General features: G+C 45.3%; 3 protein-coding genes across 4 annotated transcripts; 2 read left to right on the top strand and 1 right to left on the bottom strand.

Moving 5' to 3' along the window:
* The first annotated feature begins 4,647 nt into the window (after positions 1-4,647).
* On the top strand, positions 4,648-11,372 carry LOC136632496 (nicotinamide N-methyltransferase-like). The gene is made up of 3 exons (XM_066607425.1): positions 4,648-4,903; positions 5,065-5,272; positions 9,875-11,372. The coding sequence occupies exons 1-3, from the start codon at positions 4,717-4,719 to the stop codon at positions 10,317-10,319; spliced, it is 840 nt and encodes a 279-aa protein (XP_066463522.1). The 5' UTR covers positions 4,648-4,716; the 3' UTR covers positions 10,320-11,372.
* Positions 11,373-21,598: 10,226 nt separating this feature from the next.
* Positions 21,599-39,253, top strand: LOC136632495 (nicotinamide N-methyltransferase-like). Of its 2 annotated transcripts, XM_066607424.1 has the most exons (4): positions 21,599-21,884; positions 22,044-22,251; positions 29,970-30,061; positions 38,875-39,253. In XM_066607424.1, exons 1-4 carry the CDS (start codon positions 21,698-21,700, stop codon positions 38,877-38,879), a joined length of 492 nt encoding a protein of 163 aa, XP_066463521.1. In that variant the 5' UTR covers positions 21,599-21,697; the 3' UTR covers positions 38,880-39,253. The 2 variants fall into 2 exon arrangements, with proteins under 2 accessions (XP_066463521.1, XP_066463520.1); XM_066607423.1 differs by lacking the exons at positions 29,970-30,061; positions 38,875-39,253 and adding an exon at positions 28,698-29,743 and having other exon boundaries at positions 21,604-21,884.
* An 8,675-nt stretch (positions 39,254-47,928) lies between these two features.
* On the bottom strand, positions 47,929-54,431 carry LOC136632494 (nicotinamide N-methyltransferase-like). The gene is made up of 3 exons (XM_066607422.1): positions 54,281-54,431; positions 51,684-51,891; positions 47,929-48,356 (listed from the first exon to the last, which is right to left on the bottom strand). The coding sequence occupies exons 1-3, from the start codon at positions 54,429-54,431 to the stop codon at positions 47,933-47,935; spliced, it is 783 nt and encodes a 260-aa protein (XP_066463519.1). The 3' UTR covers positions 47,929-47,932.
* Between the last annotated feature and the right edge of the window lie 17,026 nt (positions 54,432-71,457).

The following is a 71,457-nucleotide window of genomic DNA, read 5'->3' as shown; positions in this document are numbered from 1 at the left end:
TCAATTCTATGCGCAAAAGAATTAGCGTCCAAATTTTACGTACGGAATGTAATTTTCTCACTTTCCGGTGTCATAGAAACGTGAAATTTGGCAGGAGCATTGATTATGTCATAAATAGGAAAAGCTAATGGTCCCGACTCGATTATTCAATTCTAAGCGCAAAAGAATTAGCATCCAAATTTTACATACAGAATCTAATTCTCTCGCTTTCAGGTGTCATAGAAACTTGAAATTTTGCACGGGTATTGATTGTGTCATATATTGGAAAAGGTAATAGGTCCCAACCCAATTATTCAATTCTATGCGCAAAAGAATTTGCGTCCAAATTTTACGTACGGAATCTAATTTTCTTACTTGAAATTTAGCACGGGCATTGATTATTAAGTCATACATAGGAAAAGTTAATGGGTCCCAACTCGATTATTCAATTCTAAGTGCAAAAGAATTAGCGTCCAAATTTTACGTACGGAATCTACTTCTTTCACTTCCCGGTGTCAGAGAAACTTGAAATTTGGCATGAGCATTGATTATGTCATAAATACGGAAAGTTAATGGGTCCCAACTCTATTGTTCAATTCTAAGCGCAAAAGAATTAACGTCCACATTTTACGTACAAAATTTAATTCTCTCACTTCTTGGTGAAATAAAAACTTGAAATTTGGCATGAGCATTGATTATGTCATAAATACGGAAAGTTAATGGGTCCCAACTCTATTGTTCAATTCTAAGCGCAAAAGAATTAACGTCCACATTTTACGTACAAAATCTAATTCTCTCACTTCTTGGTTAAATAAAAACTTGAAATTTGGCATGGGCATGGATTGTGTCATAAATAGGAAAAGTTAATGAGTCCCAACTCGATTATTTAATTCTAGCGCAAAAGAATTAGCGTCAAAATTTTACGTACATAATCTAAATCTCTCACCTCCCAATGTCATAGAAACATGAAATTTGCCATAAGCATTGAATATGTCATAAATAGGAAAAGTTATTGGGTCCCAACTCGATTATTCAATTCTAAGTGCAAAATAATTAGCGTGCAAATTTTACATATGGAATCTAATTCTCTCACTTCCTGATGTCATTTTATATAAAGGAAACATTGCATGGTTACCTCCCCGTAGTGTTTCCAGGGTAACACGGAGAACTATGCAAAATGGTGAACATATGTGTTTCCTCGGTATCTTTAAAGTAACCACAACTTCAGAAGATTTTCCGTGTGAACACCAGATAAACACAAGTACCAAATTAACTCGAGCGAAGCTGGGTATATCAGCTAGTATATATATAAAAAGAGAAAAGCCCTCAAGAGAAAAGCCCTCACTGACTCACTGACTGACTCACCACTAATTCTCCAACTTCCCAATGTCGTAGAAACATGAAATTTGGTAAGAGCATAGATTATCTCCAAAATAGGAAAAGTAAAGAGGTCCCAACTCGATTATTTAATTCTAGCGCAAAGGAATTAGCGTCAAAATTTTACTTACATAATCTAAATCTCTCACTTCCCAATGTCATAGAAACTTAAAATTTGACACGAGCATTGATTATGTCATAAATAGGAAAAGTTAATGGGTATCAACTCGATTATTCAATTCTAGAGCAAAAGAACTAGTGTCCAAATTTTGCATACAGAATCTAATTCTCTCACTTCTTGGTGTAATAGAAAGTTGAAATTTGCCACGAGCAGTGATTATGTCATAAATAGGAAAAGCTAATGGGTCTCAACTCGATTATTCAATTCTAAGCGCAAAAGAATTAGCATCCAAATTTATGTACGGAATGTAATTCTCTCACTTTTCTGTGTCATAGAAACGTGAAATTTGGCAAGGGCATTGATTATGTCATAAATAGGAAAAGCTAATGGGTCCCAACTCGTTTATTCATTTCTAAGTGCAAAAGAATTAGCGTACAAATTTTACGTACGGAATGTAATTTTCTCACTTTCCCGTGTCATAGAAATGTCAAATTTGGAAGGTGCATTGATTATGTCATAAATAGGAAAAGCTAATGGGTCCCAACTCGATTGTTCATTTTTAAGCACAAAAAAATTAGCGTCCAAATTTTACTTATGGAATCTAATTCTCTCACTTTCCGGTGTCATAGAAACGTGAAATTTGGCACGAGCATTGATTATTATGTCATAAATAGGAAAAGCTAATGGGTCCCAACTCGATTATTCAATTCTTAGCGCAAAAGAATAAGCGTCCAAATTTTACGTATGTAATCTAATTTTCTCACTTCCCGATGTCATAAAAACTTGAAATTTGGCACTAGCATTAATTAGATCATACATTGGAAAAGTTAATGGGTCCCAACTCGATTGTTCAATTCTAAGCGCAAAACAATTAGTGTCCACATTTTAAGTACAAAATCAAATTCTCTCACTACTTGGTGTAATAGAAACATGAAATTTTGCACGGGCATTGATTATATCATAAATAGGAAAAGCTAATGGGTCACAACTCGATTGTTTAATTCTAAGCACAAAAGAATTAGCGTCCAAATTTTACATACGGAATCTAATTCTTTCACTTCCCGGTGTCATAGAAACTTAAAATTTGGCATAGGCATTGATTATGTCATAAATTGGAAAAGTTAAAGGGGTTGTCTCGCGCCGAAACGTTTTTGTTTTTTTTTCCATAGGCCCCCCGTACGGCGCAGGACAACCCCAAGGGATGTGTTAAAAAAAATATATATATATATATTACTTACCCGAATCCCCGCTCTGTGACGTCTTCCTTCTTCCTACTTCTTCCATGGTGCCAGATATCACGGCTGCTCCCTCTGTTACCTACTAATGCATCCTGATGAAACAGTGCATACACCAAAGAGCACTGTAGAAACGCGTCGATGACGTGGTTTTAGTGAGTCAGTAACCTTCCAGATAGTTAGTTCAGGTGTTAGAACTAGACGGCTGCCCGATACCCTCTGTCGGGCAGCTACATCGGTGCCGACTTAGCTTTTCCCTATTCACAGCGCTGCTGTGTACAAGTACAGGGTTTTTTCACCCAGAATCCTGCATCCTCATTAGTACTTAAAGTGATCTGTACTACAGGAACAGCACTCTTTAGCACTGCAGACTTTCAGGCACTTTTAACCCTTTAAGTGCTGGTTTGGTGCAAGAGTTAGCAACTACTCCCTGAATTGTGTATTAATATTCAGGGTAGTAGTTTTGAACTGGTGCCATATATTTCTCGAGTGGAAGGGCTCTCTATATACTAGTTAACCCTCTCCACTCCTCTTTTTGATCTACCTATTTTGGTTGATTATAATTTGGAGTTGCTTGAATGAGGAGCATATATAACTAGGAGAGAAAAAACAGTTCATTCTCTGTTCTTCCTATCCACTTTTTCTTGGCACTATTTAACCCTTTGCTAACTGGACCTTCTGAACCTTAATTGGGCCTTATATTACACATCTATGCTGATATTTAAAGTGGAGGCTCTCCATTACCCCACTATTATTAATATCAGTTTTTGGCTCTCTCAGCTGGTCCTTTCTTTGACACTTAACCCTCTCCTCTCCTTGAGTGGTGAATAAGCACCATTTACTACATCTGAATAAAGGGTTATATAGGGAGTATTTAAAGACTGTGCTCATAATCTAATCCTCCTCTTTATATATCTCCGGAGGAGGGTCTCAACTCAAGTATATTTAAGCACAGTGTTGTGTCTGAGCAATATACATAACACCTTGTTCTCTATCTGGAAGTTCTCTCTGATTTGGGGACCTATCATGAGGGTAACCCCATAATTTACTTATTTATCAGCAGGAGGTGGTTTAAACCTCACTCACTTCAATGACTAATGCCACATCAATAAAGGAAGATTGTCATCTCATGTGCTTCATAAATTTGCACATGAGAACTGAGACACCTAATAATTACTAGTGGAAGTCATTGCTGAGGGACCTACTTAGGTTCAGAGGAGTGAAGGGTTTTTCCTAATACCTCAACCTAAGATATATGTTGTGTTCTGTCCAGTTTGATTTTAATTATTATTAATAAAGTTAGTTTTTTAATTAATTCTTCTTTAGTGATTAACCTTATATTTATTTTTGAAGAATTTCTGCCTCACTGACTTAATATACAAACTGTGGCTCATGCATCGTTGTTTCGGCACTCTGCCACCACGGCATCTGAGAGGTGACATCAGTTGTACCATAATCCTATCTTGTGGGCTTCTAATGTCAAAGCCTTGAGACAGCTTTATGCTGGCCTTCTATTGGCTGTAGCTGTAAAAACCCACATCACAGCTGCGGCTGATGTAAACAAAATCCCAGAGCAGCAGTGGTGGGGGAGCTCGCACAGCAGGAGGTGAGTGTGTAAGTTTTCTTATTTTATTACGTACTCTGTGGTGGTCTTGACTCTTGAAAAAAATAGAATGAAAAGCAATAAAAATGTTATATGTTCCCAAAAATTGGATAAATAAAAACTAGAGTTCATCCAGCTAAAAAAACAAGCCCCAATAGAGCTCCATTAATCGAAAAATTATGCCTCGAGGAATATGATGAAAAATTAGGTTTCCATTAAGGCACAAACAGGCTTTGTCAATCATAGATTAAGCAATTGTAAATATTATTTTACATTATGCAACCCGCTTACTGCTTTTCTATTTGTAATTGTTTAGCCCTGTAAATAATATACTATATTAAAGCTCATGGAGGCACATTTAAACCACAAGTTCCTTGAAGACAAATCCTTTCAGATAAAGAATGGATGCGCCAAAGCCAAAGCTCTGCCATGAAAAACATGATACAACAAAGCCAAAAGTCTACCATAAGCATGGTATGAACACCAGGAGCTTACTGCAAACTTATTTTTCGTGTAACACAGACAATGAATTTGGAGAAGAGACTTTAAATTTCCTCATGAAGAAGATACATGATGCATTGGCTGCAGGTTTGTATCTACAATCCCAGTTTACATCATAAAAAACTTTTTGTCTACAGACATAAATTCTAATTATGGCCATCAGACTATAACACATCAGTGGAGAATTGTATAATCTCAAAACAACTCATTGCCTACTGATACTGATTTGAGTCTTTTTTTTACTGAAGGTAATTTCAAAGGAAAAACTGCTTATGATTTTAGCTTTGCCTCCCTTATTCATCAGCTGTATACAGTCTGTGATTGCTACCCAGAAATTACAATACTAAAACTGAATGACACTTGCATTATGGAGCTCAACAAGTGGCTTGCCATGCGTACTGGAGCTTTCGATTGGTCTCATGCACATAATTATGTGAAAGGACTTCACTGCACCAGGTAAGACATTATTAAATCATATATCATGAAGAGAAAGGTATTGTGGACCACATTCTACTTTCCAGCGTAGAATGCCGAAAATAAATGAAAACCTGCTGAAACAGAAACCTACTTTTTTGGTCTCTATTTCAGTAGATTTGTAAAATGGTAGAGAAAGCTTTCTTCTAGAGGTTCCATCATTATGCTTTTTTTGGAGATTTAGTACATGAACCATGACAAGACAACTGGATGTAAAGCATAAACTTTGAGAACAAACTCTAAACCATATAGTAAAACATGATGTGAACATAACGTAATGTTTATGAGGGGTCTCAACCTTTCCTCAATGAAAGATATTGGGGAAAATAATTATCAGACTGTTGGATTTCAACATTCATGATCCTTTTATTCTCAGGGGAGTTAGGCTGCCAACGGACATATCTGGCAACAGCTTATTCCCTTGTCCCCTTCAAGAACACATGCTTGCTCTATTGATTGTTCATGTTTATTTGGGGAAGGTTAGGAAGTATATATAAAGTGTATAAAGTGCATGTTTAAAGTGGAGGTTGTACATATATGCAGCCAATACATTGATTACAGTAGGAGACTGAAGATTGCTGAATGCTTGTACTTGCCAATTTTCTGGTACTCCTTTTGAAATGACTCTGATACTTGGGATCAGTGAGGGCCTCAGCAATTGTACTCCCATCAATCCTATAGTAATTAATTTAATACTAATCCATGAGGATGAATATTTTAAAGGGCCATCCGAAAAAAAAAAATCAACACTGCATCGCTTCCTTAACTGTGACACTTCAGACATCTCCTATATGCAGTGGGACCAGAAAGTCTTCAGACCCTATCACTTTAAAAAATTTAAAAAAAAACAACTTTTCCTCATCATTCTGCACTCAGTATTCCATAATGGTAAGTAGAAAACAGACTGTTAGAAATCTTTTGTACATTTTAAAAAAATGTAAAACTAGCATTTTGCCATAAGTATTCAGACCCTAGACTTAGTACTTAGTTGAGGCACCTGTAGCAGCTTTTACAGCATCCAATCTTCTTGGCATGATGATGCAAGATTTGCACACCTGGATTTGGGAGTTTTCTCCCATTCTTCTCTACAGATCCTCTCTAACTCTGTCTGGTTGTATGGTGCTCTGCTTGTGGACAGTCATTTTCAGGTCTCTCCAGAAAAGTTTGTTTGCGCTCCAGTCTTGTCTCTGGCTGGGCAACTCAAGGACATTCATTAAGTTTTATCTAAGTTCCTACTGTGTTGTCTTAGCTGTGTGCTTAGGATCTCTGTCTTATTGGAATGTGAACCTTATGCACATTCTGAGATTTCTTGTGCTCTGCAGCAGGTTTTCATTTAGAATATCTCTATACTTCTCTCCAGCCAGTGGTTTAGTGGTATGGCTCTAGGAAGAGTTTTGGTTGTTCCAAACTTCTTCCATATAAGAATGATGGAGGCCTCTGTGCTCCTAGGAACTTTCAGTGCAGTAGAAAATTTTGTGTAGCCTTCTCCCGATCTGTGCCGCTGTACAATCAGTTATTTCCTCCTAATGGTTTGGTTTTGGCTCTGATATGCATTGTAAGCTGTGAGACCTTATATAGACAGGGGTATATATTTTAAAATTATGCCTAATCAACTGCATTTACCACAGGTGAATGCCAATCAAGGTGTAGAAATATCTCAGGGATGAATAAAAGATATGGGAGGCCTCAGAGCTAAATTTCAAGTGTCATACCTATGGGCCTGGATATGTGTGTCAATGCAAAATGTTAATTTTTTCATTAAAAAAACAACAACAACAAATATATATATATATATATATATATATATATATATATATATATATATATATATATATATATATTATACACACACACATAAATTTCTAACCCTCTGTTTTCACTTTGTCATTATGGAGTATTGAGTGCAGAATGATGGGGGAAAACATGATTTTTAATTAATTTGCGCAAGACTACTACATATCAAAATATTAAAACGTTGAAAGGGTCTGAAGACTTTCTGGATCCAATGTATATTCAATGCAGTGTAGCATAGTGCCTGAAATCACAGAAGGAGAGTATTCAAAATGACAAAAAAAGTCACAAAAAAAACCCATATAGTTACAGATAGACTGATGCAAGAGGGCAGGCATACAAAACCATGTAACCCCCAACATGCAGATGGCCAGAATGCTACAAGGAGGAGCAGCTTAAACATGTACAGCGAAAGAGAATGTTGTAAAATACTGGTGGTAAAGGCGCAACACTCTAAGCTAATTGAAAGATAAGTCCCAAGATGCAATAGTGGAAGCACTTTTTTTTATTTAACAACATAAAGAACCAGCAAGTAAAAACACTTTTCGGGGTCGAGCCCCTCCGTCAGTTTGGCTGGATTAAACACAACAGGATGCCTAGGGTGACACAATTACAAAGGTTTTTGGATGTACCAGAGGTCCTGTGTGTGTCAGGGAGACAGGAAGGAAAGAAGTGCTTCAGCTGAAGATACAGGGTGTCAGACCATATGATACATGTAGTGCACTAATGCAGGTTTACAACCTAATAGTGATGCCATATCTGAAACCAGCGGGTTGCCCTGCCACCCCACAGGTGAACCATATCGGCACTGGCAGCCTGGTGCCCCCAGTATTTAAAACTGCACTGCATGTTATTGATAAATACTGATAAGTATGAGGTTTTAGCTGATATTTTGGCCAAAATACATGAGCCCACAACCCGCTTCGAGTGTCCTTTCACATTATGGGTCCCTACGCTAACATTAGTTAAGATCACAGAAGGGGAATATTCAAAAACACAAAAAAGGCACAGAAAGTGGCCATATACTTACAGAAAAAATGATACAAGAGGGCAGACATATATACCATGTGACCCCCAACATTCAGATGGCCAGAATGCTACAACGAGGAGCTTATCAGCCATCATCTTGATGTTGACATTTCTCCCTGCATCGTATCACATTATGCTATCCTTCCCATGAAGCATCAACACTGACTCACATGGCCATATGAGCTAGATGCAGAACCATCTCTCCCTGCAGGGAGGATAGTGTGCTTATCACTACTCTGCACATTCATGTAAATAAGCAACATACGTAAAAGTATGCAGTGAGGAAAATTAGCTGTAACTACCTTCATTATAATTATGTAACAAGAGCTGTGTGATTATCATGAGTTACTGTAATAGAAGATTACATGCCCCCCCTCTCCCCCACAAAAGTTGGTATACAAAAGAATAGTTAAATAAGAGTATATATAAGAGCTGAAGCTGTTTTGTCCTGAGAAATGGACTAAAATTCCTCCACGCTGATGTACAAGAATAATCAACCATTAACAAATGTTTACATGCAGTTATTGCTGCACAAGGGGATCACACCAAATACTTAAAGGGGTTGTCTCGTGAAATCAAGTGGGGTTCAGCACTTCTGTATGGCCATATTAATGCACTTTGTAATATACATCGTGCATTAATTATGAGCCATACAGAAGTTATTCACTTACCTGCTCCGTTGCTAGCGTCCCCGTTGCCATGGATCCGTCTAAATTCGCTGTCTTCTGGCGTTTTTAGATGCGCTTGCGCAGTCCGGTCTTCTCCCTGGTGAATGGGGCCGCTCGTGCCGGAGAGCTGATCCTCGTAGCTCCGCCTCTCTCACGTGTGCTGATTCCAGCCAATCAGGAGGCTGGAATCGGCAATGGACCGCACAGAGCCCACGGTGCACCATGGGAGAAGACCCACGGTGCATCGTGGGTGAAGATCCCGGCAGCCATCTTAGTAAAGGAAGAAAGAAGTCGCCACAGCGCGGGGATTCGGGAAAGTAATAAACTTTTTTTTTTTTTAACCCATCCCTTGGGTTTGTCTCGCGCCGAACGGGGGGCCTATTGAATAAAAAAAAAATCTGTTTCGGCGTGAGACAATCCCTTTAAAACAAATCTTCACATACATTTAACACTCACAGACGTAATGTTGGATCATTCTCCTTTATAATTGACCAAGTATAATATTTTTGACTCATTTCTTTGATTTGGTTCTCTCTATTTACTTTTAAGACTTGTGTGATTGATGAAATTTTAGGTCAAATTTATGCAAAAGTGTAGAAAATTCTGAAGGTTTCACAAACGTTCAAACACCACTGTATATGCTCTGTGGCTGGCAATGTTGTGTGGGCCCTGCATAATGACACAGGTTTGGTGGCCTTGTTGCTGTCATTGTTCTGGGAGCACTCTGGCTGGCACCCAAAAGCTTGAACTAAGAGTCAAAAACGGGTATTATGCAGATTCTGTGGCTAGTGCTTTTATAGGGACTCTAAGACAGGCACATTTCCATAGGGGCTTTATTATTAGGGCTTTAATTGTAACCTGTACATTTATTCGTGTCTTTGATCTGACAGAAATCTGCACACTGCACACTGAGGCATTTATTTCCTCCTGAGACTTTCTCCTTTTTAAATCCTTCTCACTACCATATGTCATACGTTGAGCCCATTATAGACATTGGGTGGTATAGCTGTCTAAAGTGCATGGTTATCTCACAACTCTCAAGAATAAAAGAAAGTCATTTTAATATTCAGCTTCTTAACATACCTTATCTTTTCAGTGATCAAGAAGATCTTAATAAGGAAGAAAATTTGAAAACATGCATTAAGCGCATTCTGAAATTTGACCTCCAGAAAGCGAACATTACAGACCCGGAGGTTCTGGAACAAACTGACTGCATAATCACAGCATGGTTACTGGAGGCGGTCAGTCAAGACCAAAATGACTACATTAAAAATTTCCAAACCATAACAGATCTCCTTAAACCCGAAGGGCTGCTAATTGTTATTGGGTGTTTACATGCTTCATACTATAAAGTTGATGAAGACACATATCATGTCTTTACCTATGGTGAATGTTTTTTCAGGCAAAACCTTGCCAATGAGGGATTTAAGATTCACTCCTGTGAAATGTTAGACAGAAAAATACAAAGTGATCTCACGGATTACAAACAGTTTTTTGTTGTCACTGCTATCAAGGAGTGTAGGGTATCTAAACTCCCCTAAGCTCCCCTACCATTCATAGACATGAATCATACATCCGATTTAATGCAATAAAAATATATTTTCAAGGCAATCAAATGCTATAAGATATAAAGAATAAATGTGATGGGCAACATTATACTTAAAGGGATTGTATGAGATTAGCTTTATAGCTTCATTGTTTCAGAAAACATTGCCACTTTTGTTCATAGGTTGCACCTGATATGTTTTAGTGTTTGGCCCTTCAAAAACTGCCACATGTTTTTATGGTGATTTGGGGTACTACTTCTGTAGCACAGCCTTTTTAAAGCACGCTTCAAAAAAAGATAACAGTACAGATGATACTTTCAGCCTTAGGCATCACTCACCAACAGGTCTGCTATAAGCATATGCTTATTAGGCCTTGTCAGAGGCATGGCCTAATAGTTTACCTGTCAGTATGATACTGACAAGCAATAATGCTTTGAAATACTAATGCTGTTTAATGCCCCCTAAGAGGGCAAGTAAAGGTAAAGTGTTAGAAAAGAAAGTCCCCACAAATAAAAATAACAAAAAAAAATATTTCTTCATTGTTTTAATTCTTTGAAATAATTCCCCTGAAAAGTATATATTTGGCATGATAGCAGTTGTGATAACCAATAGAATCAAGCTAACTTTTTATTATCACATTGCCAGTGATGGTTTTTTTTAATTCATCCATTGCAACGCTATCACGTTTCTGGCTGAGAATACCACTTCTCTCAGGAATATTCTAATATGGTGCTGCCAATTTTCTTCTTCTAGTATTCCAAATTAACAAATTTTGTGGCACGCAGGAACTGGAACTCCCAAAATCTCAGAAAGGAGACCTGCAACCACTCCCTAAAAGTCTGGAATAACTGGGCATTCCCAGATCATGTGTCCGTAAATCAGAATAATCACGGTTTTATCTGATGCATTTTGTTGATCGTACCCTACCCATTTTCTGTAACCTTGCTGAAGTGAGTTAATATTGATGTACAATGAATAGTTGTAGCAATTTGTTATTTGCTGCTAGAAAAACAAATAAAGGAAATGCTAGTAATTCCTAAAAAGTCAGTTAAAGTTGGTATTATTGTGCCCTATTTTATAAAGCTGGTGTTATAGTATGAGAGATTTATGATGATATCAAATGAGAGTGTAATGTGTATGTGAGTCCTTGAAGGACTTGAGATAGAGCAAAGTACCAATCAAGGGGTAATTTGATAAAAGAGGCTTGGGTATTGAGTGTATTATTATTCCCACACATGACTTTCATGTAATGAAAACACTTCTGTAAGTCCAGGGTTATGTCATAGGTGTGTATCAACCACATTGTCAGTAAATTCACTAAGTAACTTAGCTTGTCTCCAGACCTGTGAAGCCTATATATGTATATAAAGCATTTTACCAGATAGGATCAAGATGATTCTAACACTGTCCAAAAATTAAAAAGTTTTAGGAAATGTGCCAAGTGCGACTCCAAGTTGGGAAGGGGGTTATTTCTTAACCAGCATCCCAGATGAACCAGCAGGTCAGCAATAAAATATATGCAGAAATCTGGAAGACCAGCCCCAGCTTCTTATTTGAGCTTCTGGAGGGTAGACATTTGCAATTTTGGGCAGGGATTTTTCCATATAGAGGACAACATTAGGGAATTCTTGGATCTAAAAAATCCCAGCATATTATCAATTTTAAGATCTGAAGTAAGATATAGAGTAGAGTTGAGTGAGCACACTCGTCCGAGCTTGATGCTCGTTCGAGCATTAGGATACTCGAGATGCTCGTTACTCGAGTCGAACACCACGCGGTACTCGAGTCAATTGCATTTCCTTCCCCGCATGTTTAGCGCCATTTTTCTAGCCAATAGACATGCGGGGAAGGCATTACCACTTCCTGCTGCGACGTGCCAGCCCGATCCCACCCCACAGCAGTGAGTGGCTGGCGAGATCAGGTGACCGACGAGTACTTAAAGTGGTCCCGCCCGCGGCTCGCCTCAGACACATGCAGCCGAGGTTAGGGAAAGTGCTGCTGCTGATATAGGGAAAGTATTAGAGTAGCATCCAGTCTTCAAGAACCCCAACGGTCCTTCTTAGGGCTACATCTGACCCTGTGCATTATAGTTGTGGCTTGCTGGGAGTTGTAGTGCATCCATTTTTGTATTACGCATCTAGGCCTGTTCCCAGCCTTTCAGTAATAGCGTTCTCAGGCTGCAGTGCCGTACAACCAGCTCTCACCATGAAACTGCACTCTAATATTTCCTAGCCTACTGCGAACGACTTCATTTATACCGTTCTGTGTCTGCAGTGCATTAGACACAGAGTGTTGGGGTACAGCCACTTCTATCGGGAAAGTTATACACTATACAGTCCTGATCCTCCTTGCAATAACCCAAAAGCTCCTTCTTAGGGCTACATCTGACCGTGTGCATTATAGTTGTGGCGTGCTGGGAGTTGTAGTGCATCCATTTTTGTATTACGCATCCAGGGCCTAGGCCAGTTCCCAGCCTGTCAATAATAGCGTTCTCAGGCTGCAGTGTTGTACAACCAGCTCTCACCCTGAAACTGCACTCTAATATTTCCTAGCCTGCTGCGAACGACTTCATTTATACCGTCCTGTGTCTGCAGTGCATTAGACAGAGGTCTCACCGGTAAACAGTACTGTAATATTACCTGGGCCACTGCAAAGCATTTCAGCTCTGCCGCTGTGCAGAGCATCTCACAATACCCTTTCCTTGGTGGGGTTGAGATAGCCGCAGTTACCAGCACTATTTACTGGCTTTAGAGTCTTCTCCCACTTCACACAGCCTCTATTATCTACAAGTCTCTGCGAGCAGTAAATTACCCCTACATATCAGCGCAAGACAGCGGGTTAATTTTTTCAAGTCACAGCATAGAGCCTCCGTTATCTACAAGTCTCTGTGTGCGGTGAATTAAGCCACAATTGTCAGTGCAGTACAGTGGGGTAATTTATTTGGGCCCTGCTCTATTCTTAATCCGCCATGATGAGGAGTAGGGGTAAGGGTCGAGGACGTGGACGCAGACGCGGACGTCCAAATGAGGGTGTGGGCACAGGCCGAGTTCCTGGTCGTGATGAATCACAGCCGGCTGCTGCGGGATTAGGAGAGAGGCAAGTTTCTGGGGTCCCCAGCTTCATATCACAATTTATGGGTCCACGTGGAAGACCTTTATTACAAACAGAGCAGTGTGAGCAGGTCCTGTTGTGGATGGCAGAAAACGCGTCCAGCAATGTATCGACCACTCAGTCTTCCACGTAGTCCACTACTCCCAGCCTAGGGACTGCAACTCTGAATCCTCTCGCTGCTGCTCCTCCTTTCTCCCAGCCTCCTCACTCCATGAAAATGACAAATTCTGAGCAGGCAGACTCCCAGGAACTTTTCTCGGGTCCCTGCCATGAGTGGGAAAAAATGGTTTCTCTCTCACCTGAGAAGTTTGTCGTGACCGATGCCCAACCTTTGGAAAGTTCCCGGAGTCCGAGTGATGAGGCTGGGGACGTCCGGCAACTGTCTCAAGAGCTTTTTGTGCGTGAGGATGATGATGAGACACAGTTGTCTGTCAGTGAGGTAGTAGTAAGGGCAATAAGTCCGAGGGAGAAGCACACAGAGGATTCAGAGGAATAGCAGTTGGACGATGAAGTAACTGACCCCACCTGGTTTGTTAAGCCTACTGAGGACAGGGCTTCAGAGGGAGAGGCGAGTGCAGCAGCAGGACAGTTTGGAAGAGGCAGTGGGGTGGCCAGGGGGAGAGGCAGGGCCAGAGCAAAGAATCCCCCAACTGTTTCCCAACGTCGGTTTCAGGTGCCAGAACACCAACTCCTGTGCGACGTGCCCAAACGCTGGAATTCTACACTGCACATGTTGGCCAGGCTGTACGAGCAGTGTAGAGCAATAGTGGAATACCAGCTGCAACAGTGGTAGTCAGCCTCCCAATTCTTTACTGAGGAGTGGGCATAGATGGTAGATATCTGCCAGGTCCTCGAAGACTTTGTGGAGTCTACCCAGATAATGAGCGGCAATGCGGCAATCATTTGCGTTACAATCCTGCTTTTTTGCCTGCTGAGAAGTTCGCTGTAAAGCATAAAGGCCGACGCTTTGCGGTTGGAACAGGAGATGGGGGATGACAGTATGTCGCTTGATAGCTAGACCACCCTAATATCTATATCTCAGTGCGTTTTGGAGGAGGAAGAAGAGGGGGAAGAGACAGCTTACCACACTGCAGAGGGTACTCATGCTGCTTGCCTCTCATCTATTCAGCGTGTATGGGCTGTAGAGGGGGAGGAGAATCCTGAAAGTTTGCTTCCTAGTGAGGACAGTGATGTGTTGCATAACGGCACTCTGGCACATATGGCTGACTTCATGTTAGGCTGCCTTTCCCGTGACTCTCGCGTTAGATGCATTCTGACCAATACGGATTACTGGGTGTACACCCTTCTCGACCCACGGTATAAGGAGATCCTTTCCACTCTCATTCCCGAAGAGGAAAGAGATACGAGAGTAATGCAATACCACAGGGCCCTGGTGGAAAAAGTGATGCTAAAGTTCCCATCTGACAGCGCTAGTGGCAGAAGACGCAGTTCAGAGGGCCAAGTAGCAGGGAAGGAACGGGGATCAGGCAGCATGTTCAGCGCAGGCAGGGGAACACTCTACAAGGCCTTTGCCAGCTTTATGGCTCCCCAGCAAGATTGTGTCACCACTCTCCAGTCAAGGCTGAGTCGGAGGGAGCACTGTAAAAAGCTGGCGAGGGAATACGTAGCCGATCGTACCACTGTCCTCCGTCATGCCTCTGCTCCATACAACTATTGGGTGTGAATGCTGGACATGTGGCGCAAACTTGCGCTGTACGCCCTGGACGTGCTGGCCTGCCCTGCCGCTAGAGTCTTGTCAGAGAGGGTGTTTAGTGCAGCTGGGGGAATTATCACGAATAAGCGTACCCGCCCGTCAGCAGCCAGTGCCGACATGTTTACACTCTTAAAGATGAACAAAGGCTGGATTTCGCCAGACTTCTAGAAATGTTACTGGGGTCTGCCTATAATCTTGCTACAGAAATGTCACTGGGGTCCGCTAATACTCTTGCTACAGAAATGTTACAGGGGTCTGCCTATAATTTTGCTGCAGAAATGTTACTGGGGTCCGCCTATACTTTTGATCCAGAAATGTTAGTGGGGTCCGCCTATGCAGTTTCTACTGAATGGTTTGAGGGCTTCGTCTATACTTTTGCTACAGAAATGTTAGTTGGGTCCGCCTATGCTTTTGCTACAGAAATGTTACTGGGGTCCGCCATTACTCTTGCTATAGAAATGTTACTGGGGTCCGCCTATACTTATGCTACAGAAATGTTACAGGGGTCTGCCTATACTTTTGCTACAGAAATGTTACTGGGGTCCGCCTATACTTTTGCTTCAGAAATGTTACTGGGGTCTGCCTATTCAGTTTCTATTGAATGGTTTGAGAGGTTAGTCTATACTTTTGCTCCAGTAATGTTAGTGGGGTCCGCCTATGCTTTTGCTACAGAAATGTTACTGGGGTCCACCATTACTCTTGCTATAGAAATGTTACTGGGGTCCGCCTATACTCACGCTATAGAAATGTTACTGGGGTCCGCCTATACTTTTGCTTCAGAAATGTTACTGGGGTCCGCCTATGCAGTTTCTGCTGCATCGTTTGAGGGGTTCGTCTTAACTCTTGCTATAGAAATGTTACTGGGGTCTCCCTATACGTTTTCTACAGAAATGTTACTGGGGTCTGCCTATACTTTTGCTATAGAAATGTTACTGGGGTCCACCTATACTCTTGCTATAGAAATGTTATTGGGGTCTGCCTATACTTTTGCTTCAGAAATGTTACTGGGGTCTGCCTACACTTTTGCTAAAGAAATGTTACTGGGGTCCGCCTATGCAGTTTCTACTGAATAGTTTGAGAGGTTCGCCTATACTTTTGCTACAGACATGTTACAGGGGTCTGCCTATATTCTTGCTAGAGAAATGTTACTGGGGTCCGCCTATACTTTTGCTACAGAAATGTTACAGGGGTCTGCCTATACTTTTGCTCCAGAAATGTTACTGGGGTCCACCTATGCTTTTGCTACAGAAATGTTACAGGGGGTCTGCCATTACTCTTGCTTTAGAAATGTTACTGGAGTCCGCCTATACTTTTGCTACAGAAATGTTACAGGGGTCTGCCTATACTTTTGCTTCAGAAATGTTACTGGGGTCCGCCTCTGCAGTTTCTACTGAATGGTTTGAGGGGTTCGCCTCAAACCATTCAGTAGAAACGTCAATGGGCAGCAAATTTGCGCCAACGTTCGCCAACCTCTACATGGGGCATTTTGAAAAAAATATATTTTTTAACGCAAAATTTATAAATTTCAAAATGTAATCTTTTTATATTTGAGGCATGAGTGGGTCATTTTTGAGTCATGTGGAATGCTGGTGTACAGCGATTCAACATCCAAACTGCACCACATGTACTCTTTATTCCAGTTTTTGTTACGGAGCATCTCTAGCAGGTGTCCCGTATCTTTTATGTACATTGGGAGGCTTGTTACATATTTTTGTAATATTTTGTCGATGTTAGTAACTAGGGTGTTTCCTATTTGTATATATCTATCTTTCTCCATCCTGGATATCACAAAAGTAAAAAGAAGAACAAAACAAACAACACATCTGGAATGGAAATAGCATTACATAAACAAGAAAAACTAAATCAACAATAGAAATAAAAAAGAACATTGATACAGTAACACAGACTAAAGATTCAGAGCTCAAAAAGAGGTATGTATGCAATAATGTATGTAAGCTTGATAAAGACAAATGTCGAAACGCGTTGCTTCAATAATAAAAGAATAGTTTTCTTTCACAGCGCTGGAAACTTTTTGCTTTCTTGCTATACAAATGTTACTGGGGTCCGCTTATACTCTTCCTACAAAAATGTTACTGGGGTCCGCCTATGCAGGTTCTACTGAATGGTTTGAGGGTTCGCCTATACGTTTGCTACAGAAATGTTACTGGAGTCCGCCTATACTCTTGGTACAGAAATGTTACTTGGGTCTGCCTATGCAGTTTCTACTGAATGGTTTGAGGGGTTCGCCTATACTTTTGCTACAGAAATGTTACTGGGGTCTCCCTATACTTTTGCTACAGAAATGTTACTGGGGTCCGCCTATACTCTTGCTATAGAAATGTTACTGGGGTCCGCCTATACTCTTGCTACCGGAATGTTACTGGGGTCTGCCTATGCAGGTTCTGCTGAATGGTTTGAGGGTTCGCCTATACGTTTGCTACAGAAATGTTACTGGAGTCCGCCTATACTCTTGGTACAGAAATGTTACTTGGGTCTGCCTATGCAGTTTCTACTGAATGGTTTGAGGGGTTCGCCTATACTTTTGCTACAGAAATGTTACTGGAGTCCGCCTATACTCTTGCTACACAAATGTTACTGGGGTCTCCCTATACTTTTGCTACAGAAATGTTACTGGGGTCCGCCTATACTCTTGCTATAGAAATGTTACTGGGGTCCGCCTATACTCTTGCTACAGGAATGTTACTGGGATCTGCCTATGCTGTGGGTGCACAAAGACTTCCCATCGCGCTGTTTTACCTATCTAGCACAAATACACTGACTGACTTGGGCAGAAATGTGGGCCAAGGCCGAGGTCCTTGGCGGGGTGAAACTCTGCCATGTTTGGGCACTTTGATTTCTTCCTGTGTAATACCATCTTTGTGCACCCATAGCATAGGCGAGCCCAAAGAACTCAGAGACTTCCCATTGCGGTGTTGAGCTATCTGACACCTACACAGACTGAAGTGTGTGGGGACCCATGGATTTCCCATAGCTATTTAACTCAGGGCACCTTGGGTCACACAAGGTGGAGGCTGGGACCGAGCCTGACCCAGGGCCCACTCACGTACTTCCTACAGAGAGTATTGCGGGTCCTACCTCGGTCATGGTTTCTCGGCCTTATTATGCCACCTCATCCTCCTGCTTGGGGTCTGGGGATCAGCGCTGGGCAACATGTATTTTTTCTCATTTTACCACAGTTATCTGAGACACTGGTTTGGGCCAAACAAAAGGAGCATTACTGCATTAATGAGACCTTCACAGCTGCACTAGCATCCGAGTCCGCTTTATGCCCACGATTAATGAGGGTGTGAGCCGAGGCCGAGGTCTTTGGCACGGTGAAACTGCCATGTTTGGGCGCTCTGATTTCTTTATGTGTAATACTTTCTTTGGGTTCCAGGGGTTCGCCTACGTTGTGGGTGCACAAAAACTTCCCATTGTGGTGTTTTAACTGTCTGGCACAAATACACTGACTGACTAGGGTAGAAATGTAGGCCAAGGTCCTTAGCGGGGTGAAACTCTGCCATGTGTAGGCACTCTGATTTCTTCTATTGTAATACCATCTTTGTGCACCGAGAGCATAGGCGAGCCTAAGGAAATGAAAGACTTTCCATTGCGGTGTTGAACTATCTGACACCTACACAGAATGAATTGTGTGGGGACACATGGATTTCCCATTGCTATGTAACTCGCGGTACCTTAGTTCACACAAGATGAGGGTGGGATCGAGCCTGACCCTGGGCCTGCTCACGTGCTTCCCACACAGAGTACTGCTGCATTGTGGAGATGTGTAGAAATGCTGGCACCTGAGTTGCCTTTATGCCCACGTTTTCGGCTCCTGACAATTTTGTGACGGAGGTTGCACAGGATTGGAATGATGATTGTACGTCAATTTATCATCAATTCTCAACAGCATTGTGGGCTATCGCCCACACTTTCAAAGAGAGTCGCTGCCTGGCCCTGCCAACCCTCTGCAGTGTGTGCCTCCGGTTCCTCCTCATCTAGTATGCACTTATAAATAGACATGAGGGCGGTGTGGCTATGAAGCTAGCATGTGGCATGAGGGTAGCTGAACGCTGCGCAGGGAAACTTTTGTGTGTGCTGTGGACGCAGGGTCGTGCGGGAAGGGGGGGGGGGATGTACTGCAATGCCAGCATGTAACCCAGGAGAAAAGGCAGTGGTGTCACCCGCAGGCAGTGATTGCCCTTGGTTTCAGGTAGTGTGGTGCTTGGCTAAGATGTGCAAGCACGTGTGCTTTGCTAATGAGGGTTTGTCCCAAGTAAATTGTTAGGGGGGTGACCGCCAGACTCTTGCCCCTATTTTGGCTTAATAGTGGGACCTGGGAGCCTTAGATGCAGGCATGCATGCTGCCCCTGCCCTTCCTTATCTATTTCTGTGGTGTTTCTATGACTTTCTGATGTTTTCTGGTGTTTGACAAGTCATCACCTATGCAGAGCATCGGTCCCATACAAAAATGCTCGGGTCCCCATTGACTTCAATGGGGTTCACTACTGGAAACAATCTCTTGAGCAGTACGAAAAGTTCGACTCGAGCAACGAGCACCCGAGCATTTTGGTGCTTGCTCATCTCTAATCTCTCGCCACAGCTGTCACACATGTGGTAGAGGACTGCAATGCTATCCCATTGTGTTTAATGGGGCCTGAGCTGCTGTCACTCCGTTGAAAGCAATGGGAAGAAGGCAACCCCCGCAGTGATGATTTTCGAGGGGGGGGCTTGAAATAAGACCTACCCTGAAAATAATCCCTAGCTGTAGATTTTAAAAAAGTTAACACACCTAGAAGTGCTGTCTGACTCTTCTCTCTATCCCCGACAGTCTTCTGTATTCTGGAGTCCAGGGATTGAAAAATCGCTGCCTCTGATTGGCTGAGTGCTGTGACCAGAGTATATTTTTCCCCCAATTCTCCTAGAAAAAAATAATAAAAGTTTTATAATAAATTGTGTGTACCCAAAGATGATGCCATTAAAAAATACAACTTGTCCTGCAAAAGACAACTTATATGGCTATATCGATGGAAAAAGTAAAAAGTTATCGCTCTCGGCATGCGATGATTTAAAAAACTTTAAAAATTGTTGGTCATTAATCCTTTAACACCACAGAACGTAAGGTTACACCGTTGCATTGTGGTGTGGTGCTTAACGTGACAGGACGTAACCTTAGGTCATATTGATGGCACGGTTTCAGAAGTGAGCATGCACCATCTCGCAGCGGGATCCAGCTGTTAGTGATAGCCGGCCTCCTGCTGCAACAACTGAAAATTATGACTTCAAAGAGAGAGGGGGCTCCATGGCTGGCCAGATGCCATGGCAGCAGGACGCTAGATACAGGTGTCCCGGCTTGCCATTACTTATGATTGCTTTAACAAGTAATAAGGAATTACGGCACATAAGTCCTAAAATGCTTTATCATAGCGATAACAGTGGTTATGATTCAGGTACCCTTCAGGGACATAAACCAGGGGTCCCCAACTCCAGTCCTCAGGGACCCCCAACAGGTCATGTTTTCGGGATCTCCTATAGTAAGAACACCGCTGGCAATGTCTGAGGCATTCACAATAATTACATCACCTGTGCTATACTGAGGAAATCCTGAAAACATGACCTGTTGGCGGTCCCTGAGGAATGGAGTTGGGGAACCCTGATATAAACAATGTAAAAAAATGTAAAATAAAAATAAAATAAATCAATTTTCGCTCATTTTCCAATATTTGCATAAAAATAAAAAAATTAAGAAAAAAAACACATATTTTATATTATCGTGTCTATTATGACCTGTAGTATAATTTAAGCACACTGTTAATTCCGCACAGCAAAAACTGTAAAAAAAAAAAAAGACAAGACAGCTAATTTTGTTGGTTTTACCTCCAAAAAACCACAATAAAAGTAATAAAAAACCCATATCTACTCCAAAATGGTCCAAATAAAAGCTAGCCCTCAAATAGCTTTGTCAATGGAAAAATATAAATGTTATGGAACTTTGAATGCAACAACGCAAAAACAATTATAATTTCCAAAAAAGGTTTTAATTGTGTAAAAGTGGAAATACTTTAAAAATGTATAATATTTTTGGTATCATCGTAATCATATTGACCCGCAGAAAAAAATCCATTGTGCCATTTATGCTGTATGATTGATGCTGTAAATAAGAATTAAAAAACAATGGCATAATTTGTGTTTTCTCCCCCTGCTCTCAAAAAAACCCCCAAAACAATAAAAGTTTTACAATACATTATATGCAACCAAAAATGGTATCAATAAAAACTAGGCAAAAAGCAAGTGAGATGAAATTCCCCCAAAAATCGCTGTGTCTTCATGGCCAAATAGGCCATGTCCTTAGGGGGTTAAGGTGCCAACAAGGTTCGTCACTAAAGGTTTAAGGCAATTGTAAATATTATTTCACATAATACAACCACCCTACTGCTTCTCTATTAGTGATTGTTTAGCCTTGTAAATAATATGAATAGTGTATAACAGGCTCACAAAGCCACATTTAGCATTAGCTACTAGAAGAGGAATCCTTCCATACGAAAGAATGGATGCGCCAAAGCCAAAACTTTGCCATGAAAAAATTGATATGCGAAAGCCAAAAGTCTATCATAAGGATGGAATGAATACAATTGGCTTTCAACAAACTTATTTTTCGTGTGACATAAAAACTGGATTCGGCGAAGAGACTTTACATTTTTTTATGAAGAAGATACATGATGCATTGGCTGCAGGTTTGTATCCACAATCCCAGATTAAATCATAGGAGACATTTTGTCAATAGTCATAAATTCTATTTATGGACATCAGAATATAACACAGTGGAGACTTGCATGATCTCAAAACACTTATTGACTGCCAATACTGATTTGTGTCTTTTTTTTTCTTTGCAGGTAATTTCAAAGGCACAAGTGCATATGATTTTAGTGTTGCCTCCCTTATTCATCAGCTGTATACAGTCTGTGATTACTACCCAGAAATTACAATACTAAAACTGAATGACACTTGCATTATGGAGCTCAACAAGTGGCTGGCCATGCGTACTGGAGCTTTTGATTGGTCTCACGCACATAATTATGTGAAAGGACTTCACCGTACAAGGTAAGATCTTATTAAGGGCTTCTTCAAATAGGCATATGATCAACTACTCTAGTCGCATAGTTGCGCATGAACAGGGTAAAAAATTTTTTTTTCAAACTGGGCACTATTTTGCACGAATTTGAAGAAAAAAAAAATGGGGAAACGTTGGTCCTGACTGGTCTTTCCTCATATGTAGTATTTACAATGTGTGAAAAAGATAGGACAAGTCTTATCTTTTCTAACCTGTACTATTAATCGGCAAGAATGTCACTAGTGAAAGTGAAACCTTCAAAAGCAATTGTTTCATTTCATCCTGTTATGCGGCCATAATTGTCACGTCAGCATTACACAAAAAAAAAATCACACCCATCTATTTAGGTCCTAAATCATATATCCTCAAGAGGAAGCTATGATAGACCACATTTCACTTTCCAGTGCAAAATGACATTAATGAAATTAATGAAAACCCACTGAAACGATAGTCCGCTGTTGTGGTCCCCATTTCAGTATATTTGTAGAATTGTAGAGAGCGCTTTCTTCCAGGGGTTTGTCATGGAATGTAAAGTGTTAAGTTTCAGAATGCAATAAGTGTATGTTTCTTACCTTGTATTGGACTATTGACCCTTAAATAGAAGACTAAAACCTATGCTTTGTAGTGCTGGGAACTAGGATTTTAAGATAAGAAGTCAACAGACAAATTAAATAAGGCTAAGCTATGTTAACCCCTTCCCGCTCCTGGACGTACCTGGTACGTCATGGCAGCCTGGTACTTCCCGCAACATGACGTACCTGGTACGTCCTGGAGATAGCACGGGATCACATGTGATCCCGCGCTATCCCGCAGCGGGAGCCGGCTGTCAGTCACAGCCGGCGTCCCGCTCCAACAGCGGGGGGGCATCGGAGATGCGCCCGCCGCTGTTAACCCCTTCCCTGCCGCGATCTAAGTAGATCGCGGCAGGGAAAGAGTTCACAGAGGGATCGCGATCCCTGTGTGTCTCCGGCCGGAACTCGCGATGTTATCGCGAGAGCCCGGCCTGTCACCATGGCAACAGGACGCCAGACACTGGCGTCCTGTATTGCCTGTGCCTATTATCGCTGTACAAGCGATAAGGCATGGCAGAGCAGTAGCTCTGCCATGCCTTATGACAGCGATCATAGGCACAGTGATGTAAGTCCCTCAGAGGGACTCAAATAGTATTAAAAAAAAGAAAAGAAAAGTGTAAAAAAAATAAAAATGTAAAAAAAAAAATGTAAAAAACCCCTTTTTTATGCTTTTTCTAATATTAGCATAAAAAAAGGGAAAAAAAACTAAAACCCCACATATTGGGTATTGACGCGTCCGTAACGATGTGTACAAAAAGTTGAACACGCTTTTTATTTTGTACGACAAAAAGCGTAAAAAAAAACCGCTAAAAAACAGAGGCAAAATGCTAATTTTTAGCATTTTGCCTCACAAAAAATGCAATAAAAGTGATCAAAAAAGCCGTACATTTCCCAAAATGGTACCAATAAAAACTACAGCTCGTCTCGCAAAAAATAAGCCCTCATAGAGCTCCGTAAATAGAAATATAAAAAAGTTACAGGACTTTGAATGCAGCTATAGAGAAAAAAAAAAGATTTCCAAAAAAAGGGGGTTTTATTGCAAAAAAGTGTAAAAACCTAAAAAAAATATAACAATTTTGGTATCGTTGTTACCGTACCGACCCGCAGAAAAATTTTAGTGTGTCATTTATGCTGCATGATTAACGCTGTAAAAAAAAAAAAAAAATCTATGGCAGAATTGATGCGTTTTCTCTCCCTGTTATCATTAAAAAAAAAAAAAAAAAAATTTACGATATTGTCTATATACCCAAAAGTGGCACCGATAAAAACTACAGATCGCCACGCAAAAAACAAGCCCTTACACGGCCGCGTCCACGGAAAAATAAAAAAGTTATGGCTTTTGAAAAATGGAGATGGAAAAATACCAAAAAATCGCTTGGTCCTCAACGCCAAAATAGGCCATGTCATTAAGGGGTTAACAGAGAAGACACACAACTATTGCAGAAATATTGTCTAATGCAACAGCAATATCCTGACTTAGGTAATTTCTATGTCTGAGATGGGCCTAAAGAGCTTTGAGAATATTTGGAAGATGTCAATAAGTCTTATGATCAATAAGTATTTTCACCTTTGTAACAGTAAACTACGTAACACTGATCTTTGTACCAAGCAACATTTGGATACGCCCTCTTCTTTCTGTATAAGAGTTGGCAAGGTTGATAATAAAGTAGAATTCATTGAGATTCTCACTGGAGAAGTGCCTTGACATAACATGGAGTGATTTCATGCTATTCATAGATAATTGCTAGCAAATCTTCTCATCACGGGCTTCCATATCTACCAATTTCGTACCTGGCAACGAGGTCATCAGATCGGTACCGGTGTGGTCTGATAACAGGTTCCATCCCTAGCATTTGTTTGGGAATTAGTACATAAACCATGACAAGACGACTGAACTTAACGGTCAACATGGTGAGAATAGACCCTAAGCCATATGGTAAAAGTGTGATGTGCACATAACCAAATGTTTATGAGGGGTCTCAACTTTTCCTCATTAAGAGAAATTGGGGAAAAGATTTATCAGGCTGCTATATTTCAACATGCATAATCCTTTCGTTCTCAGGAGAGTTAAGCTGCCACCAGAGGTATCTGGCAACAGCTTATTCCTCCAGGTCCTTGAAGGTCCTTTAGCAGCGTGTTGCATCTCCCCACTGCCATCCAGCTACTTTGGCCTCTGCAGTGTGGAAACTTTTGTCACTGCATTAATGTGGCGAAGTGCACCCCGGAGTGTGGATCTTCACCCCGCTGTTTCTGGAGGCCAAAGGTGTAAGTATCCTGTGCCCGCTCTTTTGCCATGTGCAGCTGTCCGCTGTCCCCGGAACCCGTAGCTGTAACTCTGCAGTCCCCACAGTTCTGCGATGTGCGGCTGTGGGGTTCTGCCATGTGCAGCTGTCGGCTCTCTCCGGTCCCTGGATCTGTAAGTCTCCCATTGCCGGGGTGCTGCCATGTGCAGGTTCCCCACCACGAACTGTTTTTTTCCTCTGTCCCGACCATCCTGAGACTGTCGGCGTTGAACAATGTGTGTGTGTGTGTGTGTGTGTGGGGGGGCTTCAGTAATCGCAGGGTAGCAAAATCGACAGATGGACCAGTGAGGGAGGGGAGACTCAGCCCCGCTTCCAGCCCAGATGCAATGAGGACTGTATAGTGACGCTGGTAATGGACCCTCAAGGACCTGGAGGAATGCAGCCAATTGGGACCTAGGGGTGTGACAGGAGCATTCCTGCATCCAAGCCCTGTCAAACTCCTAGCTTCTAGTGGCATCAAAGTACAGTAGTACCTTAGAAATCTGTGTACATTTTTTTAAATGAAAAACTAACATTTTGTATTGACACAAGTATTCAGACCCTCTACTCAGTACTTAAAGGGGTGGTCTCGCGAAACCAAGTGGGGTTATACACTTCCGTATGGCCATATTAATGCACTTTGTAATGTACATTGTGCATTAAATATGAGCCATACAGAAGTTATTCACTTACCTGCTCCGTTGCTAGCGTCCTCGTCTCCATGGTTCCGTCTAAATTCGCTGGCAGCTTGCTTTTTTAGACGCGCTTGCGCAGTCCGGTCTTCTCCATTCAGCACGAGCCGCTTCAGTGTGCTCCCCGCTACAGCTCTTCTGCGCATGCGCAGACGAGCTGTCACTGCTCGGGAGCGCGCTGCAGCGGCCATTCTGTACCTTCCTCTGTTAGAGGAAGGTGCAGAAACTGGAGCTGCCCAGCGGAGAAGCCCAGCCCAGCCCAGCAGCCCCGAGAAGCGTCCCAGGTAAGTGATTTGTGGGGGGGGGGGCTGCCGCTGCGCCGGGGGGGCTGCCGCTGCGCCGGGCTGCCGCTGCGCCGGGGGGGCTGTCGCTGCGCCGGGGGGGGCTGCCGCTGTGATGGGGGAACTAGCGCTAGGCCGGGGGGGCTGCCGCTGTGATGGGGGAACTAGCGCTAGGCCGGGGGGGCTGCCGCTGTGATGGGGGAACTAGCGCTAGGCCGGGGGGGCTGTCGCTGCGATGGGGGGGGGGGCTGCCGCTGTGATGGGGGAACTAGCGCTAGGCCGGGGGGGCTGCCGCTGTGATGGGGGAACTAGCGCTAGGCCGGGGGGGCTGTCGCTAGGCCGGGGGGGCTGTCGCTGCGATGGGGGGGCTGTCGGTAGGCCGGGGGGGGGGCTGCCGCTGCGATGGGGGGGCTGTCGCTAGGCCGGGGGGGGGCTGTCGCTAGGCTGGGGGGGGCTGCCGCTAGGCCGGGGGGGGGGCTGCCGCTAGGCCGGGGGAACTAGCGCTGGGCTCCGGGGCCTTCACCTGGGCTGAGGGTCTAGCGCTGGGGAGCCGGGGGATAGCGCCTTACCTGCTGCCTGGCGGTGGGCGTCTGGTCGGCGGCTGTGGGGCGTCTGGTCGGCGGCTGCGATGCGTCCGGTTGCCATGGAGACACAGCTGGCGGCGTCTCGGGAGCGCGCACGTCGGGCTGCAGCGAGCGACGGGGAAAGAGCCGGCGGCCATCTTGAGGAAACTTTTATAAGTTGCTGAAACGCTGGAACGGTAAGTACGAACCAGCTAGAAATGTCATTTACAGGGGGGCTTAGTAATGTATGCTTAATGGGGGGGACTGGGCAAAAAAAAAATTTAACTGCTTCCTCGAGACATCTCCTTTAAAGTACTTTTGGGGGCGCTTTCAACTTCCAGGCTTCTTGGTATGTTGACACAAGGTTTGCACACCCAGATTTGGTGGTTTTCTGCCATTTTTTTTCTGCAGATCCTCTCAAGCTCTGTCAGGTTGGATGGTGAGTGTCTGTTGGCAGTTATTTTAAGTTCTCTCCAGAGATGTTCGACTGGGTTCCAGTCAGGGTTCTGGCTGGGCCACTCAAGGATATTCATAGAGTTGTCCCGAAGCCTCTATTGTGTTGTCTTGGTTGTGTGCTTATGACCACTGTAGTATTGGTAGGTAATCCTTCTGCCTAGTCTGAGGTCTCTTGTGCTCCGGAGCAGGTTTTCCTTAAAGGGGTTGTCCCGTGGCAGCAAGTGGGTCTATACACTTCTGTATGGCCATATTAATGCACTTTGTAATGTACATTGTGCATTAATTATGAGCCATACAGAAGTTATCAAAAGTTATTCACTTACCTGTTCCGTTGCTGGCGTCCTCGTCTCCATGGTTGCCGTCTAATTTTCGCCGTCTAATGGCCGGGTCTTCTCCTCTTCTTAATGGGGCTCCGTGTAGCTCCGTGTAGCTCCGCCCCATCACGTGCCGATTCCAGCCAATCAGGAGGCTGGAATCGGCAATGGACCGCACAGAAGCCCTGCGGTCCACCGAGGGAGAAGATGCTGGCGGCCATCTTCAGCAGGTGAGTAAGAAGTCACCGGAGCGCGGGGATTCAGGTAAGCGCTGTCCGGTGTTCTTTTTTAACCCCTGCATCGGGGTTGTCTCGCGCCGAACGGGGGGGGGGGGGGGGTTGAAAAAAAAAAAAAACGTTTTGGCGCGGGACAACCCCTTTAATAATATCTCTAAACTTTGTAGTTATTGCTATACAAGGGGGTCACACCAGATATTTAAAGCAAAGCTTTGCGTACTTTTGACACTCAAAGATGGGATATTGGATTCGCCTCAATAAATGACCAAATCTAATATTCATGAATCATTTGTTTAATTTTGTTCTCTCTATCTACTTTTAAGACTTAGGTGTATGATGTAATTTTAAATCAAATGTATGCAAAAATGTTGAAACATTTCGAAGGTTTCGCAAATCTTCAAGCACCGCTGTGTGTGCTCTGTGGCTGACAATGTTGTGTGGGCCCTATTTAATGGCCCTAGTTTGGTGGTCTTGTGGCTGTCATTGTTTTGGGAGCATTGTGGCTGACACCCGATAACTTGAGCTTGAACTGGTATGATTATGCAGATACTGTGGCTGTTGCTGTTATAGGCAGCAGCCATGGCTCCATTGAAAACAATGCGTGCATTCACTATGGTGCATGCATATCCTATCTTTGCAGGCACACGCCTGTAAAGCACGGACATGTGCACACACCATAGGGAATGCATTGGGGCTAATATACGTGTGTTTTTGTGCGTGCGTATGCACGCACAAAATACACGAACGTGTGAAGCCACCCTTAAGTTTAACCTGTACATTTATTTGTGTCTTTGATCTGACAGAAATCTGCACATTGCCCTAAACACTGAGGTATTTATGTTCTGCTGAAGCTTTAAATTTCTTTTTTTAAATCCCCCTTACTACCATATGTCATACTTTGAGCCCGTTATACTCCATGGGAATTAGGTGGTATAGGTGCTCTATTTTATACAACAGCTGTCTAAAGTGCATGTCCAGAGGAATAAGAGTAAGGCAATTTTAATATTTATTCAGCTTCTTAAAATATCTTCTCTTTTTAGTGAAGATCTTAATAAGGAAGACAATTTGAAAACATGCATTAAGCGGGTTCTGAAATTTGACCTCCATAAAGCTAACATCACAGAGCTGGAGGTACTGGAACAAGCCGACTGCATAATCACATCAGCGTTACTGGAGGTGATCAGTCAAGACCAAAATGACTACACCAAAAATTTCCAAAGTATAATGAAGCTCCTTAAACCCGGAGGGCTGCTAATTCTTCTTGGTTGTTTAAATGCTTCATATTATAAAGTTGGTAAAGACACATATCACGTTTTTACCTACGATGAATGTTTTTTAAGGCAAAAGCTTGCCGATGAGGGATTTAATATTGATTCCTGTGAAGTGTTAGACAGAAAAATACAAAGTGATCTCACCGATTACAAACAGTTTATTGTTATCACTGCTATCAAAGAGAATATGTTGTCTAGACTCCGCTAAGCTACTGCCATTCATAGACATGAATCATAGATCTAATTTACTGCAATAAAAATATATTTCAATGCAATCAATAGGGATTCTATGAGATTAGCTTTACGGCTTAATTTTTCAGAAAACATTGCCACTTTTGTTCATAGGTTTCATTTGGTATTATGGCCGGCTGCACACAACTGAGTCAGATTCTGTCATTTCTTTAATTATTCTGTATTGCGAATAGTTTGGCGTAGTACATGGTCATGTGCGGTGTTGCCTGGCGATGACGCTGGTCCAGCGACCTTTCTACAATGTCAAAGGAAGCAGTCCATGCGGAGCCTACACAATAATGGAGCATGCTGCGATTTTTTTTCTCCGCAGGCGTAAAAAAGGAAAATGACCCATGGCCACGCCAACATCAAGTGCCGCCATATCCACCCTGTAATCCAAGATTATACAAATTATATATCAAAACATCCAAAACAATATTGCAAACTCATTCACATACTTTATTTTAATGTAAATATAATAATTTTAAAAATAAAAAAAAGACACATTTCTGAAAAGTTTTTTGTTTTACTTTTTCACACATTACCGCTAATAAAACAAAAAATGCAAAAAGTCTTTTTTTAATTTCAGGGCAAAAAAATGAAAAAAAGCGCATACAGAATGGGAGGAGTTGGGCTAAGCAGCAGCACATGTGAAAAAGACTTGGGTATACTAATAGACCATACACTGAATATGAGTCAACAATGTGATGCAGCAGCCAAAAAGGCAAGCACAATTGTGGGATGTATTAAGAGAAGCATAGAGTCTAGATCACAAGAGGTCATTCTCCCCCTTTACTCTTCCTTAGTCAGGCCTCATCTGGAATACTGTGTGCAGTTTTGGGTGCCCCAATTTAAAAAAGACAGACAAACTGGAGCAAGTTCAGAAAAAAGCTACCAAGATGGTGAGTGGTCTGCAAATCATGTCCTTTGAAGAACGGTTAAAGGATCTGGGCGTGTTTAGCTTGCAAAAAAGGAGGTTAAGAGGAAATTTAATAGCTGTATACAAATATCTGAAGGGCATTAATACACAGATTTGCAGTTTATGTTTTGTTAAAAAGAAAAATATGTCATTGCATCTTTTACATGCTATTGGGTTTGCGCGGAAAAGGAAGTCCCCATTGATTCTATTGGGGATTGATGCTGAAAAGGCATTTGATAGAGTGGACGGGGATTTAAACAAATTCAACTTACCTATCTCTCTAATACGAGCAATATTTTCACTCTATTCTTATCCCCATGCAAAAATTAAAGTTAGAGATATATTTTCAAACCCATTGGAAATTACCAATGGCACTCGCCAAGGTTTTACCTGTCACCTACTCTTTTTATCCTCTCCTTAGGAATACTTCTCCAAATGGTTAGACAGGACAAAGTTATAAAAGGCATAGAAGTTGACAACTTCTCGCTTAAATCTATAGCTTTTGCTGATGATATACTTTTCTTGCTATCTTATCCAGAACAGAGCCTCGAAAAACTTAACATTACTCTTCACTAGAGATGAGCGAGCACCAAAATGCACGGGTGCTGGTTGCTCGAGTCGAGCTTTCTGTGATGCTCGAGGGTTCGTTTCGAGTAACAAACCCCATTAAAGTCAATCAGCGACTCGAGCATTTTGTATATGACCCATGCTCGCTAAGGTTTTCATTTGCGCAAATCTGCAAAACCTACGAAAGTGATGGAACCGACACAGAAATGGATAGGGCACGCGAGGGGCAATGTGCAGGGCTGCATCTCAGGTTCCCAGGTCTCACTATTAAGCCACAATAGCGGCAAGAGTGACCCCCCCCCCCCCCCAACAATTTTTACTTCGGACAAACCCTCATTAGCAAGGCACACCTTAGCTAAGCACCACACTACCCCCAACCAAGCACAATCACTGCCTGCAGGACACACCGCTGCCTCTTCTCCCGGGTTACATGCTGCCCAACCCCCCCGCACGACCCTGCATCTGCAGCACACACAAAAGTGCCCCTGTGCAGCCCTCAGCTGGCCTCATGCCACATGCTGGCCTCATAGCCACACCACCCTCATGTCTATTTATAAATGCCATGAGGAGGAACCAGAGGCACACACTGCAGAGGGTTGGCAGGGCCAGGCAGCGACTCTCTTTGAAAGGGGGAGTGATAGCCCACAATGCTGTTGAGAATTGATAGTAGATTGGATTTTTTCAATCTTCATTCCAATCCTTTGCCACCTCCATCAGGAGCTGCAAACGTGGGCATAAAGGGGAGCCCGCTGCCAGCCCAGTACTTCTACACATCTCCACAATGCAGCAATACTCGGTGTGGGAAGTATGGGAGCAGGCCCAGGGTCAGCCTCTGTCCCAGCAAGCACCTTGTGTAGCCCAAGGTGCTGCGAGTGACATAGCAATGGGGACTCCATGTGTCCACACACTACTCATTCGGTTTGGGTATCGGATACCTCATCGACAACGCAAGGGGTAAACCATCTGCACTCTGCACTCTACCCAAGTCTGTCAGTGTTTTGGGGACAGACACGTACAACTCCACTAAGGCAATTCTGTGTGAACCAGCAGCATGGGTGGCTAGCAGGTACACACAGACGGTACAGAAAGAAATCCCATTGCAGTGCCCCAGATAGCTGAGGTTACGTGAGAGGATATACATGTTGGCTGCGGCCCACACGCCATGCCCTAGACATTCAGGGTTATTTTTAAAAGTGCCAGGCAGGTACAACTACGCAATGGCAAGTCTGTGTTCACTCGCAGCATGGGTGGCTAGCAGGAACACACAGACGGTACAGAAAGAAATCCCATTGCAGTGCCCCAGATAGCTGAGGTTACGTGAGAGGGAATACATGTTGGCTGCGGCCCACACGCAGTGCCCTAGTCAGTATGGGTTTTTTTGGGGGCCAGATAGGTAGAACACCACGATGGGAAGACTTAGTACACCCATAGTATACACAGACCACTGTAATATTCCTGTAGCAAAGGTATAAGCTGACCTAAGTAACAGTTATGTTGCAAAAGTCTAGGGAGACCCCAGTAACATTTCTGTAGTAACAGTATAGACAGACCCCAGTAACATTTCATTAGCAAAAGTATAGGCAGACCCCAGTAACATTTTAGTAGCAGAAGTATACGCGGACCCCCTAGTAACATTTGTGTAGCAGCAGTATATGCAGAACCCCTGTAACATTTCAGTGGCACCAGTATAGGCAGAGCCCAGTATTTGTAACATTTCAGTAGTAACAGTATAGACAGACCCCAGTAACATTTCTGTAGTAACAGTATAGACAGACCCCAGTAACATTTCTGTAGTAACAGTATAGACAGACCCCAGTAACATTTCTGTAGTAACAGTATAGACAGAGCAGAGTAACATATCTATAGTAACAGTATAGGCAGACCCCAGCAACATTTATGTAGCAGCAGTATAGGCAGACCTAGGTAACATTGACGTGGCAGCAGTATAGGCAGACCCCTGTAACATTTCTGTAGTAACACTATAGACAGATCCCAGTAACATTTCTGTAGCAGAAGTATAGGCAGACCCGAGTAACATCCTTGTGGCAGCAGTATGGGCAAACCCCTATAAAATGCACGTGGCAGAAGTATACGCAGACCCCTGTAACATCCTTGTGGCAGCAGTATGGGCAAACCCCTGTAAAATTTAAGTGGCAGCAGTAAGGCAGACCCCAGTCACATCCTTGTGACAGCAGTATAGGCAGACCCCTGTATCATTTACGTGGCAGCAGTATAGGCAGACCCCTCTAACATTTAAGTGGCAGCAGTATAGGCAGACCCCTGTAACATTTATGTAGCACCAGTATTGGCAGACCCCTGTAACATTTCAGTAGCAGCAGTATATGCAGACCCCTGTAACATTTCAGTAGCAGCAGTACAGGCAGAGCCCAGTATTTGTAACATTTCAGTAGTAACAGTATAGACAGACCTCAGTAACATTTCTGTTGTAACAGTATAGACAGAGCCGAGTAACATTTCTGTAGTAACAGTATAGGCAGACCCCAGTAACGTTTCTGTAGCAGCACTATAGGCAGACCCCTGTAACATTTCTGTAGCAGCAGTATAAGCAGACACCTGAAACATTAATGTAGCAGAAGCATGGGCAGACCCCTGTAACATTTTTGTAGCAGCAGTATAGGCAGATCCCAGTACCATTTCTGTAGAAGTAAAGGCAGACTCCAGTACCATTTTTGTAGCAGAAGTATACGCAGACCCCCTGTAACATTTACGTGGCAGAAGTATAGGCAGACCCCAGTAACATTATTGTAGCAGAAGTATAGGCAGACCCCTGTAACATTTATGTGGCAGAAGTATGGGCAGACCCCAGTATCATTTCTGTAGCAGCAGTATAGGCAGACCCCACCACCATTTCTGTTGTTGAAGTATAGGCAGACCCCAGTAACATTTCATTAGCAGAAGTATAGGAAGACCCCTGTAACATTCAAGTGGCAGCAGTATAGGCAGACCCCTGTAACATGTAAGTGGCAGCAGTATAGGCAGACCCCTGTAACTTTCACATAGCAGAAGTATAGGCAGGCAGACCCCAGTAAAATTTCTGTAGCAATAGTATAGGCCAACATCAGAAACATTGGGATTCCAAATCATTAGTTGGATAAGAGTGTAGGCGTGGGCCCGAAAAATTAGTGTACCAAGAGTACATGTGTACCTGTGAAAAATGTATCAACCGAGAGGGCAGGTGAAACCTATAAACATTTTTTTAAAGATACAGCTCACTGTTGCTTAATTTGTAATAGAGCCTGGAGGCAGCCCTGTTTAAAAACTTGGTTCATATAACAGTCTCAATACTTTTGAAAATTTGAAAAATTGTAAAAACATTGGTAGATGTAGATGAGCCTTTTGGGCCGCAGAAAAATTGGCCGTTCAGCGCAATGACATGTTGTTTCTGAAGGAGGAGTAGCAGGAGGAGGACTAATGTCAGAGACAGATTGACAAAGATAAATGCGCCGTTTTCCCGGTGATACAGAAGAGTGCTTTTATCTGCGGTTGCAGCGAAAAGAATCTTTAGGTTCCGCTGCTCTCCGCTGGAGGAGAAGAGAAGTCTGGGGAAATCCAGGCTTTGTTCATCTTTATGAGTGTAAGCATGTCAGCACTGGCAGTTGACAGGCTGGTACGCTGGTCCGTGATGATTCCCCCAGCTGCACTAAACACCCTCTCTGACAAGACGCTAGCGGCAAGGCAAGCCAGCACCTCCAGGGCATACAGCGCAAGTTCGTTGCACGTGTTGGAGTTGGTATTTCACTACAGCTCTATGCTGCTCATACAACCTGGCCAACATGTGCAGCATAGAGTTCCACAGTGTAGGCACGTCGCAAAGCAGTCACTGCACTGGCAGATTAAACCGATGTTTAGGGTCCGCAGGGTGGCAGCGTCCATGTTAGACTTCCGGAAATGTGCGTTGACCCAGTGCACCTTTCCGAGGAGGTCTGACAAGTGTGGGTAGCTTTTCAGAAACCACTGAACCACCAAATTGAAGACATGGGCCAGGCATGGCACGTGCGTGAGGCTGCCGAGTTGCAGAGCCGCCACCAGGTTACGGCCGTTGTCACACACGACCATGCCCGGTTGGAGGCTCAGCGGGGAAAGCCAGCAGTCGGTCTACTCTGTCCGACCATGCAACAGTTTGTAAGCCGTGTGCCTCTTCTCTCCTAATCTGATTAGTTTCAGCACGGCCTGCTGATGCTTGCCCACCGCTGTGCTGCCGCTGACACATCTTGATTGCGAGGTAGAGGTTGCATAGGAGGAGGAGGAGGAGGAGGAAGGTGTAATGGAGGTGGCATACACCGTCGCAGATACCAGCACCGAGCTGGGGCCCGCAATTCTGGGGGTGGGTAGGACGTGAGCGTTCCCAGGCTCTGACTCGGTCCGAGCCTCCACTAAATTCACCCAATGTGCCGTCAGGGAGATATAGTGGCCCTGCCCGCCTGTTCTTGTCCACGTGTCCGTTGTTAAGTGGACCTTGCCAGCAACCGCATTGGTGAGGGAGCGTACAATGTTTTGCGGGAGACGTGGTCGTGCAGGGCTGGGACGGCACACCGTGAAAAATAGTGGTGACTGGGGACCGAGTAGCGTGGGGCCGCCGCCGCCATCATGTTTTTGAAAGCCTCCGTTTACACAAGCCTGTACGGGAGCATCTCCAGGCTGATCAGTTTGGCAATGTGGACATTTAAAGCTTGAGCGTGCGGGTGCGTGGCGGCATATTTGCGCTTTCGCTCCAACGCTTGTGCAAGCTACAGCTGGACGCAGAGCTGAGAGACATTGCTGGATGGGGCCGAGGACAGCGGAGGTGAGGGTGTGGGTCCAGGCCGGGAGGCACTTGTGCCTGTGTCCTGAGAGGTGGGTTGGATCTCAGTGGCAGGTTGGGGCACAGGGCAAGAGGCAGTGGTGCAACCCGGAGGCGGTGAACGGCCTCCGTCCCACTTTGTGGGGTGCTTGGCCATCATATGCTTGCGCATGCTGCTGGTGAGGCTGGTAGTGGTGGCTCCACGGCTGATCTTGGCGCGACAAAGGTTGCACACCACTGTTCGCCGGTCGTCCGCGCTCTCAGTGAAAAACTGCCACACCTTAGAGCACCTTGGCTTCTGCACGGTGGCTTGGCACGAGGGGATGCTTTGGGAAACAGCTGGTGGATTATTCGGTCTGGCCCTGCCTCTACCCCTGGCCACCCCACTGCCTCTTCCAACCTGTCCTGCGGCTGCAATTGCCTCCCCCTCTGAAGACCTGTCCTCAGTTGGCTTATCACACCAGGTAGGGTCAGTCACCTCATCGTCCAGCGGCCCTTCCTCCGAATCCTCTGTGCGCTCCTCCCTTGGACTTACTGCCCTCACTACTACCTCACTGATAGACAACTGTGTCTCATCGTCATCGTCCTCCTCACCCACTGAAAGCTCTTGAGACAGTTGCCGGAAGTCCCCAGCCTCATACCCCGGACCCCGGGAACTTTCCAAAGGTTGGGCATCGGTCACAATAAACTCCTCCGGTGGGAGAGGAACCATTGCTGCCCAATCTGGGCAGGGGCCTGAGAACAGTTCCTGGGAGTCTGCCTGCTCCTCAGAATGTGTCATTTTCATGGAGTGAGGAGGCTGGGAGGAAGGAGGAGCAGCAGCCAGAGGATTCAGAGTTGCAGCAGTGGACGGCGTAGAAGACTGGGTGGTCGATAGATTGCTGGATGCATTTTCTGCCATCCACGACAGGACCTGCTCACACTGCTCAGTTTTTAATAAAGGTCTACGGCGTGGACCCAAAAATTGCGATATGAAGCTGGGGACCCCAGAAACTGTCCTCTCTCCTACTACCGCAGCAGCCGGCTGCGATTCACCTGGACCAGGAACTTGTCCTATGACCACACCCTCACTTGGGACTCCGCGTCCTTGACAGCGTCCACGTCCTCTGCCCCTACCCCTACCCCTCAGCATGCTGGATTAAGAATCGAGCAGAGACAGCGGTGTAAAAATGTTTGTGAATTATTGTTGCGCAGTTGGTGGCTGCCAGCGGTAATATAACGCTAAATTAAGCCAGAGATAAATTATAAGGAAGGCTGCACGCAGGCTAGGCTGTGAACTATGCAGTTTGGATGGGCGTGAAGTCCCACAGGCCACGCAGGCAAATGCACTGGGTAAGCGTTAGCCGTAAAAAGGATTTTTTTTTTTAAATCTCCTAATTTTACTCTGCAATGCAGGCTGAGGCTAGGCAGTGTGTATTGCACTTTCAATCTACGGGCGTCGAGCAGACCGTGAACTTCTGAGACAGCACATGTATAACAGAGTGTTGTAGAAAATGTGTGGTTTCTTGGCGTACACTTAGAGGCAGAGTGAACTGAGGCGACGCAAAGTGCGGACAGAAAAATGTTTAAATGAAGGCTGCACGCAGGCTAGGCTGTGCAATACAGAGGTACTACAACTCCCAGCAACCACGGAGTTAAATGCGCATGGTCGCAGGTTGCCCTAAGAAGAACCGTTGGGGTTCTTGTAGACAGGATTCTACACTACCACTCACTGTCCCTGCCTGACCAATACTGCCCCTATATTCAAGTACAGACTGTAGCCTGAGAACGCTACAGCCTGCACGCCCGATATACATTAAAAAAAAATGTGTGCAAAACTGCTTACAGCAGCCACAACAGTAATGCACTAGGTGAGCTGTGGCCCTAAGAAGGGCCGTTGTGGTTCTTGAAGACGCTAACACTGTCCCTATAGCAGCAGAAGCATCAGCAGCACTTTCCCTGATCTCTCTTAGCATGTGTCTGTGGCGAGCCGCGGGCGGGGCAGATTTAAATACTCGAGGGTCACTTGATCTCGCCAGCCACTCACTGCAGGGGGGTGGGATAGGGCTGGAACGTCACAGGAGGAAGTTGTAATGGCTTCCCTGTGTTTCTATTGGCCAGAAAAGGGCGCAAATTTCTCAGAGAAGGAAATGTAATGGAGTCGAGTGCCGCATGGTGCTCGTCTCGAGTAACGAGCATCTCGAACACCCTAATGCTCGAACGAGTGCGCTCGCTCATCTCTAGTCTTCACCATAGTGGAGTTTGGAGTGTCACTGCTTGAGGTTGTGGACGGGTGTCTTTTATACTGATAATAAGTTCAAACAGATGCCATTACTACAGGTAATGAGTGGAGAACAGAGGAGCCTCTTAAAGAAGAAGTTACAGGTCTGTGAGACCCAGAAATGTTGCTTGTTTGTAGGTGACCAAATACCTATTTTCCACCATAATTTGCAAATAAATTCATTAAAAATCAAACAATGTGATTTTCTGAATGTGTTTTCTCATGTTGTCTCTTATAGTTGAGGGCTACCTATGATGTCAATTACAGGCCTCTCTCATCTTTTTAAGTGGGGGAACTTGTACAATTGGTATCCGACTCAATACATTTTTTTCCCCACTGTGTGTGTGTATATATATATATATATATATATATATATATATATTGTGAGAGATTAGCTTCAGGGTAAGGTAGCAGCGTGGGCATCCGCGGCCAGAGACAGTGACACTGGGCAATAACTTTCTTTAGTCCAGGCTTTGCCTGGGTTTATTGCAGCATAAACAAAAACAAACATAAATTAACACCTGCTCGTCTGAGCACTCACTATACCTATGTTCGGTCCTGACTATTCACTTGTCAGAAATACGGCTTGCTGCACCAAGCCAGTCTGATCCCCAGACTTTCAGAGGTCTCACCACCTATCCCAGGTGGTTGTGAGGTTAGGGGCGTCTCCCAGTAAACCTCAGGCCTCTCAGCCACAGACTGGGCTAGCTGGGCTCCTCGCTCCTCGCTCCTCGCTCCTCTGAGCTCTCTCTGGCACTCAGCCAGACACTCTCTGACAAGACCTGCAGACCCAGGTTTTTATGAGGCCTTTTACCAGCCTCACCTGGTACGTGGGAGTGGCCATCCCACCCTTTGCTTTGACCACTCCAGGAAAAGCTGGCCCAGACTACGCGGCTTGGAGCCACTTACAAAACTACAAACATGTTAGTAGCTTAATGCTACTAACACACAACTGCCGGCTTCCTCCACCGAGCCCAGGCTGCTCGGTGGCACGTATCTGCCCTCCAGCACGCTATCAGTCACTGTCTTACAATATATATATATATATATATATATATATATATATATATATATATATATATATATATATATATATATATATCTATAGTTATATGTCTTTCTTTTTATATGTATACTAATTCTATTTCTCTATACATACTAATTCTAGGCTAAAATGATAAAAACTTAATATGTAGCCTTGTATCAGATATTCCAAAGCTTTGCAAGGCTGAGAGAGATGTGTCCAGAAATTCAGAGATGATACAGAACCGGATACGAAGGCCGCGTGCTTGGCTGTTTTCCCAGAAGCGCCATATCTAGATAACGACTGTTTAACTACGTATATAACCATCACTGCCTCAGGCGGAAATGCGGACTTCACATATATGGTTATGCGGTGGATTTGAGCCAATGAGACCATTACCCATTCCTAGTGACGTGACCAAAGAGTATAAGATCTCATGTAATCTGTAATAAAGTGCGCAGTTATTTCCCTATGTGAGGAACTATACCAGACCTCCGTGTTGTGTTTCTTCTTTACCGCCGGCAACGGGGCATTGGGGTGGGCCTGATTGGTGCTGTGTGCAGAAATTTCCCTGACACCAAAAAAGTAAAAAAAAAGTTAAAGTTTCACCTCTCGTCACAGATCCGATCCATGAGGGGAGGTGAAATTACTTACCTAAGGCCTCCAGCAATGTTCCCGTATGGGATCTTTATCTGTGGACCATTCCCCAAAATGGCGGACGCAAGCACAGAAGCTGAGGTGGCGGGGAAATTTAAAATCAACTTGCTCCTGGCTACTAAAGGTAGTCGAGAGCCTAGAGCAGTGACTCAGGGCCGGAGTGAACGGTTCCAAGTCACGTGACTGCCGTTACCCAATCGTGAAATTTAAAGGACAGTTAAAGTTTGATGCTCCTTCTGGTTTGGGCCCCATTGTGCATATGGACATAATATTAGGGCCACAATGTGTATGTTTCTGAACACAGAACAAATAGGGCTATCCATTTTGGGGTGCAAGTCTTCATTCATATGTGTGCTGTACAAAAAAAAAAAAACGCTTTTTAAAATGACACGATTGCCAAAAAATGAAAATCATAATTTTTTCCTTATGCTTTGCTTAAATTCATTCAAAAACAAAATACACAGTATGCCCCTAGATAAATTTGTTAAGGGGTCTAGTTTTCAAAATAGGGTCATTTGTGGGGGTTCTCCATCGATTTGGCCACTTAAGTGCTCTACAAGTGGGCAATGGTGCCTAAAACGCCTTCAAGCAAAATGTCTGTTCTGAAAGCCACTGGCTGCTTCTTTCGTTTTGGGCCCCATTGTGCATACAAACATAAGACTAGGGCCACAAAGTGTATGTTTCTGGACACAGGACAAACTGGGTATCCATTTTGGGGTGCAAAACGGCATTTTCATGTGCACTTTAGAAGAAAAATATGTCTTTAAAATGACAAATTTTCAAAAATATGAAATTTTATTTTTTCTCCTCTAAATTGCATTAACTATTGAAAAGAAACTGCGTGGTCAAAATACTCATGACACCCCTCAGTGAACACATTAGGGGGTATAGTATTTAAAATGGCGTCATTTTGGGGGGTATCTATCATCCTGACACCTAGGAGCCTTTGCAATGTTGGCTTGGTGTAGGAAAACAAAATATTACTCAAAGTTTTAATAATTAAAGATAATTTGTACATCTCATAAATCGTTTAAAAAAATGAAGGTTTTTCACATATGCATCCAGAATAGAGTAAACTGATGGAAATGTATATTTCAGCAAAAATTTGTACAGTATGTTTTTTTTCACATATTTAAGATATTGCAATTGAAAATGTGAAGAAATGACAATTTTTTCAAAATGTTCCCAATTTTGGCACTTTTAATAAATATACATAAATTCTATTGGTCTAGTTTTACTACATAAATGAAGTACAATATGCGGCAAAAAACAATGTCAGAATCACTTGGATATGCAAAACCTTAAAGAAGTTATTCTATGTTAGGGTGCCCACCCACTGGCGTTTTTTTTTCCCTGCGAAATTCGCAGCATTTTTTTTCTGCAGGGGTCTATGGGACTTGTAATGTTAAAATCGCGATCGCGTAAAATCGCAATTTACCGCGATCGCGGTAAATTGCGATTTTGCGCGATCGCGATTTTAACATTACAAGTCCCATAGACCCCAGGAGAAAAAAAATGCTGCGAATTTCGCAGGGAAAAAAAAAACGCCAGTGGGTGGGCACCCTTAAAGTGACACATGTCAGATTTCCAAAATTTCACCTGGTCATTAAGTAGCAAACAGGCTTGGTCACTAAGGGGTAAAAATAATTATCTATAAATTCTGTAGATAAGTTAGATCATACAAGAAGCCCTGGTTTGATAATTAAATTCTGCTTTAAAGATTTACATATAAACTAGTAGGTCTCCCTCACACAAGCGTTTGCAAAAATGCAGCGTTTTTCAACGCTGCATTTACTGTGGTTTCAGCAGCGCTAACATGCGTTTTTGTCAGCATGTTGTCTGCATTTTCAGCACAGTTGAAAACGCAGTCAAGGAATCTGAATGCCAGAGCTGCGTGAGGGAGGGCTCATACTCAACTAGCAGGCGCTGTCTACGTCCCTCCCGCTGCTCTGTGGCAATCTGGGCAGGCTTCTGTGCACTTGTCAGCACTGACAGAGCATTTCCAGCTGGTAAGAGGGGTTCAAAAACCCCAGCTCCTGCAAGAGATTGCTCTGATTGGCTGAGCTGCAGGCTCAGCTAATCAGAGCCAGCGCTCAATGCACCATTAACAGCGATTCATTGAATTGATTGACTTTTGATTCATTTGATTGACTGAGCCAGTACTCAATGAACCAATCAGAGCAATCTCTTGCTGGAGGCGGAGTGCTCAAACCCCGTTGCCAGCAAGAGATGCCCTGTCAGCACTTACAAGTGCACAGAAGTCTGTCTGGAGTTCAAGAGAGTAGCGGAAGGCATCTGGATGGCCTCTGCTAGGTGAGTATTGCTTTTCTTTTTTTTCCCACATAGCGCAGCATTCGGAGTATAACTTATATTTCCAGCCTTCCCCCGAAAATGAGGGTAGCAACCTGCGTTTAACGCTGCCAAAAACGTTGTACCAAGTTCTGTTGTGTTTTTTTTTTGTTTATTTTTCTTTATTTGAGGAACATAGACATTACATAAATGTGAACATTTGAAAGACAGTGCTAATTGCATCATAACGATCACAACATTATTAGTCTAATCTGTCTTAGAGCTCTTTTCTACCTCAATTTTGTAAGGGAGAAAGAAAAGATAACATACACTATATATATCTAGCGCTCCCATCTGGGGAAGCTCTGGAGTCTATCAAATAACTGTCTATGAAACAAGTCCCATCTTCACATGTTGATCAGTATATATAGAAAAGGGACAAACAATTACAAATAAATGGTTAATAACATAGTAAAACAGGACAAAAGGGGAAGGCATCTTGAGGTACTCATTTATAACTAGTTATGTAAGCTCTCTCCACACGCTCCACATCTCCTCGTGTTTCAGTATACTGTTTTCTCTGAACGCCAACCATCTTTCAAATATTTTTTGTTCAGACATCCTGGAAACGAAATCACAGAACAACGGGGGATCTACTTTCCTCCAATGCTTTGCGATTATTGCTTTCGCGGTCATTAGGGTGTGACCCGCTAATTTTCTGGACGGAGGGGGTAGTCCCTCCAGACCCACGAGCAGCAGGATCTGTTCTGCCTCTCTGCGGATCCGGAGATGTAGAGTATTATCTAATAGATTTAAAACTTCTCTCCAGAAGGATTTTAATTTTGGGCAGGACCAGAAAATGAGAGAGAGAGAGCCTCTGCCTCCGCATTCCCTCCAACAGGCCCCGTCCCCTCTGCGGAATCTATTACTTATTAGTGCTGGGGAGTAATACCAACGTGTATTAATCTTAATTTGAACTTCTAGGATTCCCATCCCTTTAGTAGCTGCCCCTGCTAGTTTAAACGCGTTATTCCAGCTGTCCATTGAGATAACTGTCGTAAGTTCCCTCTCCCAATTTAGCATATGGATTCTTTTAGATGGAATGTTGTTGCCTGTTAATATGTCATAAAAGAGCCTTGTATCTGATTTGTCCGATACAGAGCAGGTGCAAATTCTTTTTATGACTTCTCGCGGGATCTTAATTGTATGTAGTTGAGATTTATTTATAAAGTGGGCTATTCTTGTAAATTTATATAGGTCGTGCAAGGATAAATTATATTGGGAAGACAGCGTCTTAAAGGGCTTCATTGTTTTTCCTACTAGTAAGTCCGATACATTAGCTATCCCCTTCCTGTTCCAATCTCTTACATCTAGATCCGGGAGGAACAGACACACCGTCTCAAGAGGGATCTGCGGGAGATCTAGCGTATCATATGAGGCTAATTTTTCGGTTAAGACCCTCCAGACCCGAAGAGAAGCAATCGTGGTGGGGGAGAGGTGTGTTACGATAATGTTCAAATTTTTAGTTGGAGTCGGATGATTAACCATAGCTTCCAAGGACGCCGCCAGGAGTATAGGTCTGCACGAACTGAGTTTAGCAGAGTTGCTCTCCATACCAACCCAACCCATCTTGTCATCCCGCGAAAGCCATCCCCTAGCCTGATTCAGGAGAGAGGCCTGGAAGTACCTCCCCACGTTTGGGATGTCCGCTCCACCTCTGGATCGATGCATAGCCAGTATGGATAATGCTAGACGGGGTTTCTTACCTTCCCATATAAAATTTGATAATTGCTTCTGGATTTTAGATAGTGTATTAGGAGAAACGTCAATCGGCAAAACACGAAAGACATACAAAATCTTAGGAAGGAGTGTCATTTTAAACGTCATGACTCTGCCGTACCAAGACAAACCAAGCTTCGCTAAATGATCCAGATCTTTCTGCAGAGAGGACAACAATGGGGGAAAATTAACTTTTTCCAAGTCATTTGTGTCAGGGGACAAGCCTATTCCCAGATAGGGAAGATCATTTTCTCGCCACTTGAAGGGGAACTCCTTTTTTATGGCGTCTTTCAAGTCTCTTGTGGCGTTCACTCCCATGATCAGGGATTTATCAATATTCAGTTTATACTGTGAGACAGCGCTAAATTCCCGCAGGATGTGTTGAACCGCTCTCAGAGAGCTCAGCGGGTTCGACAGAGTGAGAATCACATCATCTGCGAACAGTCCTATCTTATGCTGGCGAAGATTCAAAGGAATCCCTCCTACTTCCAGCGATGTCCTAATAGCCTCTGCCAGCGGTTCAATCGAGAGAACATACAGCATAGGGGACAACGGGCAGCCCTGCCTCGTGCCGTTGGTTATCATAAACGGCTCGGACAGAGTCCCGTCCACCAGTATCCTAGCTGAGGGCACGGCATATAAGGCCCGGATAGCTTTCTGTAACCCTTCACCCATCCCAAACCTTCCCAGCGTCATGAAAGTGTAGTCCCAATGGACGCGATCGAAAGCCTTTTCGGCATCAAGTGCAAGCATGACCGCTGGGAGGCGGGAGGACTTCAGGGAGTGGAGGAGGTTGATTATTCTGCGCGTGCCGTCTGATGCCTGCCTACCCTTCACGAACCCAGCCTGATCGGGATGGATGATTTCCGGGAGAACCTCCAGAAGTCTCCTCGCCAAGATCTTGGAGTAGATTTTCACATCCACATTTAATAAAGAAATTGGTCTGAAATTGGAGGGCTCGTCAGGGGGCTTGCCAACTTTGGGCAGTACTACAATAGTTGCTTGGAGGGACTCCGCCGGGAAAGCACCATCCCGCATCGCAAGATTAAAATGACATGTTAAGTGGGGGGCCAATAATCCCTGGAACAGCTTATAATATTCGGCTGAAAAGCCGTCGGGGCCGGGAGCTTTCTGGTTCTTCATTATTGAAATGGTATCTAGGACTTCCGATGGAGACATTTCCTTATCTAGTTCAATCATCTGCGAGTTAGAAATTTTTGGGAGTGATAACTTATTCAGAAAATTCTCTATTATTTCTTTTTGTGGTTGTCTTATAGAATTATCATCTTTCAGATTATACAACTCACTATAATATGATCTAAATCTATCTGCAATCTGCTTCGGGTGGGAGATTTTGAATTCCTTCTTTTTTGAGCTCCACACAAAAGGAATATTGGATTTAATTATCTTTTTTCTAACTAAATTTGCCATCAATTTTGTTGGCTTATTTAATGAAGAGTATATGTTGGCTCTATTTCTGGTGGTTTCTTTTTCGAAGTCCCCCTGTAAGACTTTTCGGAGCTCTAGTCTTGTATTAAGTAATTTATTATGAGTGGTCATAGAGGAAGAAGTCTGAAGTTCTTTCTCCAGGGATTGTATCTTGGTCACTAAAGTTTCAGTCTTGTCGCGCTTTAGTCTTTTGTACCTGGCTCCTAGCTTTATGAGCACTCCTCTTATGAACGCCTTATGGGCATTCCAGAGGGTACTTGAGCTCACGTCAGGGGTGGCGTTTAAAGCAAAAAATTCTTCCAGACTATCTTTTATTTCTTTTTTGTATTCGGGGGTTTTCATGAGATATAGATTATTTCTCCATGTTTTAGCGCCTTGGCGCGAGTCGCCTATATGGATCGCTGTTATAGGGGCGTGGTCCGACCACGTCGCTGTCCCAATAGTCGCCTCTGACACTGAAGTGATTAAGTGCTTGTCCACTAGACACAAATCTATCCGTGAAAACGTCTTGTGACGGGGTGAGTAAAAGGTAAATTATTTTGCCGATGCGTTTAAGCAGCGGAAAGTGTCGAACAAAGCCATCTCACGGATCCAACGGCCCAGGGGGGAATCTCTTTTTGCGTGCTTCTGGGTGGAATCCATCTTGCCTTCCGGCACCAAATTGAAATCCCCACAGAGGATCAGCGGACCCCTAGCTATTTTACGGGTTTTTCTCATAAGTTTATTTAGGAAATGGACTTGCTTCATATTGGGGGCGTAGACATTTATGAGGGTAACCTGTGAGCTTCTCAAATTGCCTACCAGTATTATGAAGCGGCCCTTGGGGTCACATACTTGAGTGTCAATTTTAAATGTCGTGGAATCTCTAATTGCAACCATCACCCCTGCGTGCTTCCTAGGTGCACAAGCAAACACCACGTGTGGGAACTTCTTGTGTGACATGCGTAAACTATCCACCCCCAGTAGATGTGTCTCCTGGATACATACCAGGTCGGCGCCGTGGTGCAGAGCCTCTCTCCAAACCGCCCTCCTTTTATTCGGGGCATTCAATCCATTAGCGTTCAGAGACAGTACCTTCAACGCCATATTTCCGTAAATAGCGGTACGGAGCTAGGAGCTAGAGAGCCAGTGTGGTAGATGATGCCTATTGGGGAGTTATCAACAAAACTAAGGAAACAAAAATTGGTTATGCATATAAAATTGCAACCGTAAAAGACATTTAAGGATCGTATTAGCAAGATACAAACAATCAGAATAGTATAGTGCGACATAACTCGGCAAGCAAAAACTTGCGATCTTCTTCGGGGGAACGACAGTTCGCGGGAGAGTAAGAAACATCACTCAAAAAATTGCAAAGAATAAACTTTGGTCGGGCTCAGTAGCCGGAAAGACACGACCATGGCAAGAGTTCGGAACAAAGAGATCACTGTGCATCCTTAAAAGGGGGGAGGGAGACTCAGCTGATACGGGCTTCCTTCCTTTGTTTTCTCTCCATAACACCATCCGACCGCGCAGGTGGAGATTCACATATTTTTATGCCCCACGATTTCAAGGTAGATTTGGCCGAGGCTGGATCTAGAAAAACGTGAGAAGAGTTCTCTCTTGACACAATGAGTTTGGTGGGGAAACCCCATCTGTACAGAATCTTCGCCTCTCTCAAGGCTAGGGTCACTCCTGCGAAACTACGTCTCGCCTCCATAGTCGCTTGGGACAGATCGATGAATAGGCGAACATCAGAGTATGGGCTCGGCAGAACCCCCAGTTTTCTTGCAGTAAGCATAAGGGCCTCCTTTGTACTGAAATAGTGGAAACGAACAATAATGTCCCTCAGGCTATTATCTCTCAGAAATTTAGGCAGTGGAAGTCTATGCGCCCTGTCGATTTTAAGCTCTTGTGCCGGAATATTTGGTAGAATCTTTTGAGTTAAGCACGCAACGTATTCCATCAGCTCGGAGTTCCCAATTTTTTCGGGATACGCATCTTATTTTTACATTGTTGCGCCTATTTCTGTCCTCAAAGTCATTTATTTTGTTTTGTAATTTGTTGACCAGGGACTCTAAGTCGTAGTGGGCGTCTATAAGGGCATTATGAGATTTAACCATCTCCTCCATTTTGTGCTCTGTGTTGCTCATTCTGTTGTTTACTTCCAGCACTGAGGAGTCAACATGCTGCGTTAGGCATTTTAAGTCGGTTTGAATTGTGTGTCTTAGGGCCATGATAGCCTCTTTAATATATAGCTCCGAGGCAGGCTTTTCTGTGGCAGATAAATTATCTATTTCCCCCTCTTTTGTTGTTATAGAGGCTTCATCTTCCAGGCTCCCTCTCTAAAATCCTCTGCTAGTCTCTGACGTTGTTTCGCAGGGCTGCTGGAGGCAGAGGGGGATCGGGTGCCCTGCTGTGGTGTCGCCGCCATTTTGTTTTTTATACTGCGGCCGGGGGGGAGATCAGATTTTTGCTTAACATCTCCCTTAGGCTGTTTCCCTCCTTGTCCTGGTTCCCCTGGTTGTCCCACAGAGTCTGGGGAAGACATATCATCTAGGGGCAGCTTTTCCAGAGGATCAGGAGGTCCGCTTACCGGGATTGCAGCAGCCGGCATGTCCTCCTCCTCCGCCGCCATTACAGGGAGCGGAGCGCGCGGGACGAAAAACTCCTCCAGCCGCGTTGGTTGAGCCCTGGATGCTCTCCTCCTGGATGTCGCCATGGTCACTAGTGCTTCCTCTTGCCGGTGAGTCGTGTAGCGAGCCCTCCGGTGCGCTTTAGATGTCGCTGAGCGATGCTGCTAGACGGAGACTAGCTAAACACGGCCGTCTCGGGATCTCTCCAAGCCACGCCCCCCCCAAGTTCTGTTGTGTTTTCACGAGAACTGATACCGCTGCCAATTCATGACAATAGGTGACACACAGCATTTAAAATTGCTGAAACACCTAAAAATATAACAGCGCTTGAAAAACGCTTGTCTGAAAAGACCCATTTAAATGAATTGCAGCCGTGTACAGCACTGAAAATGCAGCATTTTCATTTTAAGTTTCTAGTTCCCCTTGTGAGCAGCAATGAATATGATACCCTTATAGTCACAAAGGTCACTCACAACTTTTGTCTCCTTAACCTTACAGCAATCAATAACAAAGCCTTCTCCAGCTAGAGCTTTCCTGGCAAAATCCTCATCATATCTGAGAAAATGCATCTTGTTTTTCCCGATTCTGATATATATTGCGTCTAAATCCCCAATTAATATGATATGTCCTCCAGGATTCAGCATTCTTGAAAACTTCCCGAGATGTCTCTTGTAATCATTGTGGTCTTTGCTTATAAGATCTAGAAGGCCAGCACTGATAATACAATCGGCTGGTGGTAGGTCCAACGGTTCTATTATATTTTCTTTCTCAAAGTCACATTTAATTACATGTTGAATTGCTGATCTCATTTTTTCTTCTTTGACCTGTAACTGGTCTCTGAAAGAAATGGGAAAAATGCACAAAGTAATTATCCCATCAATATCACTATGGGCGTTAAAGCTCAACAGTAGCTCTATACATCAGTAAATTTTCTCCCAGTACTGGTAGCAGGACTTGAATTCAACCAAGACCAGTGTACTAAGTGTCAGGCTTATGCTTGTAACTATAGACTAGCATTACAAATGTATTGGGTCCTATTTTTTTTAGTATATTGATTAATGACCTTATAGAAGGAATGCACAGTAAAACATCAATATTTGCAGATGAAACAAAACTATGTGCAGTAATTAAAGGGGTTGTCCCGCGCCGAAACGTTTTTTTTTTTTTTCAACCCCCCCCCCGTTCGCCGCGAGACAACCCCGATGCAGGGGTTAAAAAAGAACACCGGAGAGCGCTTACCTGAATCCCCGCGCTCCGGTGACTTCTTACTTACCTGATGAAGATGGCCGCGGGGATCTTCTCACTCGGTGGACCGCAGGGCTTCTGTGCGGTCCATTGCTGATTCCAGCCTCCTGATTGGCTGGAATCGGCACGTGACGGGGCGGAGCTACACGGAGCCGGCATCCAGCACGAGCAGCCCCATTGAAAAAAGAAGAAGACCGGGACTGCGCAAGCGCAGCTAATTTGGCCATTAGACGGCGAAAATTAGTCGGCTCCATGGAAACGAGGACGCTAGCAACGGAGCAGGTAAGTAAAAAACTTTTTATAACTTCTGTATGGCTCATAATTAATGCACAATGTACATTACAAAGCGCATTAATATGGCCATACAGAAGTGTATAGACCCACTTGCTGCCGCGGGACATCCCCTTTAACAGAAAAGACAGCAGCATACAATTACAAATGCATTGCATAGGTTGGGAGTTTGGACAGAAAAGTGGCAAATGAGGTTTGAGGGTGGCTTCACACATGTGTGTTTTTATGCGTGCATATGGGTGTACAAAAACTCGCTTCTATTAGAAACAATGCATTCCCTATGGTGTGTTCACATGTCTGTGTTTTACAGGTGCGTGCACCATAGGGAATGCACGCATTGTCTTCAATAGAGCTGCGGCTGCTGCCGGCGGCTCCATTTAAGACAATGGTCTGCCAACACCCCTAAGTTGTTTTTCAGGGAAGAGCTTTACATATAAGCTCTTCCCTGAAAAACAAGAATTTTAGTGTAAAAGAAAAAAAAAGAAAGAAAATACTTACCTATCCACCGCTGCCATGTCCCCATGAGGATAAAGAACACATCTGCCACAAGCGGCAGATTTTTCCTTCATCCACACGAGGAAAAAGAATTCACTGCTGCACCTGCCACATCTGTGACAGATGCAGCAAAGGAATTTGTCATCCCTGCGGGGAATAAAGAATTCCCTACCACAGCTGTTAGAGATGACAGCTGCAATAGGGAATCCAGCTGCTAGCATCCTGTAATTGTTTTTCAGGGAAGGGCTTTAAATATAAGCCCTTCCCTGAAAAACATGAAAAAAGGTGATAAAGATATATATTTAAAGCCCTTCCCTGGAAAACAATTACAGGATGCTAGCAGCTAGATGCCCTATTGCAGCTGTCATCTGTGACAGCTGTTGTAGGGAATTCTTTATTCCCTGCAGGGATGAAGAATCCCTTTGCTGCATCTGTTACAGATGTGGCAGGTGCAGCAGGGAATTTTTTTTCCTCGCGGGGATGAAGGAAACATCTGCCGCATACGGCAGATGTGTTCTTCGTCCCCACCGGGACACGGCAGCGGCAGACAGGTAAGTATTTTTTTTTATTTAAATTTTTTTACACTAAAATTGTTGTTTTTCAGGGAAGAGGTTATATGTAAAGCCGCGGTTCCATTGAAGGCAATGCAGGGACCAGCATTCACGTATGTTTTTGCACGTACATGGGTGCGCACTTATGTATGCACCTATGTATGCACAAAAACCCTCTTGTGTGAAGCCACCCCAACACTGATAAGTGTGAGGTTATACACATGGGCAGGAAATAAAAGGCCACCAACACCCACTAAATGGGAAACCACTGGGCAAAACTGATATGAAAAAGGATATGGGATTTTAATGTACTGTAAACTTAGGGCTTAGTCAGACGGGCGTTTTTTGCCGCGATTTGCGCATGCGCATGCGTCCGGCGATTTTTTAAAACTGTTGCTTCGCAATGGTATCGGACACATGAGCGCTTTTAATGCGCTCGACCGAAAAATTATAGAACAAAAAATCGCAGATCGCACCTATCTGCGATCTGCGATTTCTGTTCGCTTCTGTATATGCGCTCAATGGAGCCGGCGGCAGCAGCGCCGACCCCATTGAGAACATATAGAAGACAAATCATTCTTCTCTGCCACAGCTGTAACAGCTGTGGCAGAGAAGAACGATGTTTGCCCATTGAATTCAATGGAGCGGCAATACAGCCGCTCCATTGAAAGCAATGGGCTGCCGGCGTGCGCGGGGTGAATTGTCGGGAAGGGGTTAAATATATAAACCCTTCCCTGCAATTCATGCTAAAATGTGTTAAAATAAAAAAAAATTGTATACTCACCTTTCCGCTGCAGCCAGAGTCCAGCCGCGGCCGCTGTCAGTTCTCCTGAACTGCTTCTCGGCACTATTCAGCCGGCGGGGCTTTAAAATCACAGCCTGACCAATCAGAGGCCGGTTTCACTCACACACCCATTCATGAATTCATGAATGGGTGAGTGACTGCTGCCTCTCAGCGCTGAGCCAATCAGGGGCAGGTCTGACTCACATCCATTCATGAATTCATGAATGGGTGTGAGTGAGGCATGCCTCTGATTGGCTCAGCGCTGAGCCAATCAGGGGGCAGGTCTGACTCACACCCCCTTCACACCCACTGCAGGACGGCCGCTCGGAGCTGCCGGCAGAAGGTGAGAATGCAATTTTTTTTTATTTTAACACTTTTCTGGATGAATTGCAGGGAAGGGCTTATATATTTAAGCCCTTACCGACAATTCATCCCGGGCTCGCCCGCAGCGCATTGCTTTCAATGGAGACGGCTGTATTGCCGTCTCCATTGAATGCAATGCGCTGGACAGCTCCGGCCCGTTTCTAATGAAACGCGGCTAGGAGCAGATTTTCGGGCGATTTGCGGGCGACTTGCGCGCACCGGTCACGCGATTTGCGGATGCGCATCTGTAATGCGATCCGCAAATCGCGGCAAAAAACGCCCGTCTGACTAAGCCCTTAAATGGAACAACAAGTGTCAGATAGCTGCTGCCAAGGCAAATAGTATCATGGAGAGCATTGAAAGATGCACATTTGTACTGTAGCAATGATGACAATGGCAGCGGGTTTTCTCCTAATATTTGATCCAATATTTCACCTGTTTCCCTCTGTGTCTACATGAAGCTGTGTGGCATGGCCCCAATTAAATGCTCCTGTACGTGTGTCCAGCCATCTTTTCAGCTCCATGATGCATCTGTCAGTGGCCTTCAGCACTATAATGTGTTTGAAAAACTCACAGGCCGCATACAAATGATGAATTATGGGACCAGTGCTGAGGTCAATCAAGATCTCTCCTTTAATGTGACCTGTAAAAATAAATTGCAAATAATGAAGCATCTACAGTAATATGTTAAACCCTCTTACAGAGCTAGCTCCATGTATATGTGGGACTGTAGAGTCACTGTAGTTCCCCATTATGCCTTACTTATTTTATCCACCCAATAGACTATGCACTAATAATAGTGCAAGTGATTTTTTTTGTCATGGTTTGTGCTTTATTTTTTCAAGTCTATATTCAGAAACATTGCATAAATATGTTTTTCTTTATTTTGGTCAACTGTACCGTCAGCAAAGATTTGGATTTCTAGATCATAGAGTGAATTATCTATACGATGGAATCCACACTAGAGACAGGTTGCACCTTACAAAGATGTGAAAGCATATATTTGACAAGTGCATTGCTACCCTCTTCAGAAGAGCTTTAAACTATAGGTCAGTCAAAAATATGCAACTAATAAATACAATTGTGAACCTTGCTATTAAAAGTGGAAAGGAAAAAAAAAACAAATACAAAAAAATCAGAAGGGAAGGAAAGTGGACCAAGAGACCACAATCACAAACTACAATATTTCTATACAAAAACACAGGGCATAGGAAACAAACAACGATAAGAGCTTCTAAAAGAAGAAGATAAATATGATGTCATAAAGTCATAGACATCACGGAAACTTGGTGAGATAGTACACATGATTGGGATACAAGGTTATAAGGATACTACTTATTTATAAGAAACAGGTTTAATAAAAATGGAGAAGGTGTTGCTTTGTATGTTATGAAAGCCTACATCTCCACAGAGATTCAAGCTTCAGAGAAATAAAGTTCTGTAGAGACTTTTTGGCCAGAAATACATGTGGAGAGCAACAGAAAGGACACCATTGTAGTAATTTTCTTTCAGCCGCCTGGACAGGTAGAAGATATGGATGAATTCTTTCTACACCAGATGGCTAACTTCTCAACAAAGTATGACATAGTGATCATGGGAGATTTTAATTATCCAGACATTTGTTGAAAATCTCTCTCAGTGTTAGGTCCAACAAATTCTTATTGCTCTCTTGCTGACAACTTTTTCATCCAAAAGGTAGAAGAGCTCAGCTCCCAAGCCTAATGTATACACAGCATATATTGTGGACATCTATATACATCCTAACTGCATAGATTATGTGAACTGAGGATGTGTATACAGTAGCTATATGTGTGTCAGGAAGTGGTTAGCAAAACACAGCAAAATGCAGGCTCAGAAATCCTAGGAGTACATATTAGTGTCTTGAAAATGTTTTTGAGATATTAAAATGTACCGTATTTTTCGTCTTATAAGACGCACTGGTCTATAAGACGCACCCCCGATTAGAGCCGGAAAATGGGTGGAAAAAAAAATTACTTACCCCCGGCGTGCGTCGTCATCGGCGGGCGGCGGCGTTCAGCGGTGGCGTTCGGCGGTGGGCGGGCGGCAGCGTTCGGCGCTGCAGGCTGTCGCTCCCTCCTGATCCATGGCAGAGCATTGCTTTCTGGACGCAGGGCTTAAAAATCTCTGCCTCCAGAAAGCTACTACTGTGATTGGCTAACACACCGTCAGCCAATCACAGCCATTCAATGATGTCATTGAATGGCTGTGATTGGCTGACAGCGTGTGTTGGCCAACACAGTATTAGCTTTCTGGAGGCGGGGATTTCAAGCCCCGCATCCAGAAAGCAATGCTCTGTCGGGGACCAGGAGGGAGCGACAGCCTGCAGCGCCGCAGAACGTCGGGAGAGGTGAGTAATGATTTTTTTTGGGGGGCAAATTTTCGGCACATTCGCTTTATAAGACGCAGGAACTTCCCCCCCCCCCCCCCCCCCGCTTTGGAGGCGGAAAAAGTGCGTCTTATAAAGCGAAAAATACGGTACTTTTCATTGCACTGTTAGATACATTTTGGTTCATTGTGTTTCACTGAAGAGCCATATCTCCAGATTTCTCTTAGAATGCCTGGTGGTCTGATTTTTCTACTATTTACTGACTACCAAACACTACATCAGCAAGACTTCTATTTGCTATTTTTCCTGCAGTATCTTCTTGACCTTCCCAATGTTTACTTTTATCTGTTCCTGTATCGTAACTGTAACTACAGACAGAATGTGATAAGCCATTGTAGTTGAAATATTATTTCTGCTATCGGTGAGCATAGGATTATTGCTGGCACATTTTCTTTATAAAGGTAGTTTTTTAATACAGTAGTGAAAAGACTGCCAGGTATTAAGCTGATTGGTGGAGGCAAGGGAGCAGCAGCAGTTATTGATAATGAGATACAGCTATTGATAATGAGATACAGCTAGTTTTATAGGGATGAAAATTGCTCTATAATAAAAGTATGAAAATGTAAAATAAATAAACGAAATCTGAAAAATATATAGTACTAATTAAACAAAGAAAAATACATACCAGCTGTAAAAGTTTTTGTAAGATTTTCAATGGGAAATATCAAAGAATCCTCTCCGAAGACCATTTCAGGTTTATGTGAAAAGTAAGTCTCCAGAAATTCTCTGGAATCAAAGCCATCTACATGATAGAGCTTACAGGCAGAGGAATCCATTGGCTGATAAGTAAGGACTGACTGAGTGACTGGTTCTACACCTCAAGCTATTTATATGATTACTAGGAAATCAATTTGCAATTTCTGTTACTTATCACATGATGAGTATTATTATGTTCATGTGACAGTCAAGGTAGCTTATCATAATAGCTTTATCTTAGGTTAGCATAAAGGCCCATTTACATGGGACGAATATCGGGCAAACAATGCCCAACACTCGTCACTGTGTGTAATCACTCTGCACAGGAGCGAGTATCGCTGGCTCACTCACAGAGTAGCCCACAGGGTGGTGGGATGGCTGGAAGAGATTTCACTCCTTGCTCTCCTCGCCCCTCTCCAGTCACTTAACATAGCGGCCGTTCAGTACTGAACAGCTGCTGTTTAAACTGAATGATCATTGTTCAGGATTTTATGCAACTTAAAATCCTGAACGATGATCATTCAGTGTAAACAGCAACCGTTCAATACTTAACGGCCGCTGTGTTAAGTGAATGGAGACGGGCAGGAAGAGCAAGGAGTGAAATCTCTTCCAGCCATCCCGGCCCCCTTGCTGACTGAACCAGTGATGCTTGCTCCTGTGCAGCAGCAAGGGAGCAAGGACACACAGTAATGAGTGTTAGACATCGTTTGCCTGCCATTCTCACCATGTAAATAGGTCTTCTATTAGAGATGAGCGAGCACACTCGTATGAGCTTGATGCTCATTCGAGCATTAGGGTGCTCGAGATGCTCTATACTCGAGACGAGCACCACGCGGTACTCAAGTCAATTCCATTTCCTGCCCTGCCTGTTTAGCGCCATTTTCTAGCCAATAGACATGCAGGGAAGACATTACCACTTCCTCCTGTGATGAGCCAGCCCTATCCCACCCCCCTTCAGTGAGTGGCTGGCGAGATCAAGTGACCGTCGAGTATTTAAAGCGGTCCCACCCGCGGCTCACCTCAGACACACACTGGGAGAGTATAGGGAAAGTGCTGCTAACGAGATAGGGAAAGTTTTAGTGTAGGATCCTGTCCTCAAGAACCCCAACGGTCCTTCTTAGTGCCACATTTGACCGTGTGTATTACTATTGTGGCTGGCTGGGAGCAGTTTTGCACAATTTTTTTCTTTTTTTTTCATCTCGGGCTGTGCAGACTATTACAGCTATAGCGCTCTCAGTCTGCAGTCTTTTTACAGAGAATAGGGAAAGTGCTGCAGAGAAAGTGGTAGTGTAGGATGCTGTCTTCAAGAACCCCAACGGTCCTTCTTAGGGCTACCAATGACCCTGTGCATTTTACTGGATGGCTGCTGGAAGTTGTAGTGCTTCAGTATTACGCAGCTAGGCCTGTTTGCAGCCTTCTGTAATTTTTTTTTTCTGGCTGGAGTTTGCGTTACAATACCGCTGTCAGCGTATAAGTGTACGCAAATAATTCCATAGCTATTTACACCGTTCTGTGTCTGCAGTCACTTATATGCAGAGCATAGGGCCACAGCCACTTCTAGAGGGAAAGTGATATACACACTATACAGCCTGTATTCTTTTTTTTTTTAAAAAACAAAAGCTCATTCGTTGGGCTGCATCTGACCATCTGCATTTTACTGGGTGGCTGCTGGGAGTTGTAGTGCTTCAGTATTACACAGCTAGGTTTGTCTGCAGCCTTCCGTATATTTTTTTTCTGGCTGAAGTTTGCGTTACAATACTGTTCTCAGCGTGAAAGTGTACGCAAATAATTCCATTACTATTTACACCGGTCTATATCTGCAGTGAATTATACACACAGCGTAAGACCAACACAGCCACTTATAGCGGGAAAGTGATATCCACTATACAGCCTGTATTCTTTTTACAAAAAAAAAAACTAAAGCTCATTCGTTGGGCTGCATCTGACTGTCTGTATTTTACTGGGTGGCTGCTGGGAGTTGTAGTGCTTCAGTATTACATAGCTAGGCCTGTTTGCAGACTTCCATATAATTTTTTGTGGCTGGAGTTTGCGTTACAATTCCGCTCTCAGCAAGAACGTGTACGCAAATAATTCCATAATTATTTAAATTGGTCTGTATCTGCAGTGAATTATACGCACAGCATAGGGCCAACACAGCCAATTATAGCAGGAAAGTGATATACATAGAGATGAGCGAGCGTACTCATCCGAGCTTGATGCTCGTTTGAGTATTAGGGTGTTCCAGATGCTCGTTACTGGAGACGAGCACCACGCGGTGCTCGACTCCATTACATTTCCTTCCCTGAGAAATGTTCGCGCTTTTCTGGCCAATAGAAACACAGGGAAGGCATTACAACTTCCTCCTGTGACATTCCAGCCCTATCAGACCCCCCTGCAGTGAGTGGCTGGGGAGATCAGGTGCCACCCGAGTATTTAAATCTGCCCCGCCCGCGGCTCGCCACAGACACAATCTAAGAGAGATCAGGGAAAGTGCTGTTGCTGCTGTAGCTGCTATAGGGAGAGTGTTAGGTGTTATTTTAGTCTTCAAGAACCCCAACGGTCCTTCTTAGGGCCACATCTGACCGTGTGCACTACTGTTGAGGCTGCTTTTAGCAGTTTTGCACAATTTTTTTTTTTTTTTGTATATCGGGCGTGCAGACCATAGCGTCCTCAGTTTGCAGTCATTTTACAGAGTATAGGGGCAGTACTGGTGAGGCAAGGACAGTGGTACAGGGAAAGAGATATACTGGCTATATAGGCAGTGGGCTTTTTCGAAAAATTGGAAAAAAATACTATATTTGGGCTTCCTGTGACCGTCTTCAGTTTACTGCGTGTCTGCTGGGGGTAGTAGTCGCTGATTAATACCCAGCCTTGCGCATAATTTTTTCTGGCTGCACTGTGCTTTCAAAAACCACAGTCATCCTCCAACAGGGAAATCCATATACAGGCTATATCACAGGCAGTGGGCTTTTTCACAAGAATTGTAAAAAAATACTATATTTGGCCTGCCTGTGACCGTCTTCAGATTACTGCATGTCTGCTGGGGGTAGTAGTCGCTGATTATTACCCAGCCTTGCGCATAATTTTTTCTGGCTGCACTGTGCTTTCAATAACCACAGTTATCCTCCAACAGGGAAATCCATATACAGGCTATATCACAGGCAGTGGGCTTTTTCCCCAAAATTGTAAAAAAAAATACTATATTTGGGCTGCCTGTGACCGTTTACTGCGTGTCTGCTGGGGGTACTAGTAGTCGCTCATTAATACCCAGCCTTGCGCATAATTGTTTCCTGGCTCTGCTGTGCGTTCTGTAAGCGAAGTCAGCCTCCAACCACAGGCCAATATTACAGCATTCAGTTTCTGCTCTACTCGTAATACACCATGCTGAGGGATAGGGGTAGGCCTAGAGCACGTGGACGCGGGTGAGGACGCGGAGGCCCAAGTCAGGGTGTGGGCACAGGACGAGCTCCTGGTCCAGGTGTATCACAGCCGACTGCTGCGCGATTAGGAGAGAGGCAAGTTTCTGGGGTCCCCAGATTAATCTCACAATTAATGGGTCCACGCGGTAGACATTTATTAGAAACTGAGCAGTGTGAGCATGTCCTGTCGTGGATGGCAGAATGTGCATCCAGCAATCTATCGACCACCCAGTCTTCTACGCCGTCCACAGCTGCAACTCTGAATCCTCTGGCTGCTGCTCCTCCTTCCTCCCAGCCTCCTCACTCCATGAAAATGACACATTCTGAGGAGCAGGCAGACTCCCAGGAACTGTTCTCGGGCCCCTGCCCAGATTGGGCAGCAATGGTTCCTCTCCCACTGGAGGAGTTTGTCGTGACCGATGCCCAACCTTTGGAAAGTTCCCGGGGTCCGGGGTATGAGGCTGGGGACTTCCGGCAACTGTCTCAAGAGCTTTCAGTGGGTGAGGAGGACGATGACGATGAGACACAGTTGTCTATCAGTGAGGTAGTAGTGAGGGCAGTAAGTCCGAGGGAGGAGCGCACAGAGGATTCGGAGGAAGAGCAGCTGGACGATGAGGTGACTGACCCCACCTGGTTTGCTAAGCCTACTGAGGACAGGTCTTCAGAGGGGGAGGCAAGTGCAGCAGCAGGGCAGGTTGCAAGAGGCAGTGCGGTGGCCAGGGGTAGAGGCAGGGCCAGACCGAATAATCCCCCAACTGTTTCCCAAAGCGTCCCCTCGGCCATGCCACCCTGCGGAGGCCGAGGTGCTCACAGGTGTGGCAGTTTTTCACTGAGAGTGCAGACGACTGACGAACTGTGGTGTGCAAGGTTTGTCGCGCCAAGATCAGCTGGGGAGCCACCACCACCAGCCTCACCACCACCAGCATGCGCAGGCATATGATGGCCAAGCACCCCACAAGGTGGGACGAAGGCCATTCACCGCCTCCGGTTTGCACCACTGCCTCTCCCCCTGTGTCCCAACCTGCCACTGAGATCCAACCCCCCTTCAGGACACAGGCATGACCGTCTCCCGGCCTGCACCCAAACGCTCACCTCTGCTGTCCTCGGCCACATCCAGCAATGTCTCTCAGCGCAGCGTCCAGCCATCGCTATCGCAACTGTTTGAGCGCAAGTGCAAGTACCCCGCACTCAGCCGCACGCTCAAGCATTAAACATGCACATAGCCAAATTGATTAGCCTGGAGATGCTGCCATATAGGCTTGTGTAAACGGAGGCTTTCAAAAACATGATGGCGGCGGCGGCACCGCACTACTCGGTTCCCAGTCGCCACGACTTTTCCCGATGTGCCGTCCCAGCCCTGCATGATCACGTCTCCCGCAACATTGTACGCGCCCTCACCAACGCGGTTACTGCCAAGGTCCACTTAACAACGGACATGTGGACAAGCACAGGTGGGCAGGGCCACTATATCTCCCTGACGGCACATTGGGTGAATTTAGTGGAGGCTGGGACCGAGTCAGAGCCTAGGACCGCTCACATCCTACCCACACCCAGAATTGCGGGCCCCAGCTCGGTGCTGGTATCTGCGGCGGTGTATGCTTCCTCCACTAAACCACCCTCCTCCTCCTACGCAACCTCTGTCTCGCAATCAAGATGTGTCAGCAGCAGCATGTCGCCAGCAGTCGGTGTCGCGCAGCGTGGCAGCACAGTGGTGGCCAAGCGTCAGCAGTCCGTGCTGAAACTACTCAGCTTAGGAGAGAAGAGGCACATGGCCCACGAACTGCTGCAGGGTCTGACAGAGCAGACCGACCGCTGGCTTTCGCCGCTGAGCCTCCAACCGGCATGGTCGTGTGTGACAACGGCCGTAACCTGGTTGCGGCTCTGCAGCTCGGCAGCCTCGCGCACGTGCCATGCCTGGCCCACGTCTTTAATTTGGTGGTCCAGCGGTTTCTGAAAAGCTACCCACGCTTGTCAGACCTGCTGGAAAAGGTGCGCCGGCTCAGCGCACATTTCCGCAAGTCCAACACGGACGCTGCCACCCTGCGGACCCTGCAACATTGGTTTAATCTGCCAGTGCACTGACTGCTGTGCGCCCACATGGTGGAACTCTACGCTCCACATGTTGGCCAGGCTCTATGAGCAGCGTAGAGCTATAGTGGAATACCAACTCCAACATGGGCGGCGTAGTGGGAGTCAGCCTCCTCAATTCTTTACAGAAGAGTGGGCCTGGTTGGCAGACATCTGCCAGGTCTTTGGAAACTTTGAGGAGTCTACTCAGATGGTGAGCGGCGATGCTGCAATCATTAGCGTCACCATTCTTCTGCTATGCCTCTTGAGAAGTTCCCTGCAAAGCATAAAGGCAGACGCTTTGCGCTCGGAAACAGAGGCAGGGTAAGACAGTACGTCACTGGATAGTCAGAGCACCCTTATGTCTATATCTCAGCAGGTTTTGGAGGAGGAGGGGGAGGAGCATGAGGAGGAGGGGGAAGATACAGCTTGGCCCACTGCTGAAGGTACCCATGCTGCTTGCCTGTCATCCTTTCAGTGTGTATGGCCTGAGGAGGAGGAGGAGGATGCTGAAAGTGATCTTCCTAGTGAGGACACCTATGTGTTGCGTACAGGTACCCTGGCACACATGGTGGACTTCATGTTAGGATGTCTTTCTCGTGACCATCGCGTTACACGCATTCTAACCACTATGGATTACTGGGTGTACACACTGCTCAACCCACGGTATAAGGAGAACCTTTCCACTCTCATACCCGAAGAGGAAAGGGGTTCGAGAGTGATGCTAAACCACAGGACCCTGGTGGACAAACTGATGGTAAAATCCCCATCCGACATCGCTAGTGGCAGAAGGCCCAGTTCCGAGGGCCAGGTAGCAGGGGAGGCGCGGAGATCAGGCAGCATGTACAGCGCAGCAGGGAAACACTCTCCAAGGTCTTTGCCAGCTTTATGGCTCCCCAGCAAGACTGTGTCACCGCTCCCCAGTCAAGGCTGAGTCGGCGGGAGCACTGTAAAAGGATGGTGAGGGAGTACGTAGCCGATCGCACGACCGTCCTCTGTGACGCCTCTGCTCCCTACAACTACTGGGTGTCGAAGCTGGGCACGTGGCCTGAACTCGCGCTGTATGCCCTGGAGGTGCTTGCTTGCCCTGCGGCTAGCGTCTTGTCAGAGACGGTGTTTAGTGCGGCTGGGAGAATCATCACGGACAAGCGTACCCGCCTGTCAACTGACAGTGCCGACAGGCTTACACTCATAAAGATGAACAAAGCCTGGATTTCCCCAGACTTCTCTTCTCGGACAGCAGTGGTACCTAACAATTCATCCTCCTCCTCCTACTCCTCCTGCTCCTCCTCCTGAAACCTCACGTAATCACGCCGAACAGGCTATTTTTCTTAGGCCCACAAGGCTCAGTTATATTACTTTTGTAAACAATGTTTTACGTTTCAATTCTCATTAAAGCGTTGAAACTTGCACCTGAACCAATTTTTATCTTAACTGGGCTGCCTCCAGACCTAGTTACAAATTAAGCCACAGTAACCAAAGCGATTAATGGGTTTCACCTGCCCTCTTGGTTGGGCATGGGCAATTTTTCTGAGGTACATTAGTACTGTTGGTACACCAATTTTTTTGGGCTATCGCCTACAGTGTAATCCTAGGAATTTTTATGGGCTTCGCCTGCACTCATGGTACAGCAAAGTGTGTGGGGTTGGCCTACACTTTTGCTACATAAATGTAACTGGGGCCTTGTCTATACTGCAACTACTGAAATGTGAAAGAGACTGTTATCTCCCTAAACTGTTGCAACGGGAATGTTACTGTGGCCTGTCTTGACTGCTACTCCTACTGAAATGGAACTAATACTGTGCTCCCCCTATACTGCTGCTTCAGAATTGTTACTGGGCCCTGTCTTGACTGCTACTACTACTGAAATGGAACTAATACTGTGCTCTCCCTATACTGCTGCTTCGGAATTGTTACTGGGGCCTGTCTAGACTGCTACTACTACTGAAATGGAACTAATACTGTGCTCCCCCTATACTGCTGCTAGTGATATGTTACTGGGGCCTGTCTTGACTGCTACTATTACTGAAATGGAACTAATACTGTGCTCCCCCTATACTGCTGCTAGTGATATGTTACTGGGGCCTGTCTTGACTGCTACTATTACTGAAATGGAACTAATACTGTGCTCCCCCTATACTGCTGCTAGTGATATGTTACTGGGGCCTGTCTTGACTGCTACTATTACTGAAATGGAACTAATACTGTGCTCCCCCTATACTGCTGCTAGTGATATGTTACTGGGGCCTGTCTTGACTGCTACTATTACTGAAATGGAACTAATACTGTGCTCCCCCTATACTGCTGCTAGTGATATGTTACTGGGGCCTGTCCCTAATGCTACCGCTGAAATGTTACTAATTCTGGGCTCTGCCTATACCGCTGCTAATGCTATGTCACTGGGGTGTGGAAACGGAGGCTTCCCAAAGACATGATGGCGGCGAGGCCATTTCCCACCAACGCGGTTACTGTTAAGGTGCATATAACCATGGACACGTGGAGAGGACACGTAGTGCCTCAAAAACATCCCCCTCCTCCTCCAACAATGAAAACATTCTTGGCAAATACCTTTGCATTGGACCGTCTGGTGGCAGTCCAAGAATTTCACCTTAAACGACACAAGAGAGCCCCCCACCATCCCCCTGCCACAGCCCACTTAATCATGGCCACATTCTGAAAACCAACTAAATAAAACCACGCTACTAGGTCCGCAGTCGCGACCACATTCCCACCAACGCGGTTACTGTTAAGGTGCATATAACCACGGACACGTGGAGAGGACACGTAGTGCCTCAAAAACATCCCCCTCCTCCTCCAACAATGAAAACATTCTTGGCAAATACCTTTGCATTGGACCGTCTGGTGGCAGTCCAAGAATTTCACCTTAAATGACACAAGAGAGGCCCCCACCATCCCCCTGCCACAGCCCACTTAATCATGGCCACATTCTGAAAACCAACTAAATAAAACCACGCTACTAGGTCCGCAGTCGCGACCACATTCCCACCAAAGCGGTTACTGTTAAGGTACATATTACCAGTCTAACTGGGGCATGCACTGTGGGCCGAAGCCTACCTGTATTGTATCTGACGTTAGCTCGGCTGAGCAGCGCACTGCAATGGGATACATTTATGTACCGCCGATGGGTTCCAGGGAGCCACCCATGCTGTGGGTCCACAGGGACTTCACATTACGGATTTGTACCTGCCAGTGTCTATGTATTCAAAACCCCGGTCAGACTGGGGCATGCAGTGTGGGCCGAAGCCCACCTGCATTTAATCTGACGGTACCTCAGCTGTGCTGGGCACTGCAATGGGATTTGTTTATGTACCGCTGGTGGGTTCCAGGGAGCCACCCATGCTTTGGGTCCACACGGACTTCACATTAGGGAGTTGTACCTGCCTGTGTCTACTTATAAAAAAAACCCAGTGTGACTGGGGCATGCTGTGTGGGCCGAAGCCCACCTGCGTTTAATCTGACGTTACCTCAGCCGTGCTGGGCAATGCAATGGGATTTATTTATGTAACACCGGTGGCTTCCTGGGACCCACCCATGCTGTCGGTCCACACGGAGTTGTACCTGCCTGTGTCTACTTATAAAGAACCCCAGTCTGACTGGGGCATGCAGTGTGGGCCGAAGCCCACCTGTATTTAATCTGACGTTAGCTGTACTATCAGGGGCACTGCATTGGGACAAACTACAGGAGCAATACAGCGCTGATGAGACGTGCACAGCTACGATAGCATTGGAGTCCGCTGTAGGCACGCGATTACTGAGGGTTTGTGCAGAGGCATATGTCCTGGGTGCAGTGAAAGTCCGCTTCCAGCCTAGGATTACTGAATCTGTGGGCCGAGGCCTATGCCGTGGGCGCGATGCAAGTCTGCCATGTTTGGCCGCTCAGATCGATTTTTTGTTCATGTCTTGGGTTTCCTAGGACCCACCTATGCTGTTGGTGCAAACCTAGTTCCCATTGCGGTGTTTGACCTGTCTGGCACAAAGGCACTGACTGACTTCGGTAGGGGGCAGAGCGCTGACGGCTTTCCCCTTGCAGTGTGGATTGAGCTATGCGACACCTTGACAGAATGAATACTGTGTGGCACATGGATTCCCCATTGCTATGCCCACGTTTGCAGCTCCTGACGGAGGTGGCACAGGATTGGAGTTCTCATTGCTTCTGTACAGCATTGTGGGCTATCGCCCCGCCCCTTTTAAAGAGGGTCGCTGCCTGGCCCTGCCAACCCTCTGCAGTGTGCCTCTGGTTCCTCCTCGTGGCAGACGCACTTATAAATAGACATGAGGGTGGTGTGGCTATGATGCCAGCGTGTGGCATGAGGGCAGCTGAAGGCTACGCATGGAAACTTTGGTGTGCGCTGTGGACACTGGGTCGTGCGGGGGGGGGGGGAGGAAGGGTTGGGCAGCATGTAACCCAGGAGAAGTGGCAGGCAGTGATTGTGCTTTGTTGGAGGTAGTGTGGTGCTTAGCTAAGGTATGCATTGCTAATGAGGGTTTTTCAGAAGTAAAAATTGTTGGGGGGGGGGCCCACTCTTGCCGCTATTGTGGCTTAATAGTGGGACCTGGGAACTTGAGATGCAGCGCAACATGTAGCCCCTCGCCTGCCCTATCCGTTGCTGTGTCGTTCCCATCACTTTCTTGAATTTCCCAGATTTTCACAAGTGAAAACCTTAGTGAGCATCGGCGATATACAAAAATGCTCGAGTCGCCCATTGACTTCAATGGGGTTCGTTACTCGAAACGAACCCTCGAGCATCGCGGGAAGTTCGACTCGAGTAACGAAAACCCGAGCATTTTGGTGCTCGCTCATCTCTAGATATACACTATACAGTCTGTATTCTTTTTCAAAAAAAAAAAAAAAAGCTCATTCGTTGGGCTGCATCTGACTGTGTGCATTTTACTGGGTGGCTGCTGGGAGTTGTAGTGCTTCAGTATTACACAGCTAGGCCTGTTTGCAGCCTTCCGTATAATTTTTTTCTGGCTATAGTTTGTGTTACAATACTGCTGTCAGCGTGAGAGTGTACGCAAATAATTCCATAATTATTTACACCGGTCTATGTCTGCAGTGAATTATACGCACAGTGTAGGGCCAACACAGCCACTTTTAGAGGGAAAGTGATATACACTATACAGCCTGTATTCTTTTTCCAAAAAAAAAAAAAAAAGCTCCTTCGTTGCGCTGCATCTGACCGTCTGCATTTTATTGGGTGGCCGCTGGGAGTTGTAGTGCTTCAGTATTACACATCTAGGCCTGTTTGCAGCCTTCTGTATCATTTTTCTCTGGCTAGAGTTTGCGTTACAATACCGCTGTCAGCGTGAAAGTGTACGAAATAATTCCATTATTATTTACACCGGTCTGTTTCTGCAATGAATTATACGCACAGCGTAGGGCCAACGGCCACTTATAGCCGGAAAGTGATATACACTATACAGCCTGTATTCTTTTTCCAAAAAAAACAAAAGCTCCTTCGTTGGGCTACATATAACCGTCTGCATTTAATTGGGTGGCTGCTGGGAGTTGTAGTGCTTCAGTATTACACAGCTAGGCCTGTTTGCAGCCTTCCGTATAATTTTTTTCTGGCTAGAGTTTGTGTTACAATACCGCTGTCAACATGAAAGTGAATGCAAATAATTCCATAATTATTTATACAGTCCTCTGTCTGCAGTGAATTAGACCGCGGTCTCACCGCTAAACAGTACTGTAATATTACCGGGGCCACTGCAAAGTATTTCAGCTCAGCTGCTGTGCAGATCGTCCCACAATACCATTTCCGTTGGTGAGGTCAAGATCGCCACAGTTATCAGCACTATCCACTGGCTTTACAGTCTTCTCCCACTCCACACAGCCTCTATAATCTACAAGTCTCTGCGAGCAGTAAAATACCCCAAGGTATCAGCACGAGACAGCTGGTTAGTTTTTCCTAGTTACACCATAAAGCCTCCGCTATCTACAAGTCTCTGTGTGCGGTGAATTAAGGTCCAGTTGTTAGTGCTGTACAGTGGGGTAATTTATTTGGCCCCTGCTCTATTCGTAATCCGCCATGATGAGGGGTAGGGGTAAGGGTCGAGGATGTGGACGTGGACGCGGACGAGGACACGGTGCTCCAAGTGAGGGTGTGGGCACAGGCTGAGTTGCTCGTCAAGGTGAATCACAGCCGGCTGCTGCGTGATTAGGAGAGAGGCAAGTTTCTGGGGTCCCCAGCTTCATATCACAATTTATGGGTCCATGTGGTAGACCTTTATTACAAACAGAGCAGTGTGAGCAGGTCCTGTTATGGATGGCAGAAAATGCATCCAGCAATGTATCGGCCACCCAATCTTCTACTCAATCCACTGCTGCAACTCTGAATCCTCTGGCTGCTGCTCCTCCTTCCTCACAGCCTCCTCACTCCATGAAAATGACATATTCTGATGAGCAGGCACACTCCCAGGAACTGTTCCCGGGTCCCTGCCTTGAGTGGGAAAAAATGGTCCCTTTATCACCTAAGTAATTTTTTGTGACCGATGCCCAACCTTTGGAAATTTCCCGGGGTCCGGGTGATGAGGCTGGGGACTTCCGGCAACTGTCTCAAGAGCTTTCAGTGGCTGAGGAGGATGATGATAATGAGACACACTTGTCTATCAGTGAGGTAGTATAAGGGCAGTAAGTCCGAGGGAGGAGCGCACAGAGGATTCGAAGGAAGAGCAGCTGGACGATGAGGTGACTGACTCCACCTGGTTTGCTGAGCCTACTGAGGACAGCTCTTCAGAGGGGGGAGGCAAGGGCAGCAGCAGGACAGGTTGGAAGAGGCAGTGGGGTGGCCAGGGGTAGAGGCAGGGCCAGAGCAAAGAATCCCCCAACTGTTTCCCAAAGCACACCCTCACGCCTAGCCTCCATGCAGAGGGCTAGGTGTTCAAAGGTGTGGATGTTTTTCAGTGAGAGCGTGGACGACCGGCCCTTCACCAGCACGTCTCCCGCAACATAAATCGTGGCCTCACCAACGCGGTTACTGGGAAGGTCCACTTAACCACAGACACGTGGACAAGTACTGGCAGGCAGGGCCACTATATCTCCCTAACGGCACATTGGGTAAATTTGGTGGAGGCTGGGACCGAGTCGGAGCCTGGGACTGCTCACGTCCTACCCACACCCTAAATAGCGGGTTCTACCTCAGTGCTGGTATCTGCGTCGGCCTATGCCACCTCCTCTAAACCCTCCCCGTCCTCCTCCTACTCAAGCTCTACCTCTCAATTAAGAAGTGTGAGCAGCACATCGCCAGCAGTTGGTGTGGCGAGACGCGGCAGCACAGCGGTGGCCAAGCGTCAGCAGGTCGTGCTGAAACTACTCAGCCTAGGTGACAAGAGACACATGGCCCCCAAACTGTTGCAGGGTCTGACAGAGCAGAGCGACCTCTGGCTTTCGCCGCTGAGCCTCCAACTGGGCATGGTCGTGTGTCACAACGGCCGTAACCTGGTGTCGGCTCGGCAGCCTCACACCCGTGCCATGCCTGGCCCACGTCTTCAATCTGGTGGTTCAGCGGTTTCTGAAAAACTACCTGCACTTGTCTGACCTGCTTGGCAATGTGCGCCGCGTCTGCGCACATTTCCGCAAGTCCACCACAGACGCTGCGACCCTAAGGACCCTGCAAAATCGGTTTAATCTGCCAGAGCCCTGACTGCTGTGCGACGTGCCCACACGGTGGAATTATACGCTGCACATGTTGGCCAGGCTGTATGAGCAGCGTAGAGCAAAAATGGAATACCAACTCCAACATGGGCGGCGTAGTGGGAGTCAGCCTCCCCAATTCTTTACTGAGGAGTGGGCCTGGATGGCAGACATCTGCCAGGTCCTCGGAAACTTTGAGGAGTCTACCCAGATGGTGAGCAGTGATGCTGCAATCATTAGCGTTACCATTCCTCTGCTATGTCTGCTGAGAAGTTCGCTGCAAAGCATAAAGCCTGAGGCTTTGCGGTTGGAACAGGAGACGAGGGAAGAGAGTATGTCGCTTGATAGTCAGAGCACCCTTATGTCTATATTTCAGCATGTTTTGGAGGAGGAGGAGGAGGAGGAGGAGGTGGGGGAGGAGCAGGAGGAGGAGGGGGAAGAGACAGCTGGGCCCACTGCAGAGGGTACCCATGTTGCTTGCCTCCCATCTGTTCAGGGTGTATGGCCTGTGGACGACGAGGAGGAGGATCCTGAAAGGGATCTACCTAGTGAGGACAGCCATGTCTTGCGTACTGGTACCCTGGCACACATGGCTGACTTCATGTTAGGCTGCCTTTCTCGTGACCCTCGCCTAAGGCGCATTCTGGCCACTATGGATTACTGGGTGTACACCCTTCTCAACCCCCGGTATAAGGAGAACCATTCCACTCTCATTCCCAAGGAGGAAAGGGGTTTGAGGGTGATACAATACCACAGGGCCCTGGTGGACAAACTGATTGTAAACTTCCCATCTGACAGCGCTAGCTGCAGAAGGTGCAGTTCCGAGGGCCAAGTAGCAGGAGAGGCACGGAGATCAGGCAGCATGTTCAGCGCCGGCAGGGAAACACTCTCAAAGGCCTTTGCCAGCTTTATGGCTCCCCAGCAAGACTGTGTCACCACTTCCAAGTCAAGGCTGAGTCGGAGTGAGCACTGTAAAAAGTTGGTAAGGGAGTACATAGCTGATCGTACCACCGTCCTCCGTGATGCCTCAGCTCCATGCAACTATTGGGTGTCAAAGCTGCACACGTGGCCTGAACTCGCACCGTATGCCCTGGAGGTACTTGCTTGCCCTGCCGCTAGCTTCTTGTCAGAGAGGGTGTTTAGTGCAGCTGGGGGAATCATCACGGACAAGCGTACCTGCCTGTCAACTGCCAGTGCCGACATGCTTACACTTATAAAGATGAACAAAGCCTGGATTTCCCCTACTCTTCTCCACCGCGGAGAGCAGCGGTACCTAAAGAATCTTTTCGCTGCAACCGCAGATAAAAGCACTATTCTCCATCACCAGAAAAAAGGGGCATTTATTTTTGTCAATCTGTCTCTGACATTAGTCCTCCTCCTGCTACTCCTCCTCCAGAAACAACACGTCATCGCGCTGAACGGCCAATTTTTCTGCGGGCCAAAAGGCTCATCTACATCTACCAATTTTTTTAACAATTTTTCAAAGTTTCAAAAGTATTGAGACTGTAACATAAACCAATTTTTTCAACAGGGCTGCCTCCAGGCTCTGTTTCAAATTAAGCAACAGTGAGCTGTATCTTTAAAAAAATGTTTATGGGTTTCACCTGCCCTCTCGGTTGATAAATTGTTCAGAGATACACTTGTACTCTTGGTACACTAATTTTTGGGGCCCACGCCTACACTCTTATCCAAGTAATTTTTCCGGCCTTCGCCTACGCTCATGTTATCCCAATGTTTCAGAGGTTGGCCTATACTATTACTACAGACATTTTCTGGGGTCTTCCTGCCTATACTTCTGCTACAGGAAAGTTACAGGGGTCTGCCTATACTGCTGCCACTTGAATGTTAGAGGAGTCTGCCTATACTTCCGCTACAAGAATATTACTGGGGTCTGCCTATACTTTTGCTAATGAAATGTTACTGGGGTCAGTCTATACTGTTACTATAGAATTGTTAATGGGGTCTCCCTAGACTTCTGCAACAAAAATGTTTCTGGGGTCAGCTTATACCTTTGCTACAGGAATATTACAGGGGTCTGTGTATACTATGGGTGCACTGAGTCTTCCCATCATGGTGTTCTACCTATCTGGCCCAAAAAACAACCCAGACTGACTAGGGCATGGCATGTGGGCCGCAGGCAACATGTATTTCCTCTCACGTAACCGAAGCTATCCGGGGCACTGCAATTCGATTTCTTTCTGTACCGTCTGTGTGTTCCTGCTAGCCACCCATGCTGCGGGTGCACACAGACTTGCCATAGCGGAGTTGTACCAGCCTGGCAGTTTAAAAAAAAACAAAGAATGTCTAGGGCATGGCGTATGGGCCGCAGCCAACATGTATTTCCTCTCACGTAACGGCAGCTATCCGGGGCATTGCAATGGGATTTCTTTCTGTACTGTCTGTGTGTTCCTGCTAGCAATCCATGCTGCGGGTGCACACAGAGTTGCCATAGCGGAGTTGTACCTGCCTGGCACTTTTAAAGAAACCATGAATGTCTAGGGCATGGCGTGTGGGCCACAGCCAATGTGTATTTCCTCTCACGTAACCGCAGCTATCCGGGGCACTGCAATCGGATTTCTTTATGTACCGTCTGTGTGTTCCTGCTAGCCACTCATGCTGTGGGTGCACACAGACTTGCCATAGCGGAGTTGTACCTGTCTGTCCCCAAAACACTGACAGACTTGGGTAGGGTGCAGTGTGCAGATGCACCCTACCCAACCCCTTGCGTTGTCGGTGAGGTATCCGACACCCAAACAGAATGAGTAGTGTGTGGACACATGGAGTCCCCATTGGACGCAGGGTCATGCGGCAGGGTTGGGCAGCATGTAACCCAGGAGAAGAGGCAGCGGTGTGTCCCACAGGCAGTGATTGTGCTTGGTTGGAGGTAGTGTGGTGCTTAGCTAAGGTGTGCCTTGCTAATGAGGGTTTGTCCGAAGTAAAAATTGTTGGGGGGGGGCACTCTTGCCGCTTTTGTGGCTTAATTGTGAGACCTGTGAACCTGAGATGCAGCCCAGCATGTTGCCCCTCGCCTGCCCTATCCGTATCTGTGTCATTTCCATCACTTTCGTAGGTTTTGAAGATTTGCACATATGAAAACCTTAGCGAGCATCAGCGATATACAAAAATGCTCGAGTCGCTAATTGACTTCAATGGGGTTCGTTACTCAAAACGAACACTCAAGCATTGCGGAAAGCTCGACTCGAGCAACGAGCACCCGAGCATCTTGGTGCTCGCTCATCTTTAAAGGTGAACAAAGCCTGGATTTCCCCAGACTTCTCTTCTATACCAGCGGAGAGCAGCGGAACCTAAAGATTCTTTTCGCTGCAACCGCTGATAAAAGCATTCTTCTCTATCACCGGAAAAAAGGGGCATTTTGCTTTGTCAATCTGTCTCTGATATTAGTCCTCCTTCTCCTACTCCTCCTCCTGAAACATCATGTCATCACACTGAACTGCCAATTTTTCTGCAGCCCAAAGGCTCATCTAACAATTTTTTTCCAATTTTTCAAAGTTTCAAAAGCATTGATACTTTAACATGAACCAATTTTTAGAACAGGGCTGCCTCCAGGCTGTGCTACAAATTACGCAACAGTGAGCTGTATCTTTAAAAAAATATTTATGGGGGCGGAGCCTGACCCCGGAGTGTGATGGCTGCATAGAAGCTCTGCTCAGTCTCTAAGGCACTGCTACAGGCTCCGGAAAGCAGCAATCTTTATCCAAAATAAAGAGCATCAGGGGACCCCCCGACTGGCCCGAGGTCAGTCAGATTTGCAGTGCTTTTTAAAAGACCGGAGCACTCGCTCCCCACATGCCGCAAGCAAGATGGCGCCAGTAGCCGCCGCGGCCCTGAATACAGCACGGGAGGCAGAGAGCTCGTCAGATGAGGAGGAGGACGAACACCTCTCTAAGGGATTCATGAAAGATCTGCTTTCAAAATCCATTAAACCAGTCCTGACAGAACTAT

The sequence above is a fragment of the Eleutherodactylus coqui genome, chromosome 6 (genome assembly GCF_035609145.1).
Source record: "Eleutherodactylus coqui strain aEleCoq1 chromosome 6, aEleCoq1.hap1, whole genome shotgun sequence".
In the NCBI taxonomy this organism is placed as follows: Eukaryota; Metazoa; Chordata; class Amphibia; order Anura; family Eleutherodactylidae; genus Eleutherodactylus; species Eleutherodactylus coqui.
This window is presented reverse-complemented; position numbering and strand designations above follow the sequence as displayed.

Excerpts from the sequence above, each read along its gene's own strand:
- LOC136632496 (XM_066607425.1), top strand. The coding sequence starts at position 4,717 with ATGGATGCGCCAAAGCCAAAGCTCTGCCATGAAAAACATGATACAACA. Across the intron at positions 4,904-5,064 it reads ACATGATGCATTGGCTGCAG|GTAATTTCAAAGGAAAAACT; the intron begins GTTTGTATCTAC and ends TTTTTACTGAAG. Across the intron at positions 5,273-9,874 it reads AAAGGACTTCACTGCACCAG|TGATCAAGAAGATCTTAATA; the intron begins GTAAGACATTAT and ends TTATCTTTTCAG.
- LOC136632495 (XM_066607423.1), top strand. The coding sequence starts at position 21,698 with ATGGATGCGCCAAAGCCAAAACTTTGCCATGAAAAAATTGATATGCGA. Across the intron at positions 21,885-22,043 it reads ACATGATGCATTGGCTGCAG|GTAATTTCAAAGGCACAAGT; the intron begins GTTTGTATCCAC and ends TTTTCTTTGCAG. Across the intron at positions 22,252-28,697 it reads AAAGGACTTCACCGTACAAG|TGAAGATCTTAATAAGGAAG; the intron begins GTAAGATCTTAT and ends TTCTCTTTTTAG.
- LOC136632494 (XM_066607422.1), bottom strand. The coding sequence starts at position 54,431 with ATGGATTCCTCTGCCTGTAAGCTCTATCATGTAGATGGCTTTGATTCC. Across the intron at positions 51,892-54,280 it reads TACAAAAACTTTTACAGCTG|GTCACATTAAAGGAGAGATC; the intron begins GTATGTATTTTT and ends TTATTTTTACAG. Across the intron at positions 48,357-51,683 it reads GTAGACACAGAGGGAAACAG|AGACCAGTTACAGGTCAAAG; the intron begins GTGAAATATTGG and ends CATTTCTTTCAG.